Source organism: Salmo trutta, chromosome 11, assembly GCF_901001165.1.
Source record: "Salmo trutta chromosome 11, fSalTru1.1, whole genome shotgun sequence".
Taxonomy (NCBI): Eukaryota; Metazoa; Chordata; class Actinopteri; order Salmoniformes; family Salmonidae; genus Salmo; species Salmo trutta.
The window spans coordinates 4458979-4524038 of NC_042967.1; the positions used below are offsets into that span (position 1 = coordinate 4458979).

The 65060-nt window shown below is 42.7% G+C and overlaps 2 protein-coding genes across 9 annotated transcripts; one reads left to right on the top strand and one right to left on the bottom strand.

Moving 5' to 3' along the window:
• Positions 1-21542: 21542 nt before the first annotated feature.
• Positions 21543-43489, top strand: LOC115202118 (claudin domain-containing protein 1). 7 transcript variants are annotated; one of them, XM_029766014.1, is made up of 9 exons: positions 21543-21625; positions 21713-21841; positions 22040-22199; positions 22853-23010; positions 31668-31815; positions 33357-33942; positions 34463-34570; positions 40642-40779; positions 41068-43489. In XM_029766014.1, the coding sequence occupies exons 6-9, from the start codon at positions 33657-33659 to the stop codon at positions 41286-41288; spliced, it is 753 nt and encodes a 250-aa protein (XP_029621874.1). In that variant the 5' UTR covers positions 21543-21625; positions 21713-21841; positions 22040-22199; positions 22853-23010; positions 31668-31815; positions 33357-33656; the 3' UTR covers positions 41289-43489. The 7 variants fall into 7 exon arrangements, with proteins under 7 accessions (XP_029621874.1, XP_029621876.1, XP_029621875.1 ...); XM_029766016.1 differs by having other exon boundaries at positions 33360-33942; XM_029766015.1 differs by having other exon boundaries at positions 22072-22199.
• A 115-nt stretch (positions 43490-43604) lies between these two features.
• Positions 43605-53020, bottom strand: LOC115202117 (N-acyl-aromatic-L-amino acid amidohydrolase (carboxylate-forming) B). 2 transcript variants are annotated; one of them, XM_029766011.1, is made up of 7 exons: positions 52854-53020; positions 51933-52159; positions 51057-51252; positions 49559-49652; positions 49311-49418; positions 47417-47532; positions 43605-44588 (listed from the first exon to the last, which is right to left on the bottom strand). In XM_029766011.1, the coding sequence occupies exons 2-7, from the start codon at positions 52157-52159 to the stop codon at positions 44391-44393; spliced, it is 939 nt and encodes a 312-aa protein (XP_029621871.1). In that variant the 5' UTR covers positions 52854-53020; the 3' UTR covers positions 43605-44390. The 2 variants fall into 2 exon arrangements, with proteins under 2 accessions (XP_029621871.1, XP_029621872.1); XM_029766012.1 differs by having other exon boundaries at positions 51933-52162; positions 52854-52999.
• Positions 53021-65060: the final 12040 nt, after the last annotated feature.

Below are 65060 nucleotides of genomic sequence, written 5' to 3' on the forward strand. Positions count from 1 at the left end.
AGCAGGACTGTACGGTGTGCAAGGTGTGCAATGTTAATTCAACATAAACGGTGCTGTTCTGAATGACTAGTTGAAGAATGTTATGTGATTATGGTGTTGTGGTAGTGTGTGTTAATATTTCCTCTAATAGCATATTAATCAATAGCAACCACTACAGTTTCAAAATCTATGAAAGGCATTGCAGAAATAGGCTTCTCTTGTGCTGCATGGAGCCAAACTGCAGACAATATCATCTCAAATGTTGAACCCCAGCCCCTTTACCTTTGGCCATTGGAGTGCATTTATCATTATTACTGGTGGAGTCAGTATCTGAAAACTAGGTGAACTCCTTTATACTTGTCATCTACAGGGGGAAATCTAAGCCAAAGAGAATCCCCTACATGTCCATTTAAGGAACACCACACTTTCTTTCGGTACTTTTTGCCATACCATTTCCTGGAGTATAGCCAGCGCCATCTTCTTTGTCATGTGATTTCCAAGAAGACTGTACTTCTACTGCTACTAGAACAGGTGACAACCAAATGTGTGAGCATCAACAGGTCGATGTGGCAGGTCGATGTGCCAGCAAGTGTGGATCATTTATTTTCTGAACCAGTTATTGGCTAATGTTTTCTCATGAAAATGTCACCAAACACAGATGGCATACACTTTAAATATGTAGGTGTTTATTTAAGAGTGAATGTCCATATATGCAAATAAAATAAAATAAATATATGTTTAAATATAATTTATTTTGTTTATCATCCTCCTGATTGGCTAGCCCTATTGGTTGTCATTGAAAACATAATTCTATTGCACAAATATATATATTTTTTCACAATAAAGTAAGAGACCTTGACCTGTGTGTGTGTGTGTACAGTACGTGTGTGTTTGCTTGAGAGAGAAAGTGAAAGAGATGAAGAGGTTACATGACTGTTAGTAACAATAGCTTATAAAACAACAGTGCAACACACAACATTTCCAACCATAATTTCTTAGAAAACTCAAGTTTAGTTTGAACTATGTTTATACATTACTGTTTTAAAAGTCATTCAAATGATTGGCAACAATAATGTAAATGGTAAGCCTATTTCCTACTCGATCAAAACTGTCATCGACAAGTGTCTGGGGTAACACGAGTTAGGCATAAGGTTAGCAGTGCGGTTAAGGTCAGGGTTAAGGTTAGGGTTAGGTTTAAAATCACATTTTAAGAGATATTTTAGAAATGGGTGGGGTTTATCATTTTGTGATTGTGGTAACTAGTGAGGACCCTTCAATTAGTGCACTTGTGCAACAGTCGGTTTGGCCCAGAGCCCCATTCAGCAGGACTCGACAGTGTAAAACATTAATTCAACGGAAACGGTGCTGTTCTCAACGACCAGTTGCAGAATGTTATGTGATTATGGTGTTGTGGCAGTATGTATGTTTAATATTTCCTCTAAAAGCATATTAATCAATAGTAACCACTATAGATTGAAAATCTATAATGGGCATTGTAGAAGCAGTCTCCTTCTGTGCTGCTTGGAGCAAACGGCAGACATTATCACCTCAAATATCAAACCCCAGCACCTTTACCTTTGGCCATTGGAGTGCTTTTGCCATTATTGCTGGTGGAGTCAGTATGTGAAATCTACTCTTCTCAACCATATAGTTTCTCTTTCTGTTCCTTTGAATGTAAACACCCTTATATACCTTTAATCTGCATTGGGAAATCCAAGCCATGTCCTTTATGGAACACCACACTTTCTTTTTGGTACTTTTGGCCAAACCATTTCCTGGAGTAGCACCATTCTCTTTGTCATGTGATTTCCTGGAAGACTGTCCTTCTACTGCTGCTAGAACAACAGGTGACAACCAAACTTGTGAATATCACTTAGATTCAGCTACGACCTAAAGTGACTTTTTCGTAGCCGGTTAGGAGAACTTAAGCAGCAGGTTAGGATAATTAACATAGCAGGTTAGGATAATTACATTAAGGTTAGGAAAATGGTTAGGGTTAGGGTTAACGAAAATGCTCTCCTAACCTGCTACGAAAAGTCACTTCCAGAAGTAGTTGTATCGAAGTAGCATGTTTTTTGGCGTGTCCCCTAACTCAGGTCAATGTGGCAATAAGTGTGTTTTAAGGTATTTTTAGAAGTAGTTATCGTTTTGTCATGAAAATGTAACCAGGCACAGATGTCGTATACTTGTAAAAAATGTGATGTTTATTTAAGGGTGAATACAATGTCCACATATGCAGATAACGTACAAATAACATTTCGATATATACACTACCGTCAAAAGTTTGGGGTCACTTAGAAAAGTCCTTTTTAAAAGAAAAGCAATTTATTTGTCCATTAAAATCAAATTGATCAGAAATACAGTGTAGACATTGTTAATGTAATGTTATAAATGACTATTGTAGCTGGAAACGGCTGATTTTTTTTAATGGAATATCTACATATGCGTACAGAGATCCATTATCAGAAACCGTCACTCCTGTGTTCCAATGGCACATTGTGTTAGCTAATACAAGTTTATCATTTTAAAAAGCTAATTGATCATTAGAAAAACATTTTGAAATTATGTTAGCACAGCTGAAAACTGTTGGGATGATTAAAGAAGCAATCAAACTGGCCTTCTTTAGACTAGTTGAGTATCTGGAGCATCAGCATTTGTAGGTTCGATGACAGGCTCAAAATGGCCAGAAACAAATAACTTTCTTCTGAAACTCATCAGTCTATTCTTGTTCTGAGAAATGAAGTCTATTCCATTGCGAGAAATTGCCAAGAAACTGAAGATCTCGTACAACGCTGTGTACTACTCCCTTTACAGAACAGCGCAAACTGGCTCAAACCAGAATAGAAAGAGGAGTGGGAGGCCCCGGTGCACAACTGAGCAAGAGTACATTAGTGTCTAATTTGAGAAACAGATGCCTTACAAGTCCTCAACTGGCAGCTTCATTAAATAGTACCCGCAGAACACCAGTCTCAACGTCAACAGTGAAGAGGTGACTCCGGGATGCTGGCCTTCTAGGCAGAGTTCCTCTGTCCAGTGTCTGTGTCCTTTTGCCCATCTTAATCTTTTATTTTTATTGGCCAGTCTGAGATATGGCTTTTTCTTTGCAACTCTGCCTAGAAGGCCAGCATCCCGGAGTAGCCTCTTCACTGTTTACGTTGAGACTGGTGTTTTGCGGGTACTATTTAATGAAGCAGCTAGTTGAGGACTTGTGAGGCACCCTTATATACCTTCATCTTTGAAAACACAAGTTTATTTTGAACTATGTTTATACACTAAACAAAAATATAAACGCAACATGTAAAGTGTTGGTCCCATGTTTCATGAACTGAAGTAAAATATCCCATAATTGTTCCATATGCACAAAATGCTTGATTTTCAAAAATGTGTTTACATCCCTGTTAGTGAGCATTTATCCTTTGCCAAGATAACCCATCCACCTGACAGGTGTGGCATAACAAGAAGCTGTCACACCCTGATCTGTTTCCCCGTCTTTGTGCTTGTCTCCACCCCCCACCAAGTGTCTCCCATCTTCTCCTATTATCCCCTGTGTATTTATACCTGCATTTTCTGTTTGTCTGTTGCCAGTTTGTCTTGTCCCGTCAAGTCCTACCAGCATGTTCCTGTTCTCTAGTTTTAGTTTTTATTCCTAGTCTTCCAAATTCTGACCATTCTGCATTTCTTGACCATGATCCTGCCTGCCATCCTTTACCTGCCTGACTCTGATTTGGATTACGACTCTTTGCCTGCCTTGACCTACCAATTGCTGTCAGTGGTTGCTAGGAGTGGTGGTAGGAGTCAGGCGCAGAGAGCAGAGGTAAGGAACTTTGTGTTTATTCCATAAAACACAACACGATCGACGCCAACACAACCGGCGTGAAAAATGCAAAGTGCCCAGAACAACAGGTACACAGCATGCATAAAAAATAACAATTGTCGATTGCCAGCACATCCAAATACAAAACACAACCTGACGCTAAATAATCCCGCACAAACCTGGGCGGGCTAAACAGGCTTAAATAACCAAAAATCAAAAGAACCAAATGAGGAACAGGTGCAAACAATCAGACATACCAAACGAAAAGGAAAAAGGGATCAGCGGCGGCTAGTAGGCCGGTGACGACGACCGCCGAGCGCCGCCCGAGCAGGCAGGGGAGCCACCTTCGGTGGGATTCGTGACAATTGCCTGCCGTCCTGTACCTGCCTGACTCTGATTTTGATTAAGACTATTTGCCTGCCTTGACTTACCTTTTGCCTGCCCCTTGTACTATAAAGACTCTGAGACTCGTACTATCCTTCTCCTGTGTCTGCATCTGGGTCTTAGCCTTAGCCATGATAGTACGAACTGGCCATGACTGACCCAGCAGACTCGGACCAGCTGCGCAATGTTGTTTCCTCCCAAGGAGCCACCATTGGAAGACACAAAAAGTTACTTCAAAGTCTTATGGAAGGACTGCAGAACTTGACAGAACGCCAAGACAGCGCTTTCAGTGCACTGCTGGAGCAATTCCGCGTATATTCTACTAGGCAGCAAGCCTCTACGGTAACCCCCCAGACTCTCAGTAACCCCGCTACCAGCGGCACTTCTCCCCAGCCTATCCTGGCTTCCCGAGGAACCCGCTTACCTCCTCCGGAGCGCTAAGCTGGAGATCCAGGAACCTACCGAGCGTTTCTCTCCCAGTGCTTCCTCGTCTTCGAGCTGCAGCCCTCTTAGTTTCCCTCGGATCGCTTGAAGATAGCGTATATTATTATGCTGATGTCCGGGAGGGCTCTCGCCTGGGTGTTAGCAGTGTGGGAGCAACATTCCACCGTTTGCCTCAATCTGGAGGAATTTGTGGTGGAGGTTAGGAAGGTGTTGAATTTTCTGTTGTCTGGTAGAGAGGCTGCTCGGAGGCTACTCCAACTGTGTCAAAACTCCAGTAGTGTGGCAGACTATGGGGTACTGAGAGTGCCTGGAACACGGAATCTCTTTTCAACACGTTCCTTCACGGATTATCGGAGGAGGTTAAAGAGGGGTTCGCAGCCTGGGAGCTTCCCATGGACTTCCCTCATCGCCTTAACAAACAGATCACCGACCATTTCGAATCCCACCTTACCTTCTCCGCTATGCAATCCGGTTTCCAAGCTTCTCATGGGTGCACCTCAGCCACGCTCAAGGTCCTAAATGATATCATAACCGCTATCGATAAAAGACAGTACTGTGCAGCCGTCTTCATCGACCTGATAAGGCTTTCGACTCTGTCAATCACTGCATTCTTATCGACAGACTCAATAGCCTTGATTTCTCAAATGACTGCCTCGCCTTTTTCACCAACTACTTCTCAGATAGAGTTCAATGTGTCAAATCGGAGGGCCTGTTGTCCAGACCTCTGGCATTCTCTATGGGAGTGCCACAGGGTTCATTTCTCGGGCCGACTCTTTTCAATGTATATATCAATGACGTCGCTCTTGCTGCTGGTGATTCTCTGATCCACCTCTATGCAGACAACACCATTCTGTATACTTCTGGCCCTTCTTTGGACACTGTGTTAACAAACCTCCAAATGAGCTTCAATGCCATACAACACTCCTTCCATGGCCTCCAACTGCTCTTAAATGCTAGTAAAACTAAATGCATGCTCTTCAAACGATTGCTGCCCGCATCAACCCGCCCGACTAGCATCACTACTCTGGACGGTTCTGACGTTGTAACGCCCTGGCCATAGAGAGGGGTTTTTGTTCTTTATTTTGGTTAGGCCAGGGTGTTACATTGGGTGGGCGTTCTATGTTCCTTTTTCTATGTTTTTGTATTTCTTTGTTTTGGGCCGTGTGTGTGGCTCCCAATCAGGCACAGCTGAAGCTCGTTGCTGCTGATTGGGAGTCACACATAAGGAGCATGTTTTTCCTTTGGGTTTGTGGGTAATTGTTTCTGTCAGTGTTTTGTTCCAGACAGGACTGTTTGCTGTCGGTTTACTCTTTTCTTGTTTTGTATAGTGTTCATGTTGTTTATATTAAATTCTAATAATGAACACAAACTCCGCTGCACCTTGGTCCACTTCTTCAGACGACAGCCGTTACAGACGTAGAATTTGTGGACAACTACAAATACCTAGATGTCTGGTTAGACTGTAAACTCTCCTTCCAGACTCACATTAAGCATCTCCAATCCAAAATTAAATGTAGAATTGGCTTCCTATTTCGTAACAAAGCCTCCTTCACTCATGCTGCCAAACATACCCTCGTAAATCTGACTATCCTACCGATCCTTGACTTTGGCAATGTAATTTACAAAATAGCCTCCAACACTCAGCAAATCAGATGTAGTCTATCACAGTGCCATCCGTTTTGTTTCCAAAGCCGCTTCAGTAAGAAACTCCTCTGAAATTTGCCGATGGTTGTCTGTCCTCTTAAAGACCAATGGGACGCTGTGTGAGATGTGTGTGATAAAAAATGGAATGTGCTGAAGATTTGTTTCTTTCTTCTAATGCACTTTAGTTCAATTTTCTGTTGAAGTCAGTAACTTATCAATACCATACTAAATAACTGTGAATTATAAAAGATACTCCCTCCACAAATTTTACTTTTGCAAATGTATTTTAGGCACAACATTTTTTATAATTGATGACCAATACATATCAACCATACCAAGTTACCAACCATGACAGCTTCAAAATCTGTGGCATTACATTGTGGAAGAACTGGTGCATGTAGAAAACTACAGATAATAGTGTATAAAAATAAAAATAAATGCTTTACCATTAATGATTGCAGCTGTGCCGTTGTCATTTTGCTGTGGGTTTGTGAAGAATACTCCTAAACCTTTGAGTGTGTGTGACTGTGCTTGTGTGTGGCTGTTACTTATACTGTGAATCTCTTAGGGAGGTCCAAAAGTTGCTGAAGCCAGGGAGAAGACTCTGGGTCCCAATTTTCAATGTTTTTTGCCTGTTTTGCCACCATTCCCCTACCTGGAATGTAAGCCAGCATGATCCCATTTGTTAGGTGGTTTCCACGAGGACTGTCCGGAGTCCTGGTACTAGTCCCATCAGATAGGCAACAACCATAAATTAGTAACGGTCTGTTAACAACCTGAACCAGGAACAGATCAACAAGAGAAACATTACTGCCAAGTTGTTGTGAGTTAAGAAATTAAATTAAATCCAAACCTCCAAAACAATGCAGAACTATTGAGAAGGATTTATTGGGAGTGATATGCAACAGTTTAATGCATCGGTATGATAATGTGAAGCACATATGTGCAAGGACCTTGACTGTGTGTGTGTGTGCGTGAGTGTGTGCGTGCGTGCGTGCGTGGTTGCCTGAGAAAGTGAAAGCGATGAAGAGGTCACATGACTTCCAGTAACAATAATTAAACCACAGTGGAAACAACTGTATTTCCAGCCCTTATTTCTTTGAAAGTTTAGGTTGAACTATGTCTATACGTTAGTGTTTTAAAAGTCAACACTAATGTAATTGCTAAGCGTATTCCTATTCGATCAAAACTGTTATCGAGAAGTGTCTGGGGTAACGCTAGTCGAAACCGCGACTCAATACTAAGTAGGCTTAAATGTCTCTGTGCTGCATTATTTGTCAATGGAAACAGTGTGAAAATCCACATTAACGTAGCAACCGCTATAGTTTCAAAATCTGTGAAAGGCATTGCTGAAATAGGCTTCGCCTGTGCTGCATGGAGCCAAACTGCAGACAGTATCATCTCAAATGTTAAACCTCAGCACCTTTACCTTTGGCCATTGGAGTGCATTTGTCATTATTACTGGTGGAGTCAGTATCTGAAAACTACTCTTCTCAAGCATATGTTTCTCGTTCTGTTCCTTTTGAAGATAAGGATTTATTGTATACCTGTAATCTGCAGGGGGAAATCTAAGACAAAGGGAATCCCCTACATGTCCATTAAGGCACACCACTCTTTCTTTTTGGTACTTTTGGCCAAGCCATTTCCTGGAATATAGCCAAGACCATCCTCTTTGTCAGGTTATTTCCACATCTGTTGTTGAGAGTAAAACATCTTGTTCATGTACTGTCATCTGTTGTTTTATTTTACCTTTATTTAATTATTTAATCCTTCTACTGCTACTAGAACAGGTTACAACCAAACAAGTGAGTATCATCAGATTATTAGATTTGTGCAATACCTATGCTAGCTCAGGTCGATGTGGCAACAAGTGTGGTTAATTTATCTTCTGAAGTAGTTATTGGCCAACGTATCATCATGAAAATATCATCAAACACAAATGGCATATACTTGAAATATTTAAGTGTTTATTTAACGAAGGGTGAATACAATGCCCATATATGCATATAAATGAAAAACAAATATGTTTAAACATTATTTATTTTGTTCGTCATTCTTCTGATTGGATAGCCTTTTTGGTTGTCATTGAAAACATAATTAAAGTGCAAAAATATTTTTTGTTACAATAAAGTAAAAAAATTGTACTAAGCTATTTCAGATACAGTAGTTACCTACTGTTAAACAACAATGGCATATCAAAATGACCAATAAAACCTCACAAACGGTACATTTAACGTGGTGAACTAACTGATTGGTCACAAGGATTGGCTTATAGTTCACTTCATTAGCTAGTACCAGGCAAGAGCAAAACAAGACAGTTAAATCAGTCAATCAATCAAATGTATTTATAAAGCCCTTTTTAAATCAGCAGATGTCACAGTGGCTATGAAAAACTCCATAGAAAGACAGGAAGAAACTTAGAGCGGAACCAGGCTCTGAGGGGTGGTCCTCTTCTGGCTGTGCCTGGTGGAGTTAAAGTAACTGCCCAGTGAAAATCACACTTTTAAAAGTTCATATTCTCTGAATTCATATCCAGATAATGTTGTTGATTTATCCTATACTTGTATTTGTGGCCAAAGCAGAAATTTGAGAAAAAAACACTTTTAAAACACCCACCTCAAGCTTGTCTCAAACAGGCTGTTTAAAAAAGCACTTGCTACTTCCTCATAGAAATTATCACCCTGAGGAGGATGAGTTGGCCAATCAGCGATCTACTCGCATTAACACCAACTTCATTCTGTTGTTGGTGTACGCCCACACCATTCCAACACAGAAAAGCTACTTTTTAACATACTTAATTACTATTTTTTGGAAGGAAAACTATTTCACTCATATTGCAAGTAATGATGGGTCATATTTCATACAAGCATGGAAACACTGGACAGTTACTTTAACATAAAGAAAGGACAGAAATGGTTTGACATTATTCACTGTGAATTATCCCTCAGTAGGCTACAACATCATTTTGGTTTGTATTCTAATCAATAAAGAATCTACTATATTGTGCAAAAAGAACACCTGATATGGCTAATGCAAATATTCTTTATATATCACAAATTCATTAACATATATTTTTGTATATTATTTCATACCAAGGGATAGACGAATGGAAACAGCCCTCCTCCACATCTATTGCTCCACGTCTACCCTCCATGACACCTCTGAAAGGTGATGAAAGTAGCCCCATCCTTCACCCCTAGCTCTCCCAGGCTTTGGTGCCCCTGGACGGGCTTGCCGTTGTAGGCGAGGTTCAGGCTTCCCGTCAGGTCAGGCCGCTTCTGTAGGAAACTCTTCTGAAGTTTGCCGATGGTGTCTGTGCTCTTGAGGACCAATGGGACTCTTTTGCCATCTGATCCGTTGAGCACGGTGACAGTGAAATGGGAGGCTCGGGTCGATTCAGGGTCTTTGACAGCCAGCAGAGAGGCGTGAGTTGCGTTCAGGAATGTTAGATCGTACAGAACAGGGATCGGAGGGTCTCCACTGAGGCAATGCTGGAGTCTAACAGGTAAGGCCTGGGACAGAGAGAGAGAAAGAGAGAGGAGGGGGTGGAGAGAGATAGAGAGTGTGTGTGAGAGGAGAGACATGTGGCATAAATATAGGCTATATCATCAAGAAAGTCAAGGTTGTTAATCCTCTTCATTATTTTCTGACACACAACATCAATTAACACTTTTGCAAATGTGTGCCACAGATTTGTGTATTTCATGCACTGCACTATGCCTGCTTTCAGTTTCTGTTACAGTCAGTCATGCAGATGAACATAGTTTATACATTGCTAAACAATAATGTCAATGATAAAATATTACTCCCTCACACACATTTTACTTTTTGGCACAAAAAAATGCCCTTCACATTTTCAACATTGATGACCAATACATAGTGTCTCTTTAAAAAAAAAGTCTAATCAATACTATGTTACCAACAACTACAGCTTTAACATCTAGGATATTATATTGTGGAAGTACTATTGCATGAAGAAAACTATAATATTGTATAGAAAAAACACCTAATAGCCTTACCATTGGCCGTTGTAGATTTGGTGTTGCCATTTTGCAGAGGTTTTGTGAAGAATACTCCTCAACCGTATATGTTCCTACTTCACCTTTAACTGTATTTATACTATCTCTGTAGGGGAGGTCCAAAAGCCAGAGGGAAGTCCCTAGATACCCAAATTCAAAGTTTATTCACATTTGCCCAAAGTTCCCCTGTCTGGATTACAGCCAGCATGATCGTATTTGTCAGGTGGTTTACGCGAACTGTCATGACTCCTGGTACCAGTGCCATCAGATAGACAACAGTCAGAGAGTTATAACTCTCCGACAACAACCTACATCAGGAGCAGAGCAGCAATAAAAACCTCCTTATTGGGAGTGATTCACAACAGTTTAATGCATCAGCACGATAATGTGGCACAAATACATGCCGAGACCTTGACCTGTGTGCGTGTGCAGTACGTGTGTGTCTGCCTGAGCGTGCAAGGGAAAGAGATGAAGAGGTCACATGACTGTTAGTAACAATTGCTAATAAAACAACAGTGGAAACCACCACATGTCCAACCCTAATTTAATTGAAAACTCAAGTTTAGTTTGAACTATGTTTTTACAATAGTGTTTTAAACGTCATTCAAATGAATGGTAACACTAATATAATTGGTAAGTTTATTTCCTATTAGATCAAAACTGTCATCAACAAGTGTCTGGGGGAACACGAGTCCTAACCTCGACTCGGTACTCAGTACCGAGTATGCCTAATTGTCTGTTCTGCGTTATTTGTCAAACAGTGGTAACAGCATGAAATCCCACATAAACGTTTATTTGGGGAACACCATCCTCGTGATAGTAGCTAGGGTATCATATTATTATATTGCTCTAACTCCACACACTACAAACGTTGTACTGTATTGGGCATTTTGCTATTTAGAGACGCTCCAATCAATTCCAATCAATTAAGTAAATTCCTAGAGATGAACCCTAGGTACCCATAAAGCCCATAAAGTGAAACTCTAAAACAGTAAATTTTCACAAATGTATTTATTGTGCATAAATAGTCTTGGTTCTAAGTACTTTTGGGACAGCTTAGTGGAGTCTGCCATTAGCACAGTCAGTGTAGTCAGCTCAGCTTTCCCCATTGAGACCGTGTCTGTGCCTCAATCTAGGTTAAGCAAAACTAAACATGGCGGTGTTCGCTTTAGCAATCTCACTGGAATAAGGACCTCCTCCATTCCTGTCATTATTGAAAGAGATTGTGATATCTCACATCTCAAAATATGGCTACTTAATGTTAGATACCTCACTTCCAAGGCAGTTATAGTCAATGAACTAATCACTGATCAATATCTTGATGGGATTGGCCTGACTGAAACATGGCTTATGTCTGATGAATTTACTGTGTTAAATGAGGCATCTCCTCCTTGTTACACAAGTGACCATATACCCCGTGCATCCTGCAAAGGCGGAGGTGTTGATAATATTTACGATCGCAAATTTCAATTTACCACCCAAAAAAATGACAGCATTTTTGTCTTTTGAGCTTCTAGTCATGAAATCTATGCAGCCTACTCAATCACTTTTTATAGCTACTGTTTACAGGCCTCCTGGGCCATATACAGCGTTCCTCACTGAGTTCCCTGTATTCCTATCGGACCTTGTAGTCATGGCAGATAATATTCACATTTTTGGTGACTTTAATATTCACAAAGAAAAGTCCACAGACCCACTCCAAAAGGCTTTCGGAGCCATCATCGACTCAGTGGGTTTTGTCAAACATGTCTCCGGACCTACTCACTGCTAGTCATACTCTGGACCTAGTTTTGTTCCGTGGAATAAATATTGTGGATCTTAATGTTTTTCCTCATAATCCTGGACTATCGGACCACCATTTTATTACGTTTGCAGTCGCAACAAATAATCTGCTCAGACCCCAACCAAGGAACATCAAAAGCTGTGCTATAAATTCTCAGACAACCTAAAGATTCCTAGATGCCCTTCCAGACACCCTCCACCTACACAAGGACGTCAGAGTACAAAAATCGGTTAACCACCTAACTGAGAAACTAAATTTAACCTTCCGTAATACCCTAGATGCAGTTGCACCCATAAAAACAAAAAACATTTGTCATAAGAAACCAGCTCCCTGGTATACGGAAAATACCCGAGCCCTGAAGCAAGCTTCCAGAAAATTGGAACGGAAATGGCGCTACATCAAACTGGAAGTCTTCCGATTAGCTTGGAAAGACAGTACCGTGCAGTATCGAAGAGCCCTCACTGCTGCTCGATCATCCTATTTTTCCAACTTAATTGAGGAGAATAATTTTGGGGAATGCTGTCGCAAAGCTAACTAAAAAGCAGCATTCCCCAAGAGAGGATGGCTTTCACTTAAGCAGTGATAAATTCATGAACCTCTTTGACAAAAAGATTATGATCATTAGAAAGCAAATTATGGACTCCCCTTTAAATCAGCATATTTCTCCAAAGCCCAGTTGTCCTAAGTCTGCGCAATACTGCCAGGACCTAGGATCAAGGGAGACACTCAAGACTTTTAATACTATATCTCTTGACACATTGATGAAAATAGTCATGGCCTCTAAACCTTCAAGCTGCATACTGGACCCTATTCCAACTAAACTACTGAAAGAGCTGCTTCCTGTGCTTGGCCCTCCTATGTTGAACATAATAAATGCCTCCCTATCCACTGGATGTGTACCAAACTCACTAAAAGTGGCAGTAATAAAGCTGTAGTTTTTCCTAGCCACCGTGCTTCTACATCTGCAGTGCAGGCTGGGTTTCTGTATAGCACTTTGTGACATTGGCTGATGCAAAAAGGGCTTTATAAATACATTTGATTGATTGATTGACATTCTTTTCAAAACATGTATTTTTACAAACACCAGAACATAGGCTTCAAACCATTTGTGAAACAAATAAGAGAGCACAGAATCCCCCGACCTGATTGCTATCCTTTTTAGAGGACACTTTCTGATCAGGAGAAAAAAGACGGTTATCAGAGACAAGACCGGTATCAGACCAACATACAGACCGCACAATACAGACCAATGCATTACATCACTTCTGCAAATTGCTCTTTACACCGCAAAAAGTTTAATTTAAGCAAGCCTAAATATCTTATATTGAGTGATAATTTACTTATTGAATGTCATTGGCCAGTAATTTTGCTTATATTAACCTAAAAATAGGCTTAATACAAGTAATTTATCTAATAACAACTGACTCCACTGAGGGCCGCGCCAACCAGATGGAACTCAACCTCCAGGCTGGCACAGACCATCTAACTTTACCAATCTGAACTACGTGTGCTGTTCCATATTATGAGGGACAATCAGGATGACTGGGATGGTGAGACCCTGCCTATGGGCTCTGGATTTGATCTTTGACTGTCAAAAGTCCCCACCTGCTTTTTGCTCATAGTCTATGATGGCATTATGGGGTTAATGTTAGGGTTAAATTTAGGAGTTAGTTTAAAGGGTTAAGGTTAGGGTTAGGGGAAAGGTTAGCTAAAACGGTTACTGTTTGGGTTAACGGAAGGGTTAGCTAAAAGGGTTAAGGTTAGGGGAAGGGTTAGCTAACATGCTAAGTAGGTTCAAACTAGCTAAAAGTAGTAAGTAGTTGAACATTTGCTAATTAGCTAAAATACTAACATTTTCAGTGATGAGATTTGAACTCGCGACCTTTGGGTTGCTAGACATTAATGTTATACATCTACCCAACCCTCCTACCCACACTACGTTTTTGCCTTAACTAACCATCCGTCTTATCTAACCATACCTAACATAACATATCATACTAATTTGAGTGTCCCGGATTTACATTTACTATGTTACGGCTAATCTATGAGACCAGGCTGATAAACACTGCATCAAAAATCTACTTTATGTGTTGTGTGTGTGTGTGTGTGTGTGTGTGTGTGTGTGTGTGTGTGTGTGTGTGTGTGTGTGTGTGTGTGTGTGTGTGTGTGTGTGTGTGTGTGTGTGTGTGTGTGTGTGTGTGTGTGTGTGTGTGTGTGAGATGGGGACCAGAAAGTGAAGTGCCTAGCTGGCCTCAGACCTCACCGCAAGTCTCTGCAGAGAGAAGATAAGGTACCATAAAGTGAAAGTAAAGTCAAACTCTATAACAAAAACTTTTCACAGAGGTATTTATTGAACACAAACAGTCTTGATAATTAATATTTGACGTTCTTTTCAAAACATTTATTTTTACAAACACCAGAATGTAGGCTACAAAATACTTGTGAGCCAAATAATGTGTGGATGAAGAATCTTTATTTTGGATATTTAGTATAAAGTAGGCTAATCATTATGCGTGCTTAGAGAGAGCACAGAATCCCCCGACCTGATTGCCATCCACCTTAGAGGACACTTTCGGATCAGGAGAAAGAAGAAGAGTTATCAGAGACAAGACCTGCATCAGACCAACATACAGACTGGACAATACAGACCAATGCATCACATCACTTCTGATAAAAGCTGCGAATTTGAATTTAATACCAATGTAATGATTGAATTTGTATTGGACACATCTCATTTCAAATGCAGAATTGACCCTAACCCGGGTTTAGTCATAAACAGCTCTTACAGAGCAACCTAGTAAAATTATTTGTTGTTCTTTTTTTGATACTGACAGATATAGACATGTGGTAGTAGCCAACATAATGTTTATAAGCGTTACATTTTCTTCACAATGGAGAAACCCCTTTATCATAACGCATTCTAAAAAAACCTCAGGTACACAGATTTTAAGTGCAACAGAGCACGTAGATACGTAGATACGTAGATAAACCTGGTTTATTGTGTTGGGTGGTCCTTTGCATGGGGTGATGTAAGTTTCCTTTAGTTTCCAAGGTTCCTGTGACACAGACACAGGAACCTTGGTGTAAAACTCTTTAGTAATAAAATGCAATTGCAGAAAGAGATTCACTGACAGAGTACCTCAGTAGTCTCTAGTAAAGATCAGTGTGGCGAAACAGGAGACCACGCTCTTTATAACACCTACCGTCAATCGTATCTTAACATTGTTGCATTGGATTAGATACAAAGTATCTAAGATGAGAAAAACGTGTCTAGACTGTGGTTTCTCACTCTACTATCTCGGCCTTGAGGCTGTGTGACTGTCAGCAGGTGCAGACAATTCTCAGCCTGAGAACGAAAGGAGTACATCTCCATTTACCCAGTACTTTTCCATCATTGCACATTGCAAGCGTACAAAGGTTATCACATATATATACAGTAATCATGGCATTCTTGTCAACATTTAATGTCGTGTACACCCCAGGCCTTAATTAACACTACTGCACATTTTCATTAACACCAGTGGTAAACAATACACCCAAGATTTATTGGTGGAGTGGCATGCCTTAGCTAACCCTTGTTTAATGGATTGGTTAGCTCTCTCGGTAACCCCATTACTCTGGGGGTGGTAGATGGACACAAACTTCTGGTCCACTCCCATCTTTATGGCTACCTGCTTCACTACATCACCAGTGAAGTGGGTACCATTGTCTGCAGATAAAACCTCAGGAACACCAAATCTAGGTATTATCTCCCTCACTAGTAGCTTTGCTACTGTCTTAGCATCACAGTGTGTGGTGGGAAATGCCTCCACCCACCTGATGAACCTGTCAATAAGGACTAAACAGTATGGTCCTCTTGGCATAAAGAAATGACCTAGTTTCAGAGGTGTTCCTTTGGCAATGTTAAATTGCATGCTCATAGCACATCGAAACAGAAACTGTTTCACATGCTGAGTCAAATTTGGACAAAACTAATCCAAAGAAATTGCCTCTATCATATCCCCCCTTGACAAATGGGCCATACCATGGGCCACTTGGCAAACAGAGGCGATAAGACAAGCTGGCAAACACGGTCTACCGGACAGAGTCTGTCTCCAAATTTTAGAAACGGGGTCAAGTTTACAACCCGCTGTTGCCATACCAAATGAGAACCAACATCCAAAGCCTGTTTAGATGCCAAATCATCAGTGTCTTTCCCAACAGTAGCAGAGAAGAACATGGAGTGGCTATGACACTTTGAGGCAGCCAATTTAGCAGCCTCGTCTGCAATGGCATTACCCATATTCACAAAATCTTTCCCCCCAGTGTGAGCAGCAACCTTCACAATAGCCAAAGCAGAGGGCAGCATCATAGCCTCCAAGAGATCTAAAACCATAGTTCTATTACGAATAGGACTTCCACAAGCATTGTGAAAACCCCTACTCCTCCAGACAAAACACCAGGAGAGGCAAACCCCTATCGCAGAATCAGAGGAAGTTGTAGCCCTTTTCCCTTCTCCCATCTTACAGGGAGTGGATACTGCCAAAAGTTCAGCCTGTTGAGCTGAGAAAGTATCTGGTAATGGTTGTTGTATGTGAGTGGTTCTATCAATTGTCACAATACCAAACCCTGCATGTTTCTTCCCTTTAGTTTGATCTATATATGCAGAACTGTCAACGAAAAGCTCCAAGTCAGCATCAGTCAGGGCAGTGTCAGAGAGGTCAGACTGATGCACGAACAGTGGGCTCCAGTGTCAATTAAGAATGGGATAGTTCTTCCATGTACCCAAAATTTGATTATTGGGTCCTTTTTCCCATCTTCGAATATGTACTGGGTACACTGGAGGAAATGATCTGGGCCTCTTCATTGCTGATCGTCCGGAAAATAGGAACTGTTGGTGTTCTGATTTCATTGTGGCCAGACACATCCTCTTCCCCCTCTCTGTGGACTAATTCATCCGCGTCCTCCTTGGTGTCCAGGACCAGGCTGGTAACCTCCTTGTGCCTGCTGGGAAGGTCCTCCATAGGTTTGGGGTTGCTGCTAGTATCCACCTTGTTATTGGTATCTTCCTCTGTTTCCTCCTCTGAAATTTCCTCTCCCTCTTTGGTTCACTCCAGGTGTTGTAGCCCATCCTTGATATTGAGGATTGTGTGGTCATTGGTTCCTCATGTGTCCAAATTGTCCACACCCTCAGCATTGCATAGGTGGCATTCTGGGTGATGGTGGGTTCCATGGTTGTGGGTTCCCATAGGTCTGAGGGGGAAATTGTACAAAAGGCACTATGGGCTGTGGTTATGGCGCAGGTCCACTTGGGGCGATGTAGGAGCAGGAGTGTTCATCATCACCATGTCAGGCTCACCTCTCAATTTGCCATATTGTCTCCTGTTTTCCTCAGAATTGTCATCCTGTAGTTCCCTCAGTTGTTTTTGGTGTTCGCGGACTTTACGCCTTAAGTCTTTCCATTGTTCTTCGAAAACCCAGTATTCTTTTACTCATTCCAAACTTTGTTCTTCCATCATATGTCTGCCAGTTCTCACTGGCTTTTATGAGATATTTTTCTTACTACCTGTTTCCCAGTCCTTCTCCGGATCCCAGGGTCCACTACTGCCCTTATATGAACTGCTGGCCCTATGCGGAATCTTCCTGTCTTTGTCTTTGCTTGGGTTTCCTAGAGGGGTTGATGAGGACCCGATCGACCCGAATTCCGCAATTCGCCAATTACTGAAACGTTTTTCTCCATCTCGTTCAAATCTTTTTTTTCAGTTTGTAGACTCTCACCCTCTTCTCCTTCTTCATCTTCTTTCATTAGTTCCCCCTTAATAATTACCTTTGTACCAGTAGCTATTGAAGGGTATAAACCTTCTCTCACTTCCACACCTCCTTCTTTATATTCATAAGGTGGGGGAGCTGTAGGGTGAAGGGGCCCACATCCTGGGTCTCTCTTTTTCCCTTGTTCCGCCACCCATTGACTCCTCAACTGTTTCAACTGACTTTGAGCATAAAACGTCTGTCCCTCAGTCCGAAATAGTCCCAATATAGTGGCTGACAGTATGGTAACCTTCTTATTACTCTTCTTCTTAAAGGATTGCCCTCCCTTGACTATGTCACTTATCACATCACACTTAGTCTTATCAAATGTTCCTGTGACCGGATATCTGTACTTTTCTTCTTTGTTTGTCCACTTATTCCATTTGCAAAACACACAGTCCAGGTCAGTTTTCAAGTAGAGATATTTGTCCTGTAAATATTCCCTGTCTTAGGTCAGTTAGGATCACCAAATTATTTTAAGAATGTGGAATATCAGAGTAATAGTAGAGAGAAGGATTTATTTCAGATTTTATCTATTTCATCACATTCCCAGTGGGTCAGAAGTTTACATACACTCAATTAGTATTTGGTAGCATTGCCTTTAAATTGTTTAACTTGGGTCAAACGTTTCGGGTAGCTTTCCACAAGCTTCCCACAATAAGTCAAGTGTATTTTGGCCCATTCCTTCTGAGAGAGCTGGTGTAACTGAGTCAGGTTTGTAGGCCTCCTGCAGCAAAGCACCCCCACAACATGATTCTGCCACCCCCGTCCTTCACGGTTGGGATGGTGTTCTTCGGCTTGCAAGCGTCCCCCTTTTTCCTCCAAACATAACGATGGTCATTATGGCCAAACAGTTCTATTTTTGTTTCATCAGACCAGAGGACATTTCTCCAAAAAGTACCATCTTTGTACCCATGTGCAGTTGCAAACCGTAGTCTGGAGCCATGGTTTCTTCCTTTCTGAGCAACTTTTCAGGTTATGTAGATATAGGAATCGTTTTACTGTGGATATGGATACTTTTGTACCTGTTTCCTCCAGCATCTTCACAAGGTCCTTTGCTGTTGTTCTTGGATTGATTTGCACTTTTCACACCAAAGTACGTTCATCTCTAGGAGACAGAATGCGTCTCCTTCCTGAGCGGTATGACGGCTGCGTGGTCCCATGGTGTTTATACTTGCGTACTATTGTTTGTACAGATGAACGTGGTACCTTCAGGCATTTGGAATTTGCTCCCAAGGATGAACCAGACTTGTGGAGTTCTACAATTTTTTTCTGAGGTCTTGGTTGATTTCTTTTGATTTTCTCATGATATCAAGCAAAGAGGCACTGAGTTTGAAGGTAGGCCTTGAAATACATGCACAGACACACCTCCAATTGACTGAAATGATGTCAATTAGCCTATCAGAAGCTTCTAAAGCCATGACATCATTTTCTGGAATTTCCCAAGCTATTTAAAGGCACAGTCAGCTTAGTGTATGTAAACTTCTGACCCACTGGAATTGTGATACAGTGAATTATAAGTTAAATAATCTGTCTGTAAACAATTGTTGGAAAAATGACTTGTGTCATGCACAAGGTAGATGTCCTAACCGACTTGCCAAAACTATAGTTTGTTAACAATAAATGTGTGGAGTGGTTGAAAAACGAGTTTTAATGACTCCAACCTAAGTGTATGTAAACTTCCGACTTCAACTGTATATTATACATATATCAAAACAAAACCAAACCAGTGTCTTCCCTCAAGTAAAAACACCATACATAAATCCAGTGTCTTCCCTCAGGTAAGGTCACCATACATAAATCCAGTGTCTTCCCTCAGGTAAGGTCACCATACATAAATCCAGTGTCTTCCCTCAGGTAAGAACACCATACATAAATCCAGTGTCTTCCCTCAGGTAAGAACACCATACATAAATCCAGTGTCTTCCCTCAGGTAAGAACACCATACATAAATCCAGTGTCTTCCCTCAGGTAAGGTCACCATACATAAATCCAGTGTCTTCCCTCAGGTAAGAACACCATACATAAATCCATTGCGCATTGCAAGCATACAAAGGTTATCACATATACAGTAGTCATGGCATTGGTGTGCTTTGTTTCAACTATTCCATCCATTCAAAAGCTTTGCTGTAAATGTAGTGTTTGAAACACTACCACCCACTCAAGGTGATAAGTTATCTGGAAGTCAAAATCATGTTTGTTACCATTTTTGGAGGTAGGAGGCCATATCCGCAGTTGTCAAGCATGTGCACTTATCCACAGATCCTAATTTGTGTTGAAAGGGTCTGCTCATGCGTTCCAGACTCACACACCCACTGTGCTTAGCGTTGTACAGTAGGTCCTTTCCAGAAACAACCTCTAGGCACTGTGTAGATCTGAAAGGGATAGCTATGTGGAGCTATTCCCTTTTTACTTATACCTATCCATTTTCACATATACATAAAGTGAAGTGACTAGGGGGTAGGGGTTAGATCTGCCCATCCAATCACAGTCAACCTGTGCACTCTGTTTACAGTGAGCACCAAATGTATTGGGACAGTGTTGTTTTGGCTCTGTACTCCAGCCCTTTCGATTTGAAATTATACAATGACTATGAGGTTAAAGTGCAGACTGTCAGCTTAAATTTGAGGGTATTGTCCTTCATATCAGGTGAACCGTTTATATATTACAGCACCTTTTGTACACACTATAGTCCCCCCATTTTAGGGGACCAAAAGTATTGGGACAAATTCACTTATGTGTAGTCAGAGGTTTAGTATTTGGTCCCTGATTACATCAAGATTGTGACTCCACAAACTTGTTGAGTGCATATGCTGTTTGTTTTGGTTGTATTTTGTCCCCATTAAAATGAATGGTAAATAATGTATTGTGTGATTTTGGAGTGACTTTAATTGTAAATAAGAATGGAATATGTTTCTAAACACTTCTACATTAATGTGGAGGCTACCATGACCCATTTATTTCTCTCATAATGTAAGCCCAGTTTGTCGTCACCCATAAACTGCTGCTGCTCTAATACAGGTAGGAGGTGAGAGGGTGAACGGATGGTGAACTGGACAGTCATTCATTCTTGTCACGAATTTTTATCCCAATGTTCTCACTGAATTATTTTATAGCTTTGACCAATTCCCAGAGGTTGTAAGGCTCTGGTTAATGAAGAATTAGACAAAGTCCCAGTCTGCAATAGATCAACACTTTATTCAGAGAGCGCTCTGCCCCCCAAAAGCAGAGCCAGTCTTTTATAAACACACAAATCCTTATCTTAGGCTACTCCCTGTTCAAACAAACAGTATTTTTCCACTGACCACAGAATAGAGAAAGAACTATCAATCTTGTCACATTCTTCAAGTTTTTCACTTCTCCTCCCCCATCTCCTCCCCCATTCACTTCTCCTCCCCCCCTGGGTTTGAAAACCTCTAATGGTTTTCTGTTATCTGTTTTACAACTGCAACCGGCTTGCATATCTACAAAATAATATAATGCCCTAGTTCTAGAATTCTAACAGAGCTACACACATTCTCAGATTATATTCTTATGATTCTAACACATTTCACACAGTCATACAGTTTTGGGTGGAATACTTTAGTCATTACCTTTAAACATTCAAATTCTTCTATCAATTCTGTACTATGAGTCTAGTCAATCTATCATCGATAGAATTGAACAAGCCTCTGATATAACTGAAGTCTTCAACTTCCTTCCCAGACTCATGTTTAGAGGATTCTTCTGGGATACCTGGCTCAGGACAGGGAGAGGCCACTACTTATACAGGTGAGTGTAAAACAAAGTCTTTAGTGTTGTGATGATACAATACATGTGTATTTATGACAATGTTGTTGACTTTGCGTGTGTGTTCAGGTTATAAGGTCGCTGTGCTTGGCCTGGGCCAACCCCCTCTGCCTCTGGAGCAGCAGCTCTGTGTGAGCCGGGCTCTACTGCTATGTGTGGGACTACTGAGTGATGCAGAGTTACAGGAGCTACGCTCAGGTAACACCCCCAACACTACGATAAAGTATTATGTCACACGATTAGAGCGGTTCACACTACTTTCTGACCTCTGGCTTGTGCTCATTTGAGAAATGGAAAACATTTTCCTATGGAAAGTGACAATGGGCGTTTTGTTATGGGACGTGTCCATGTAGTCCCGCTTTGTTGAAGTCCAGTTTCTTCTGTTTGGTGCCTAAGGATCACGATCCTGATGTCCTTCCCCCTGTCAGAGCTGCTACAGTGCATGCTGGGAGGGATGCAGAGCCACCTGGACAGCAGTGTAGTGCGTTTGAGGCGCATGGGCATGGATTGTCTCCACTCCTGCAGGAACATCGGCGGACTCAAGCTCAAATTCGAGGTACAGTATGGCACCTTACCCAAGGTTTTGGGTGCGTCTCAATAGTCTGAAGTGGCTCACTATCACCAGTTTCTGTTCTATGCTCATGCTGATCTGAAAGAACTTGACAGGCGAAAATAAATACTGTAATGCTTTCACCTACTGTAGCACTGTCGTATTGAGTCTATGTCCCTGTCCTGTGTGTCTATGAACCAGTGATGATTCACTGTTCATCACGTAAGCAAAAGGGAATATGTTCCATCATCTATGTTTATTTACATTAGTGCAAATTGTCCACCGATCTCCATGTAATTTCTTGCCCCTTTTGGCTGTATGAAAGTTTATTTCCCCTCAGACACACACATTTGTCCTTTGCTTTTATGAAAGTAATTTGTGTAGAATGTATTTTTCCCCACTCATTCAACACATCTCTTTTTTGCATATGCATATTTGGTGGCCTGATTGCATCCAGACTATATCATGTAAATGCATTTCCTGGCAGATCTGAACCTAATGCGAGCACAATATGACTTTTGTGCATCCAGACTTAATGCACCTTGGAGTGATCGGATGACAGAAGTCGCATTTAAGTGCCAGGTATAACTGAGGCCATAGATGATCCATATCCATTACTTTGAGTGTTTTACTAAATGTGTTTCTTTTTTGTACTGCAGGGGCTGTCAATAAATGGAACGGCAAGGCCACAGAACATTACTTATGCAGAGCTGTGGGAGATTACCTCAAGCCTGCCCCTGGCAGAGACAGGAGTGGTGTTTACCCCTGTAGCCTGCTTGTCACGTTCGTCATAAGAAGGAGACCAAGGTGCAGCGTGGTAGGCGAACATTTTTCCTTTATTCAAAAATGAACACCGTCAAAACAACAAAAAACAATAAAGCACAAACGAAACGTGAAGTGAATGGCGTGCTCACAGGCAACTACCCAAAAAACAAGATCCCACAAAAACCCAGTGGGAAAAGGCTGCCTAAATATGATCCCCAATCAGAGCCATTGAAAGACAGCTGCCTCTGATTGGGAACCATATCAGGCCAACATAGAAATACATAATCTAGAATGCCCACCCAAATCACACCCTGAGCTAACCAAATGGAGAAATAAAAAGGCTCTCTACGGTCAGGGCGTGACAGTACCCCCCCCCCATAAAGGTGCGGACTCCAGCCGCAAAACCTGACTCAATAGGGGAGGGTCCGGGTGGGCATCTAGCCTCGGGGGTGGCTCCGGTGCGGGACATAGACCCCGCTCTTCTCGTGGATCCGCCATCCTCGGTGGCGACTCTATTTCGGGGGTCGTCGCTGAAAGCTCCGGACCGTGGATCGTCGCCGGAGGACCCGGACCTTGGATCGTCGCCGGAGGACCCGGACTGTAGATCATCGCCAGTAGCTCCGGACCGTGGATCATCGCCGGAGGGACCGGACCGTGGATCGTCGCCGGACCGTGGATCGTCGCCGGAGGGACCGGACCGTAGATCGTCGCCAGAGGGACCGGACTGTAGATTGTCGCCGGAGGCTCTGAACTGGGAATCCCCGCTGGAGGCTCCGGACTGCCGACCGTCGCTGGAGACTCCGGACTGCGGGCCGTCTCAGGAGGTTCCAGACTGCGGGCCGTCTCAGGAGGTTCCGGACTGCGGGCCGTCTCAGGAGGTTCCGGACTGCGGGCTGTCTCAGGAGGTTCCGGACTGCGGTCCGTCTCAGGAGGTTCCGGACTGCGGGCCGTCTCAGGAGGTTCCGGACTGGGAACTGTCGCCAGAAGCTCTGGACTGGCAACTGTCGCCGGAACAGGTGGCACCAGACTGGTGACACGCACCTCAGGGTGAGTGCGGGGAGCAGGCACAGGACGTACTGGGCTGTGGAGGCGCACTGGAGACCTGGTGCATAGAACCGGTGCAGGATATACTGGACCATGGAGGCGCACTGGAGGTCTGGAGCATAGAGCTGGCACAACCCGTCCTGGCTGGATACTCACTTTAGCCCGGCAAGTGCGGGGCGCTGGCACAGGACGCACTGGGCTGTGAAGGCGCACTGGCAACACAGTGCGTAGAGCCGGCGCAGGATATCCTGGACCGAGGAGACATACTGGAGACCAGGAGCGCTGAGCCGGCACAACCCATCCTGGCTGAATGCCCACTCTAGCCCGGCAAATGCGGGGAGCCGGCAACGAGCGCACCGGGCTGTGAATGCGCACTGGAGATACAGTGCGTATCGCCGCATAACATGGTGCCTGACCGGTCACACGCTCCCCACGGTAAGCACGGGGAGTTGGCTCTCCTCCCATGTCCACTCATCCTGGCCACGCTGCTTGGTCCATTTTTGGTGGGATCTTCTGTCACGTTCACTATCTTCAAACTCCCTGTCGTAAATAAGCCAAGGTGCAACATGCATGGAATTCCACATCCTTTAATCGAAGTGAAACCAAAAACAATACAGAAAGGAAACGGAACGGAACGTGACGTTCTGGGCTGCTCGCAGGCAGCTACACAAAAACAAGATCCCACAAAAACCCAGTGGGAAAATGCTGCTTAAGTATGGTCCCCAATCAGAGGCAGCTGTCTATCGTTGTCTCTGATTGGGGACCATACTTAGGCAGCCCTTTTCCCACCTGGTATTGTGGGATCTTGTTTTTGTGTAGCTGCCTGCGAGCAGCCCAGAACATCACGTTCCGTTTCCTTTCTGTATTGTTTTTGGTTTCACTTCGATTAAAGGATGTGGAATTCCATGGAGGTTGCGCCTTGGCTTATTTATGACATGGAGTTTGAAGATAGTGAACGTGACACTGCCACTGTAGCCTACCATAGGGGTGGAGATTATGTTCTGTGAATTTCGTTATCAATGTTCATAAACTTCAATTAATCTACTCAGTCTGCAACCCAGAGTTTGTAAGATTCTGGTTGAATGAAACAGACGAAAGTCCCAGCTTACAATAGTCAAAATGTTTATTCACGAGGGTACTCTGAAGTTCATTATACAAAGACATCCATTTTATAGTTCACTTCCTACCTACGCACATACATCCACACAAACAGTAGATATCCTACGCACATACATACACACGAACAGTAGGTGAGTTGTGTGCTTCTCCAGAGTTCTCACCACTGTGTATCACTACCCAGCGCTGTCCGTTCCATTCCCCCGAGATTAGAGAAACCTTGAAAATGGCTCCCTGTCCTATCATAAGTTACTCAGAGTTCTAGCCAGGTCGGGTAATTGTTCTCGGTATTTTCTTAGACACACACATACACACACATTTATCTCCCTCCCAGTCCAACCTAGTTGGACTTATGTTTAATACTTTAATTATTCATTATACATGCTACATAAACAACTAATTAGTTACGTTTCAGGGTAGAATTATTTAATAATTTTCTTTAAACATATAAAATCTTTTATCAGATTACCACTGTAGTCTACCGTAAGGTGGTGTTTACCACTGTAGCCTACCGTAGGGTGGTGTTTACCACTGTAGCCTACCGTAGGGTGGTGTTTACCACTGTAGCCTACCGTAGGGTGGTGTTTACCACTGTAGCCTACCATAGGGGTGGTGTTTACCACTGTAGCCTACCGTAAGGTGGTGTTTACCACTGTAGCCTACCGTAGGGTGGTGTTTACCACTGTAGCCTACCGTAGGGTGGTGTTTACCACTGTAGCCTACCGTAGGGTGGTGTTTACCACTGTAGCCTACCGTAGGGTGGTGTTTACCACTGTAGTCTACCGTAGGGTGGTGTTTACCACTGTAGCCTACCGTAGGGTGGTGTTTACCACTGTAGCCTACCATAGGGGTGGTGTTTACCACTGTAGCCTACCATAGGGGTGGTGTTTACCACTGTAGCCTACCGTAGGGTGGTGTTTACCACTGTAGCCTACCGTAGGGTGGTGTTTACCACTGTAGCCTACCGTAGGGTGGTGTTTACCACTGTAGCCTACCATAGGGGTGTTTACCACTGTAGTTTACCATAGACCACCACACCTTCAGCAGGCTTGAGAAGTGGGATTGATCTGTTTGTCTTTGTTTGATCCATTTGTTTGCTTCAGTTTTCAGTTGAATCCTTTGACATATTGTCGATTTAAAAAAAACAAAAATGCACTGGATGGGTTGAAAAGATATACTAGACTTACTTAAAACGTACACAATTTTGACATAGTGGAAGATACATACTGAAAGTATACTGTTTTTCATGCTAAGATAGACCAAGATATGTGTTGCTTTTACACATAATTGTTCATTGGTTTTGCAAGTCATTTGATTGGTTTTGCAATATGTTGATGCCATTGATTAGAAGAGTAAGAATAGGATGCAATGTCCAACCCAAAATATAAGCTTATTTTACTCCATTGTTTGTAAACAATAATTGTGAGAAGAAGATAAAATCACAGTTGGTTGCATAGATAATTATTATTACTAAATGTTACATGAAATGTAAATATTAAACATCAAAACCGAATGGAATATGTATAGGCAGTAATTGACTTAACTGTGAGTCATGGAATGATAAACATTTATATTTTGTCAGGCTGGATGTTTGAAATGTGAGCAGATATGATGATTGGAGTCATGCTTCTTCAGCAGTGGAATAAATACAATTAGCACTTGAATGTTGTAAAGAAATGTTGTCTGTAAATACTGGAGTGATGTATGATTGTCAGTGGCGATGTTAGCATGTAAATCTTGGTGGGGCAAACGCCCCAATTTTTTTTAGACGCATTCCAGCAAAGCCACCACATAACACTAAACAATACATTAATTGCATTATAACAGTGACAAATGGTACCCACAAACTGTTAGAGCCTACATAAAGCTGAGCAGCAGAGATGTATTTTCAGCACCATGGAGTGAATCCTTACCACCTCTAAACCTGGCTATCAGCGGAGCCTTGTCTGGCAGCGAAACAGTTAATTCAGCCTCATTTACTGCCTTTTTAAAAAACATAGCTGATATGGCTGACTTGCTTAAACAAATGTGGTTTCTACTGACAAATGAGATGTACAAACTATGGCATAAGGGGACGACGAGAGTATAAGAGGCAATCCGTCATTTCGATGAAGACATTAATGAGCGAGCTAGAATGGATGTAGTCAATATAACTATTTGTTCAGCACTTTTGAAATGTACAGCGACAGAATTCAGAACATGGTCAGAATCGTAGGATAAATAAAGGGGCCATATAAGCAGACAATGAAAGCTCTTACAATATTCAATGATGACATTTCTCTAAAACAGGCTACATGTGCACCACCAAGTCAGAACAGTAGCTAAGTTCTGAGGTGGAGAGGGACCAAATTCTTAGGGTGAGACACATGGGCTACTAACAGCTTACTACACAACATACACTTAGTATTACTTTCTTAGCTACAGTATACATATCTCCCTGGCGTATTGCATCATTTATGCAACATATTTGTGACTCACATGAAAACAGCCTCACCAGCTCTGCTGGCAACAATTTCCTTACACTTTTTTGCAGACGTTTACCGACACCAGCCATATTCAACGGGTGTTGTACACACGTCATGTAATGTTAGCTAACGAGCCAGCCAGCTAACGTTAGCTAGTTAAACAACAATGAAAATAAGGGAGAGCCGCAATTACAATGGCAAAGTCACAATAATCACAAGAATGGCTTCAGATCAAAGTCTATGTTTAGACCGAAGGGTGCAAGGGTCTTTAAATTAAAGATCCAGGCAGCCTCTCGTTTTAACAATAAATTATCAAGGTCACCCCCTCTCCTAGGGAGGGTGACATGTTCGATGACAATATAATGCAGAGACTAAATCGAGTGGTTTGCTTCCAAAAAGTGGGCCGCAACTGGGTAAGTCAAGTTTTTGCTCCTAATGGTGCTACGATGCTCTCAGATACGTACCTTTAATTCACGCTTTGTTTTACCCACATCATTTTTACCACAAGGGCAAGTTATAAGATAAATAACTGCCTTAGTGGAGCACGTAATAACACCTTTGATTGGGATCGATTTCCCTGTTTGTGGGTGTTTGAAGGATCTACATTTATAAGTGCCATTGCATTGAGCACAGCCATTACACTTGTAATTTCCATCCAGTAGGGGCGCAAATAGACGTTGTTCAGGAATATCTTGGGGTGGTAAATCACTTTGCCATTGTAATTGTTTGTAAGCTTGTGTAGTCTAAAATGAATCTATGATCGTATGCTATCCATTTGTTTTTTGTATGCTGTTCTTTGTATGCCATTTTTATATTTGAGAATTAACCAATGATATTAGGCCACACTTGGCCATGACAGACACTATATAAACGAGTCATCTCGCAGTGTTTGTGATCATACCCTGATGAAGACAGCTTGGCTGTTGGATATTACATTTTTGCATCTGAGCTCCTAGAGTGTGCGGCTCTCCCTTATTTTCAAGTTTTCTACTCCGCTAGCCAGCACCTCGCCTTAATAGGTGTGCGTTTCTTTTTCTTCTAGTTAAACAACAATGAACAGTGCCAACAATGCCACAGTGCTGGGAGCTAAGCAACCAGGTTCAATGTTAGCTAGCTAACATTAGTGTCACGTCCTGACCAGTGAAGGGGGTTATTTGTTATTGTAGTTTGGTCAGGACGTGGCAGGGGGGTGTTTGTTTTATGTGGTTCGGGGTTTGTTGGGATATGTGTTTATGCAGAGGGGTGTTTGTTTAGAGTATTCTGGGGTTTTGGTTATGTTCTATGTTTTGTATTTCTATGATCTGTCTATGTTGTGTGTTTCTTTGTGTTGGCCTGGTATGGCTCTCAATCAGGAACAGCTGTACATCATTGTTGCTGATTGGGAGTCATACTTAGGTAGCCCTGTTTTCACATGTCCCTTGTGGGAAGTTGTTGTTGCACTGCTGTGTTAGCCTGCAATACTGTTCGTTCGTACGTTTTCTTGTTTTGTTAATTAAGTGTTCTAAATAAAAGATAAAATGAGCACTCAACCCGCTGCGCCTTGGTCCAGTATATACGACGACCGTTATAGAACTTCCCACCAACAATGGACCAAGCAGCGGGGTAAGGAGCTGGAGAAAGGCTATCGGGAGTCGTGGACCTGGGAGGAGATTTTAGCTGGGGCTGGACCATGGAGGAAGGCTGGAGTGGATCGGGACTGTTATATTGGTACACAGTTGGCATTTAAGCCTGAGAGGCAGCCCCAAGAAAACATTTTGGGGGGCACATGGGTAGTTTGGCTGGGCCAGGGTTAAGCCCCAAGCCAACTCCCCGTGCTTACCGGAGGCAGCATGTTACTGGTCAGGCCCCGTGCTATGGGGTGATGCGCATGGCGTCGAGGCCAATCATTCACAGGCCGGTGTGCACGGTGCCAGCGCCCCACATTTGCCAGGTGGAAGCGGGCATCCAGCCAGTAAGGGTGGTGCCAGTACTGCACTCGAGACCGCCAGTGCGCCTTCACGGCCCAGTGTATCCTGTTCCCGCTCCTCGCACTAGCCTTGGGGTGCGTGTATCCAGTCTGGCATCTCCAGTACCAGCCCCACGCACCAGGCCTCCAGTGCGTCAGCCCAGTCCAGCTCGTCCTACTCCTGCTCCTCGCACTAGCCTTGGGGTTTGTGTATCCAGTCTGGTACCTCCACTACCAGCCCCACGCACCAGGCTTCCAGTGCGCAGTCCCCGTCCAGAGCTTCCGACGACAGTACCCCGTCCAGAGTGTCCGGCAACAGTGCCTCGTCCAGAGTGTCCGGCGACAGTGCCCCGTCCAGAGTGTCCGGCAACAGTGCCCCGTCCAGAGTGTCCGGCGATAGTGCCCCGTCTAGAGATGGCCCACAGTCCGGAACCGAGAGAGATGGCCCACTGTCCCGAACCGAGTGGGATGGCCTACAGTCCAGAACCGAGTGAGACGGCCTACAGTCCGGGACCGAGTGAGACGGCCTACAGTCCGGAACCGAGTGAGACGGCCTACAGTCCGGAACCAGCACAGCCAGAGTCGCCCTAAAGTCCGGAACCGGCGCAGCCAGAGTCGCCCTACAGTCCGGAACCGGCGCAGCTTGAGTCGCCCTACAGTCCAGAACCGAGAGAGTCGCCCTACAGTCCGGAACCGGCGCAACCAGAGTCGCCCTACAGTCCGGAACCGGCGCAGCCAGAGTCGCCCTACAGTCCGGAACCGGCGCAGCCAGAGTCGCCCTACAGTCCGGAACCGGCGCAGCCAGAGTCGCCCTACAGTCCGGAACCGGCGCAGCCAGAGTCGCCCTACAGTCCGGAACCGGCGCAGCCAGAGTCGCCCTACAGTCCGGAACCGGCGCAGCCAGAGTCGCCCTACAGTCCGGAACCACCAGAGTCGCCCTACAGTCCGGAACCCCCAGAGTCGCCCTACAGTCCGGAACCCCCAGAGTCGCCCTACAGTCCGGAGCTCCCAGAGTCCGCCCTACAGTCCGGAGCTCCCAGAATCCGCCCTACAGTCCGGAGCTCCCAGAGTCCGCCCTACAGTCCGGAGCTCCCAGAGTCGCACTACAGTCTGGAGCTCCCAGAGTCTCCCTTCTGCCCGAGGTGTACAGCGAAGCGCTTCAGCCCAAGGTCTACAGCGACGCGCTTCAGCCCGAGGTATTCAGCGGGGGTGGACAGGTTAGGTGAGGGACTAAGGCCAGAGCCTGAGCCACCTCCACAGTAGGAGGATTGGGGAGGGGGGGGTGTTGCACGGGAACCGTCGGTGACGGCAGCCACCCTCCCTTCCCGCCCTTTAGTTTGGGGGGTTTATTTTTGTGTTTATTTTTTGTGTAAGGTGCATCCGGGGTCTGCACCTTTGGGGGGGGGGGGGTACTGTCACGTCCTGACCAGTAAAGGGGGTTATTTGTTATTGTAGTTTGGTCAGGACGTGGCAGGGGGGTGTTTGTTTTATGTGGTTCGGGGTTTGTTGGGATACGTGTTTATGCAGAGGGGTGTTTGTTTAGAGTATTCCAGGGTTTTGGTTATGTTCTATGTTTTGTATTTCTATGATCTGTCTATGTTGTGTGTTTCTTTGTGTTGGCCTGGTATGGCTCTCAAACAGGAACAGCTGTACATCGTTGTTGCTGTTTGGGAGTCATACTTAGGTAGCCCTGTTTTCACATGTCCCTTGTGGGAAGTTGTTGTTGCACTGCTGTGTTAGCCTGCAATACTGTTCGTTCGTACGTTTTCTTGTTTTGTTAATTAAGTGTTCTAAATAAAAGATAAAATGAGCACTCAACCCGCTGCGCCTTGGTCCAGTATATACGACGACCCTTACAATTAGGCTCTAACAAGAAAAGCAAATGGCTCTGGTGATTACACGAATAATAACATCAGCTAGGGAGCCACAGCATTTTATAGAAAAGTCTGTCCTCCTGGATGTTCATGACAAATCACAGATGAGAGAATTTATACAAAGGCACATTATGCTCTCATGCAACAGACACCAAGATTTACATGGCGCCAAATATCTGTCTCTAGTTAATTTACTGCTTGCTTGTACAAAAATACTAATGCAACCTAGAATACTAACATAACCTTGTAGTTTCTGTTCTGACAGGTGCGGACATCGACTCCAGGGGGACAGATTTCCTTGTTCCGACGAGTTGACGTTTTTGGCACTTCGGAGTCAACAAGTGCGGCTGGGGGTCCGTACTCTGCGTACGCTGAGAGTTCGTGTCGCAACGGGAGGAGGGAGGCAACTCTAGGTCAGCGTCCACTTCAGTCTCCCCTCCTCAGAATCATATTGTGGACTAACAGCATGAAACTACTAGATAGTGATATCAAAATGTTATGAACAGGAAATAACAAATACATATGTTATTATCTGACAGCTATAGCACTTTCCCGTTTGTAGTCCTAAAAAACAGAAATTAGTTATGGTTTGTTCAGCCATTCCTATTGGGAAAGCATAGGGTTTTGGGATAAATGCTGATGTTAAGGTCTGAGGTTATTTAACACAGGCTTAGGAGATCTTATACGTTTTGTTCTGTGAGATAATATCAGTCAGTTAACAGGACCATAATGAATTATGAAGCCTTTATGTGCTTTTATTGATTACATAAATGCTTAAAAATTCTAAATTGATGTTAGATGATGAATATTATCTCATAGAACAAAGTATAAGATATTCCTGACAACACTGGGGAAATTGTGCGCCGCCCTATGGTACTCTTAATCACGGCCGTATATGATACAGCCTGGATTCGAACCAGATACTATTGTGACTCCTCTTGCACTGAGATGCAGTACATTAGACCGCTGCGCCACTTGGGAGCCTGAAGGCCTGTGTTAACACGCCATTCATTTCCATATAGGCTTTGCCAATCTAACCATGGCTGTGTTAGTGCCTACAAAGAGACGCCATTCGTTCGCCATTCATAGAACCACCTAAGTGTATTGAAAGGCGAATGTGTAGCCAAAAACTACAAAGCCCACATGGTAGTATTACACAAGACGCTGTCTGATGATGCCGCTTTGACAAAAAAAAGCCACACCCCTCAATAGTTACCACAGCCACAAAGTCATAAACCCCTCTATTTCTACAATATTCATAAAATCTTATTTTAAACCTAACCACACTGCCAACCGTATGCCTAACCTTAAATTAAGACCAAAAATACGATTTTTGTTTTCATGAATTTTTACCATAGCCAATTGTGACTTTGTGGCTGTGGTAACTAGTGAAAACCCTAAATCATACAGAAAAGGAACGCTACCGAGTGAGTTGAATAGCAACATGTTCATAGTATTTGCTATAAACGTTAGTATCGTTTAAATGAATCTGAAAGCCATTACATTGATGGATTTAAATGTATGATGGCTTTCTTCATTCACCACAAATATATATTTTTTTCAAGAAACATGCCACTGTCGTGGTGGTTTTGCACCAGTTAGCGTTATTAGCGTTTGATGACAGTCGGTAGATAAAATGCAATATGTGTAATTCTTGCCACTTTGATTATTTTCGCATAGCAGGGAAATAGCTTTCTGTTTAGTTAGCTAGTTAGATGCATGTCATTACTCAATAATTATTACCATATTCTTATTTGCTTGCATTCGCCTTAACAAGATACTGACAGCTAGCTAACCCCCTTTCGTCTGTGCTTACCGGTAACTTTGCTGCTTGTTAACTAACGTTACAGGATCTTGCTATCAGAGCCAAAATGTGCCAGTCTAAGATCTGAATTAAAATTTTGTTGAATGACAGTTTGCAATGCATTTTCTCCTGATTTGTTCTCCTTCAAAGCAGTGAAGCTGGCCTGCTTGGTGAGGGAGTGGTTGTGAGGACCTGGACTACAAGGAAGGCACAGAGAACAGGCTTGGAAGCACTGAAGCAACCATCATGCTCAGGAACTGCACTGTCAGTGTTAAGGACATTACTGCAAGGCCGTTAAGTGCTCACTGACTATCTGACCTCTGATAGTGAGTGCCCTTATCCCCTACTTTTCAACTTCCCTTCATAGGAGGGCATGAGTAGACACACTAACAAATGCAGTAAGAGTGAATACATTTTTACCCACAAACAGACACTCTTGAATTGCAAACCATGGTGGATAACCGCTATGCTACGGCCCTGGTCATTGGCTCTGTTCTGAGTCTGCTGGCCACAGTCTATCTCTCCGTTGCCGTGGGAACACAGCACTGGTACCAGTACCGAAGTCCGCCCGACAACCGTGAGGCCAGCAACGCTTCGGAGCTGCGCGAGGACTTCATCAACGGGGAGTTTGATGAAAAGGCTTACAGCGACACTCTGTTCCGCCTCAACGGCACACTGGGGCTGTGGTGGAGGTGTGTGCAGGCGCCGGGCCAGTCACACTGGTTCAAAGAGCCTGGTAAGAACCTACACACGCTAGAGTGGGTCACCGAACACATGACTCAGTTGCATTGGTTTAAAGCATCTGCTAAATGGCATATATTATTTTACTGTATATTATGATGAATATATATATATATATATATATATATTACAGCATTCATTGCAGGTGTTGGTACAGAAAGGGTGTACTGGATACACAGGTGCACCAGTTATACATCGCTGTGCCCATCAGTGTTATACACCATGTTAACATTGTATTATAAAGCAAAGCCTCCTTTTTTCTGATACCCACAGAGAAGCAACACTGGGTTTGCTATTAGTATAAATATTTGGTGCTTACTGCCAATGAGTTTGGGGTTCAATATGATCGTGGGTTGTCGACAATGCAGCTTTTAAAGGCAATTTCTGATTGAGCGGACATGTGCTGTGTTTAACCATGAAGGCAATGTGAACATTGCCTTTAAAAGCTGCAATGACGACAACCCACATCAGATTGAATCCCGGCCTAACGCTCTGTCTGTCTCTTGTTCTCTCAGATCCTAAGATGGTGACACAGTGTGTGAGCTTCACTCTGCCTCAGCAGTTTTTACCCAAGTACAAAGAACCAGGGAATCACAACACTGGGGAGGACCTGCTTCGGACATGTGAGTCTTGCCTTGCAGCCACTCACACACATACATACATCCAGTGCCTTTGGAAAGTATTCAGACCCCTTGACTTTTTCCAAATGTTGTTACGTTACAGCCTTATTCTAAAATGTATTTAAATAAAAAATCCTCAGCAATCTACAAACAATACCTCATAATAACAAAGTGAAAAAGGTATTTTGAATTTTTTGCAAATGTATTAAAGTAAAAAACAGAAATACCATATTTGCATAAGAATTCAGACCCTTTGCTACGAGACTTTAAATTGAGCTCAGGTGCATCCTGTTTCCATTGATCATCCTTGAGATGATTCTACAACTTGATCGGAGTCCACCTGTGGTAAATTCAATTGATTGGGCATGATTTGGAAAGGCCCACACCTGTCTATATAACTCAGCACCCCCCTATCCACATCGACGGGACAGTAGTGGGGAAGGTGGAAAGTTTTAAGTTCCTCCAAGTACACATCATAGACATACTGAAATGGTCTACCCAATACAGACATTGTGGTGAAGAAGGCGCAACAGCTTGTCACCTAAATCCCTCACAAACGTTTACAGATGCACAATTGAAATCATCCTGTAGGGCTGTATCACTAGGGTTGCAAAGGGTCGGAAACTTTCCATTAAATTTCCGGAAACTTTCCATGGGAAGTTAAGCCCGGGAGTTTGATGAATTTTGCTTAAATTCATCAAAAAAGTTAGCTTATAACAGTGAACCTTTTTTGTGGGATACACATAAGGCAATTCTAGGTCTTGTGGCATATATTGGATAAACTATCCCCAATTCAATGGAATTGCAACCCTCTGCATGCACAGTGCATTCTTCCATCACATGTACAGCTGATTCTCAAGATCTTGCACACTAATGAGATGCTATTGAGCCCACACTACTACACTGTCTGAGCCAAGGACTACATGCTCTCTGGTAAGTTTTGATTACAATACTGTGTGGGGTGAATATATTTTATATGACATACATAATTTTTTGTTAACTAGTAAATAATAGCCTACATCAAAGTGTGTTTAAATCATTTCTAACTTGTTAACAATTTCTGCTAGTTAGCCGGCTCAAGCAAGCTAAAACTGAATGTTATTTCACCGGTTTCCGGTGAAATGTTTCATTTTAAAACATTTATCTTACAAAGGAGTTGTTTAATCTAACTGCTTAACTATTTATCTGTACATGGAATTGTATTTTATTTTAATTTTTTTACTCCTTTTTTTCTAATCTTTACAGGAAAATGCCATGGGCACTATCTGATGTGTGGAGACATTTCACTGCAGCTAATGTAGAAGGAAACGCTGTGTACATTTGCAAATACTGTGCCAAATCATATGTGAAGAATGCAACAAAGATGCAGAATCATCTGGCCAAGTGCATAAAGTTCCCTCAGCACTCACAACAATCAACCTCTGACAAAAGTCCCTCTACTTCTATTTGAGGTGAAAATTATGAATCGGACACCTTATCGATAGCAACAGCTCATGGTCCTCCTGGAATCAGAAGTGTTTTTGACTCAATGGAGGAACGTAGTCAGAGAAATGCTGATGAATGTCTTGCTCGAGCTGTGTATGCAACTGGTTCACTTCTGATGCTCACAGGCAATGTGTATTGGAAGAGATTTCTGAATGTTCTTCGCCCAGCATACACCCCTCCAACCAGACATGCTTTATATACTCACACTGCTGGATGCAGAGTTCAAGTGAAGGTCAAGCAAATCATAGAGAAAGCAGACTATTGCAATCATCTCTGATGGGTGGTCGAATGTTCGTGGGCAAGGAATAATTAACTACATAATCTCCACCCCTCAACCAGTATTCTACAAGAGCACAGACAAGGGACAACAGACACACCGGTCTTTACATTGCAGATGAGCTGAAGGCAGTCATCAACGACCTTGGACCACAGTGGATGCACTCTACAAGAGAGCCAAGGAAATGGTTAGGTATGTGAAGGATCATCAAGTTATAGCAGCAATCTACCTCGCCAAGCAAAGTGAGAAGAATAAGAGCACCACATTGAAGCTGCCCAGCAACACCCGTTGGGGTGGTGGTGTCATGTTTGACCGTCTCCTGTAGGGGAAGGATTCTCTCCAAGAAATGGCCATGTCACAGTCTGCCGATATGGACAGCCCCATCAAGAGCATACTCCTGAATGATGTATTTTGGGAGAGAGTGGTAAGCAGCCTGAAACTCCAGAAACCTATAGCAGTAGCCATTGCACGGATTGAGGGAAACAATGCCATCCTGTCTGAAGTTCAGACTCTGCTTGCAGATGTAAGAGAAGAAATCCCACTTCACTGTTGCTCCAAGCAGAGGAAACTGCAGTTCTGAAATACATCAAAAAGCATGAAGACTTCTGCCTGAAGCCCATACACGCCGCAGTGTACATGTTGGACCTCAAGTATGCTGGCACGAGCATCCTGTCTGGTGCACAGATCAACAAGGCCTATGGTGTCATCACTACCGTGTCTCGCCACCTTGGACAGGATGAGGGCGAGGTTCTTGGCAGTCTGAAGTACACTTCCAAGCAAGGGCTTTGGCATGGAGATGTAATATGGCAGTCATGCCAACATATCTCATCAGCCACCTGGTGGAAGGGACTTTGTGGATCTGAGGCTCTTTCCCCAGTTGCCTCCATCATCCTCCAAATCCCACCAACATCAGCCGCCTCAGAGCGCAACTGGTCTTTTTTGGGAACACACACACCAAAGCACGCAACAGGCTAACCAATACAAGGGTTGAAAAATTGGTGGCCATCCGGGCAAATTTTAGGCTTTTTGAGCCTGACAATGAGCCATCCTCAACAAGGTTGGAAAGTGTCAGTGAAGATGAGTCTGATGTTCAAGAGGAGGACATTGAGGAGATCCAGACATGAAAGCCAGAGAGGAAGAAAACCAAAGCTTTAGTTTCTAGACTATCATTTTACATTTATGTTGAAAATGTTTTTGGGAGATGTGATGGATCATTGGGGATCATTCAATATTCCCTTTCTTTTGTTGTTCATTGAAATCATTTAGCAGACGCTCTTATCCAGAGTGACTTACAGTAGTGAATGCATACATTTCATAATATTTTTTTCTTTCTCATACTGGTCCCCCGTGGGAATCGAACCCACAACCCTGGCATTGCAAACACCATGCTCTACCAACTGAGCCACACAGGACCATGTGGATCATCCCATGTGAAGAGTCAACTCATTTAATTAAAGTTCAATTCGTAACAAAATGATTCTTCTTTTTTTATTGGAAGGATTGAATCATTTGCAATTATATCTACTTATGATAAGGTATAAGGTTTATGTTTCTGTCTCCATATGATATGGTAAATATACCCAATGCAAAAAAACATCTACATTTAAATGGTATTAATATTAATTTGCATATATTTCCGTTAATTCCCATATTCCCATTAATTCCCACTGAAAGTTTCCACCTCTGAATATTCCCCAAAATGTGCAACCCTATGTATCACTGCCTGGTACGGCAACTGCACCGCCCACAACCGCAGGGCTCTCCAGAGGGTGGTGCAGTCTGCAGAACGCATCCCCGGTGGCAAACTAACTGACCTCCAGGATACCTACAGCACCCGTTATCACAGGAAGGCCAAACAGATCAAGGACAACAACCACCCAAGCCACTGCATTAACATCTGCTAAACGTGTATGTGACCAATCAAATTTGATTAGATTAGGTCCCACAGCTGACAGTGCGTATCAGAGCAAAAACCAAGCCATGAGGTCGAAGGAATTGTCCATAGAGCTCCGAGACAGGATTGTGTCGAGGCACAGATCTGGGCAAGGGTACCAAAAATATTCCTGCAGCATTGAAGGTCCCCAAGAACACCGTGGCCTTTCTTAAATGGAAGAAGTTTGGAACCACCAAGACTCTTCCTAAAGCTGGCCGCCCGGCCAAACTGAGTAATCGGGGGACAAGGGCCTTGGTCAGGGAGGTGACCAAGATCCTGATGGTCACTGACAGAGTTACTCTGTGGAGATGGGAGAACCTTTCAGAAGAACAACAATCTCTGCAGCACTCCACCAATCAGACCTTTATGGTGGAGTGGCCAGACGGAAGCCACTCTTCAGTAAAAGGCACATGACGGCCCACTTGGAGTTTGCCAAAATGCACCTGAAGACTCTCAGACCATGAAGAACAAGCTTCTCTGCTGTGATGAAACCAAGATTGAACCCTGGCCTGAATGCCAAGCATCACGTCTGGAGGAAACCTGGCACCATTCCTACGGTGAAGCCTGTTGGTGGCAGCATCATGCTGTGGGGGTGTTTTTAAGCGGCAGGGACTGGGAGACTAGTCAGGATTGAGGGAAAGCTAAACGGAGCAATGTACAGAGAGATCCTTGATGACAACCTGCTCCAGAGCACTCAGGACCTCAGACTGGGGCAAAGGTTCACCTTCCAACAGGACAGCGACTCTAAACACACAGTCAAGACAACACAGGAGTGGCTTCGGGACAAGTCTCTAAATGTCCTTGAGTGGCCCAGCCAGAGCCTGATCAAACATCTCTGGAGAGACCTGCAGCAACGCTCCCCATCCAATGTGACAGAGCTTGAGAGGATCTGCAGAGAAGAATGGGAGAAACTAAGCTTGTAGCGTCATACCAAAGAAGACTAGAGCCTGTAATTGATGCCAAAGGTGCTTCAACAAAGTACTGAGTAAAGGGTCTGAATACTTATGTAAATGTCATATTTTTTTTAATTAATTTGCCAAAATTTTATTAAGGATGTAACCTAACAAAATGTGGAAAAAGTCAAGGGGTCTGAAGGCACTGTACATACACACAATGTATAAACACACTGTAGTTCAAACAAGGTTCACTAGTTTTTATTTAGTTTGTTTTATGAAAATATGTGTTTTTCATTTTTATATTATTTAGAATCAGTTTTAGTTTTCGGGACAGAAAGTAGCCTATGCGTGGGAGGCTAGGATACATTTATTTGTATAGTTTATTTATTTTGAGATGTCACGTCTTGCCACTGTGGGGCAGTAATGCATCAGGTGATGGGTCAGGTGATGATGTGGTCAGGTGAGATGGTGTAGATGCACGAAGTAAACGGTAGTACTGGGTAAATTTCCTCAACAACCAGCAGCGTTAAAGCGCCAGGCTCAACTTCACAGCTGTTTAGCCCTGTAGCTACCACGTTGTAGAAGTGCGAAGCACACCTGTGCACATGCACATACTCTGTGTTAGAGCAAAGTCATGCATCACGCTCCTTTCATTGGATGTGATCGAGTAGTAAGGCTAACAAAGCCGACTGTTGACGAAAGTCTTTGAGAGAAGTCTGGGGAGGTGCATCTGTGACATTAGTGGTTTTCAAACAGCAAGGCTCAGATCAACATGATGGCAGTGTCAACATAGCCACCATTGTTTATACATTTTTTTTCTTTATAAATGTCTAAACCCCCATATCACACTCACAAACAGAAAACATAGGCTTTACGTTTACAATGAATTAGTTAGAGAGGTCTCATATCAATTTGATTTGAATCCCCTGTTCTGCAGTTGCACCTCTGCCGACTTCACTCCTGGACTTTCGTCTACAGTCGGTTGCTTGAACCTTCCCACTCAAACCCAATCTGTGTGGCCCGCCAGATTCAGAAGCTTGAAAACCCTGTTTGATTTTTTGCCCAAAAATTTAGAGAGGAAAAACTAAAACTAAACATTCGTTTTTTGGTTTTTAAACAGGTTTGTTAATGATTTTACTTAAGTTTACGGGGGAAAAAATCCTGATTTGTTTTCATTTACTATAATAACCTTGGTTCAAACTAAGCTTGTGTTTCATAGAAATGAGGTTTGGAAATGTGATTTCCACTGTTGTTTCTTATGGTTACTGACAGTCATGTGACCTCATCTCTTTCCCTTTCTCTCTCTGGCAAACACGCACAGAGACACACATAGCCACACGTTCATAATAAAGAAACATTGGTTTGGCATTATAAAGCTCTTTCTTCAGATAGTGTTTATCCGTCTACGAAACTATAAAAATAACTTTATTTGTACTGCACTTTTCTGACATCTCTAAGTTGGTTTCTCTCGGTGTCTGAGCAGACCTGTGGATGTGCCAGTTCCTGCTGCCTCTGGTGTCCCTAGCCTTTGTGTTCCTCAGCGGACTCATCGGCGTTTGCGCCTGCCTCTGCCGCAGCATCACCCCCACCCTGGGCGTTGGAGTGCTCCACCTGCTGGCAGGTTTGAGAACTACATGGATAATCACAGTGCCTCTCAACTCCCTTAACCCTCCCACCACACACGAACACACACACAAACTTTACACCCAACAACATGTAAAGGTATGAACGAAAGCTAAGGGATTCATGATTCATGCCGCCTTCCACATCTCAATTTCTCTCAATGAAATTCAATTGTGCTTTATTGGCATGAAATGCACATGAACGTTTTGCCAAAGCAGAAGGGTTTTCAATTAAGTAAAATGTACAATTGCATAAAGTTACATTCATTGTTGTCTTTCCCATCCAGGTCTGTGTTCCCTAGGCACAGTGTGCTGCTTCCTGGCTGGCATGGACCTCCTCCACAGGGTGTCGGTGCTTCCCGACGGTGTGGACGGCTCCCTGGGCTGGTCCCTCTACCTGGCCCTCATCTCCTCGCCACTGCAGATGATGGCGGCCGCTCTCTTCCTGTGGGCCGCCCGGAGCCACCGCCAGAACTACACCCGCATGACGGCCTACCGGGTGGCCTAAATAGACTGGGTTTCTTTTATACGTCAGGGTTGCATTCAGTAAGAGCATAACGTTTTGAAATGGAAGATGTAGAGTGTTTCCAGTAACATGCAGACTCCAATTTGTAAAAGGTGAGATTGTTTCTATGAAATGGCTACGTTTCTTAACATTTTACAAACTGCATGTTTAACTGAATGTGACCCTAAACTAATCCTAAATGGCAGTCTACACAACAATGATCTATACTCCTGAGGGGTATCCTACGAAGCAGGTTTGAGTAGTTAGCAAGGTGACTTTGGTCAACTCGGAGTTCAATTCGGGGTACCAGTCATACGAAAGGGGCTCACCTTTTAGCCAACTACATTTCTATGGCAACGAATCCATCAGAACTAACCTGCTCCGGGGCGGGCTAACTTGCAGCTAACGCCACTTACCCTGAATAAAATTACTGAGCCGTGAGTTGAGGACCAATGAAATCTGATACCTCTCTATCAAAGATTGCGTCGTCATCCCTTTCATTTGAGGAAGATGAATGATTCAATATAAAAAAAATATTCTTTAATTTAATCAAATGTTTCGTTTGTGTAAAAAATTGTATTTACACATTTAGTAATGACAGAATGCATTTTAAGCGTCACTCAATGTAACACATTTGTATAACTTAATAAGTAAAAAAAATATTGATAGGAGTGGGTAGAAAGTGCTTGTGCATTGATAAGCACACCAAAGTCAGCATTCATGAGAAGTAATAAAATAAAGACGGTTGGTTCATTTTGGGAAACCCTGAGTAGTTTTAGCTTGCTTCCTAGGATACTCCTTTGCTCTTGAAAGGCCTATGTGTGTTTGCGTCTGTCTTAGCCCAGCACCGAAGCTGTTAAACGTCCTATTGGTAAGTAGAATCTGGGTCACGTTCAGAGGGGTGCAACGTACTGAAACATTGCAAATAGAAATGTGATAATTAGAGCTGAGATTTCTTACTCGTCATGTCAAGAGTTTCTGAAGGCTCCACAACGTTGTGCCCTACTGAACACAACTCAAGTGATTTAGTGCTGGGCTGGGACAAAAGTCTGCACTCCGTGGCCTCGCCAGAACGAGGCATGAAGAGCACAGGGTGGCCCAATGATTCACTCTGTAACAACAACGCCTTTACATTGTTGTCGTCATGACAATCTTCCCCATTACTATACCTGATTGACAGATTTTAGGGTGACTAAACCTTCGACACCTTAACTACATCCCCCGGGGTGGCCTAAACAATCTCTCCTCCTGAAGCACAACTGTTCGACAGCTCACACTAGCCAATATAACCACAAACGAGACCCTGCCTGTATAAACATATCCTAAGAGCTTCTCACTGTCCTAGAGGCAAGTGTTTAATTTGATTTTACTTTAAGATGAATTTGTCCCCAGCAGCACGTACTGTATGTGTATAATGTTTAACAATACCTGTGGTTGATTATGAGAAGGTGAGGTGCGTTTGTTTTTCTTGAAACCTGTTTGTATGTGAATCTTTAGCGATGCTTTTTTTATTCAAGTTAACAACGGTTGGAGTCATATTTTGCCTTTGCTTCTGTTGCCATCTCTACCATTTATGAATGAACGCTTTTTGCAATCCTAGCCTTTTTTTCTCGTTTTTCCTAAACTAAATGGTTTGTTTTTTGGGGGGGGCTTTTAAAGTTTTGTGTTAACTATAGAGCGTTGTAGTGACTTTTGACCCCGTTTGCCTACATTTCCCTTTTTTATTTCAGCTGATGAGAATGTTCAGTTTAATTTTGTGTCATATGTTGATTGAATGTCACCTTTTGGAATGTAACCACTTCTTTGTCATTGTCATCCATATTTATTGACATTTATTTGAATGTAAAGACGTTATCCTGGGTTGTTTTGACGCCACTATAGCTAACCTGTGTTTTGATCTTCCTCTTGATGCTCATGATATTTTTTTGGTTATGTTGAAGTAAATTTAGTTCCAATACTTATCTTTTCTGAAGCCTACAGTGTTTGAAGCCAGCTTTAAACTACCAATGACAAGACAACTGGCACTAACTCCAAGTACACTTGGTAAATGAGCACTCAACAGATATTGTTTACTGGGACACATTTTATGAAGGGTGTCTAAATGTGTTGAAACAACTTGTGGCTTTTGGAAGTGTTTTTATGTGACTATACCTAAAGCACACTGCATACCTGTTTCTGTAAGAATAAAGTTCACCTATGCTGACCTTCTGTCTGAGTGTTAATATTGTATGTGTATGGGAGTGTGTTTTAGATAGTAAAATGGTGTTGTGTGTAACATATCTAAAGTTCAGGAGGAAAGACCACACCTGAAACAATTTACATCTCTTTCCCTTCTGACAATCAAACAATTTACAACTTTATTCGCCAACCCACTGGCTGTATATATTCGTGATCTGTAGCATTTCAAATCCCTCCACCACCCCTGTCTCCTCTCCTCTCTGCTCTTCTTGTTTTTTTCCAGGATACATTAACTCTGCACCAAGAAGAAGATGCCTCCAGGACTCCCACCCCAAACACTCAGTCTTCATCTGACGATACCTTGACGACCAAGCAGTCATCCTCCCGAACCATCACTTCCCATCAACCATCCTGAACCATAATGCCCTTTCAACCACTGCAAAGCATTAAGCTCCTTTAATCATCCAGGGTTCCTCTCGATGCTGCTACACCACCTCTGACGATGCCTGCCAAGATCCATTCTACAACCACCTATCAATCATCCAACTTCATGGCAAACTCGAGCTCATTTCTGCATGACGTCATTCTGTATTCATACCGTTTCCTGTATTAAAGTTTCTCAAAGGTGTCGTCTACCTAGAAAACACAAGATTAAATGGAGCAGTGAAAGCGACATTACATCACTATGAAGACAACTAATTATACAAAAAATGTAAATGTTTAATTGACATACTAGATTATTGCATTGAACTGTGCATAATTTCACATACAGTAGTCCTGACGTTATTTGGTGATGATAAAAAACAATGGAATTAAAAATCAATTGAAAATGAGGTTAGACTAGTTAGTGCTTCTTAAGGTTCTGTGTGTGTTTTCCCTTTAATTCTCCCACTCTTTAAATTCTCTCTTCCTCCCCCTCTCCCTTAATCAATCTCTCTTCACTTGCAAGGGGGGTATAGTGACTGTCATCTTTCGTGCCAGGTGGAAGGCAATACTCTTCTCATAGTATGCACACTCGTTCACAAAGAAGGGATGGAGGACTTCTTCCCCTTCGTACTTAACTATCTCCCCAGAAAACATCAGGAACATGGGATCTCCTGGATGGAGAAGGCAGAAGTCACGGTCCTGGAGAGAAAGATTCACATCAGCATGCTTTGCATTTAGATAATGACTAGGTCTATGCTAATTTTCACTAACCAAATGCTCACTGTTCTCTTACCCTAACAAGCTGTTGCAGTTGATAGTTTGGTCATCTATAGACCATAATCAAATCAAATGTTATTTGTCACATGCGCTGAAAACAACAGGTGTAGACCTTACAGTCAAATGCTTACTTACAAGCCCTTAACCAGCACAACGCAGTTTTAAGAAAATACAAAAAAAGTAAAAGATAAGAAAAACAAATAATTAAGGAGCAGCAGTAAATAACAATAGCGGGGCTATATACAGTGTACAGAGTCAATGTGTCAATGTGCGGGGGCACCGGTGTCGAGGTAATTGAGATAATTACGTACATGCAGGTAGGGTTATTAAAGTGGCTATGCATAGATAATAACAGAGAGTAGCAGCAGTGTGTGGGGGGGGGGGTGCAAATAGTCTGAGTTTCCATTTGATTAGCTTTTCAGGAGTCTTATGGCTTGGGGGTAGAAGCTGTTTAGAAGCCTCATGGACCTAGATTTGGCGCTCCGGTACCGCTTGCCGTGCGGTAACAGAGAGAACAGGCTATGACTAGGGTGGCTGGAGTCTTTAACAATTTTTAGAGCCTTCCTCTGACACCGCCTGGTATTGAGATCCTGGATGGCAGGAAGCTTGGCCCCGGTCACGTATTGGGCCGTACGCACTACCCTCTGTACTGTCTTTCGGTCGGAGCCCGAGCAGTTGCCATACCAGGCAGTGATGCAACCCGTCAGGATGCTCTCGATGGTGCAGCTGTTAAACCATTTGAGGATCTGAGGACCCATGCCAAATCTTTTCAGTCTCCTGAGGGGGAATCAGTTAAATACGTAAAGAACGTTGTACCCCGTCGCCTACCTGTCATTGGGGGTGTATGGCAGTGTCCTGAAGTTCATAGCGTTACATTTCAATAATTCCCTACAGACCTATATACCAATGAAGCTTAGCTGTGGGAAGATATTTTGAGTTGGGGGTGCTGGAATGGGGGGGTCCCCTTCATAATAAAGCATTTCATGCACCTATAATCACATTTGTGTACCAGCATACTGTTGAGCAGACAGTTTTAGGATGTCCACACATGGGGCTATTTCTTAGCAGGATCTGAAAAAAATTGCCTTTTATAAATGCATTTAATGCAATTCTAAATAATTTTCATGATAGAATACATTAGCAGAATATTTCTTTAATACCCCACAAATGTCCAAATTCAGGCTACTGTGCAACACGCTATTCAGGTAGGATGCAATTTTGGAACTTTATAAAATAAATTGTATTTATAAGAATTTATTTGATCATTATTGTATATCATTGTTATTATTGTAGGCTTATTTATTAATCTAAACCAGTTCTTTAAAATATGCAAAATGTGTTTTGTTTCATTCTGTTGAGACATTTATGTTGGCTAAATTAAGTTTGGTCTGTCTTTTTAATTATGTGCTCAGTATTTAGTTAAAGATATGTTATAAGTAAGCCTTTCGTAAAATAAATATCATTAGCCTATTGCTGTCATGTGTTGAGTATGGTAGGCACTAGCCTTTCTTGGTCACTTCTGCAATATAGACTGTTCAAAACTACTGTGAAGGTTTAAACTCATTTTTTTATGTTATATCATACAGTGGACACCTAAGCCTATGCAATGCTCTGATGCATTTAGTGCACACATCTCTGACAGCTGAACCGTGAGGTGGACAATTGTTGTTTTAGGAAAGTTAAAACCAATAAAACAACATGCTATAAAGTTTAGAATTTTGCTAAACATGGAAACACAAGGACTAGTGTTTTTGTAATTTGTTATATGCCGTTTTTAAGTACATGTAATCTGGCTCATTTGGCCAATATCCATCGTTTATTGATGGCGCTGGCTGCGTGGGTAGACGATCTAATGCGTTAAGCACCCAATGCATATGAATGACCGGTAAATTTCTCAAATGTCCGATAAATAAAAATCTTCCCAATTACTTGTCCGGCGCCAAATTCTCATAATCGGAAACCCTGATATGTAGTATACTGTATACAGTATATAGTATAGGCTACAGTAGGCTACAAAATAAACTTCCCAGTGACACTGATTCACCCAAAGATGAAGATGAAGCAGAGGCTTCTCACTGGTGATGGCTGATGAGCTCGTGCCAATATCTCAAGATAAGCTACTTTGAAAAACAGTGCTGTTCACTCAGAATCACTCAAAAATTGTTAGGAATTTTTCAACAGTAGGCATTTTCTTTTCGAACGGTAGACCTATGTTTTTCTCAAAATTGTATTTTGAAATTTGTGAAAGGCAAACTGGCAGTTGTAACCAACCATGGAAATATAATCCAAAGATGACAGTTCCCATTCATGTCAGGACTGGCAGTCATTGCTAGTGTACCTATGTGTTTAACAGTCAAAGTGCCATGGTTAGAGGTTCCAAAATCCTTCTATGGATTATATCTACAGTATGGCCTCCAAAAGTTGTTTTATACTTGGCTCGCATGCTGCCCAAATTGCATACCTCCCAACTGTAGGTGCTTGTGATAAAACTTAATCCACAGCTATTTTTTTAGAAGCTATTTATCCTCTGTAGCTAAATTATGCTCTCTGATTTAATATTTTTAATAATTTAATTTATGTCTGTCCAGACAGGAGTAATATATTGTTTTTGTTGGTTGCTTAATTATGGCTAAATTATTTCAATTTATCAGAGGGTGCTGCAGCACCCCAGGCATTGAAGGGTTCATGTACAGGACTTTAACCGACTGAAGCTAGATTAAATTATATACAAGGACAGAATGTTCCTGAACCTGTAGTTGGGGATGTATGGCAGCAGTGATTTGATTGGTCTCTGGGTCTCTTGGATAGTATACACTCTTCACAAAGGTGTACACATCGTCCACCTCGCCACCTTCAAAGGCACTTCCTGGTAGAGATAAAGATAAGAGAAGGTTTGTAATTGCTTAATGACTAGAATAGAATCTAAAATGTAATTTCTCTTGGTTGGGAAACTTGTCTTGATATGGAATCATGAAGTAACCAAAAAAAGTGTTAATCAAGTCAAAATATATATTTTGTATATTTTGGTTTCTTCAAAGTAGCAACCCTTTGCCTTGATGACATCTTTGCACACTCTTGGCATTCTCTCAACCAGCTTCATGAGGAATGCTTTTCCAACAGTCTTGAAGGAGTTCCCACATATGCTGAGCACTTGTTGGCTGCTTTTCCTTCACTCTGCGGTCCAACTCATTCCAAACCATCTCAATTGGGTTGAGGTCAGGTGATTGTGGAGGACAGGTTATTTGATGCAGCACTCCAACACTCTCCTTCTTGGTCAAATAGCCCTTACACAGACTGGAGGTGTGTTTTGGGTCATTGTCCTGTTGAAAAACCAATGATAGTCCCACTAAGAGCAAACCAGATGGGATGGTGTATCGCTGCAGAATGCTGTGGTAGCCATGCTGGTTAAGTGTGCCTTGAATTCTAAATAAATAAGTGACAGTGTCACCAGCAAAGCACCCCCACACAATCACACCTCCTCCTCCATGCTTCACAGTGGGAACCACATATGCGGAGATCATACGGTCACTTACTCTGCGTCTCACAAAGACACGGCGGTTGGAAAGAAAAATCTCAAATTTGGACTCATCAGACCAAAGGACACATTTCCACCAGTCTAATGTCCATTGCTCATGTTTCTTAGCCCACCAAGTCTCTTCTTCTTATTGGTGTCCTTTAGTAGTGATTTCTTTGCAGCAATTCGACCATGAAGGCCTGATTCACGCAGTCTCCTCTGAACAATTGATGTTGAGATGTGTCTGTTACTTGAACTCCGTGAAGCATTTATTTGGGCTGCAATCTGAGGTGCAGTTAACTCTAATGAACTTATCCTCTGCAGCAGAGGTAACTCTGGGTCTTCCTTTCCTGTGGCGGACTGTTCTTTCTCTTTGCTTATTTGAGCTGTTCTTGCCATAATATGGACTTGGTATTTTACCAAATAGGGCTATCTTCTGTATACCACCCCTACCTTGTCACAACACAACTGATTGGCTCAAACGCATTAAGAAGGGAAGAAATTCCACAAATGTACTTTTAACAAGGCACACCTGTTAATTGAAATGTATTCCAGGTGACTACCTCAAGAAGCTGGTTGAGAGAATGCCAAGAGTGTGCAAAGCTGTCATCAGGGCAAAGGGTGGCTACATTGAAGAATCTCAAATCTCAAATATATTTTGATTTGTTTAACACTTATGTGGTTACTACATTATTCCATATGTGTTATTTCATAGTTTTGATGTCTTCACTATTATTCTACAATGTAGAAAATAGTAAAAATGAAGAAAAACCCTTGAATGAGTAGGTATGTCCAAACGTTTGACTGGTACTGTACATATACATTATATAAAAGAGCACAGGACAGTTACAGTACAAAAGATAGGAAAAAATACTCAAAATACAATAACCATAAATGCAGTGAAGACCAACAAAATAGTGTTGAATGGTCGGCCCATATACATGAAGAAAATCTCATTGATCTGTTCCTGGTACAGGGGAGCTAGATGCTTGTAGGTATGAATTATGTTTAAGCTATTCTTGTTGTTGACCGAGACAGTAGACTTGGTAGCGATGATCGAGGGTTGTGTATTCTGTGTGTAGAGGATGTGAGGGGTCAGCAATGTTTACCGTTGATGGGAGTTCAAGTACCTGAGTTGAAGCACTGGACCCAATCTAGTGTCTGGTCGACCGCCTCCTTCATGATGTTGAAGATGTCAGCTCTGACCACACCATGGGGTTGAGGTCCCACCTCTATCGCTGTGGAGTGACACCATCAGAATGAATACATTTGTCATGTAAATGGGAAAACATACTGAAAATACACTGGTTTCTTATGACAGGAAGAAGATTGCATGGTGTGTTTCCAATGAACACACGGTACAAGCACAAAGACTTACTGAAGCCATGCTTGCCCAGGGAGTCCTGAGAGTAGGCATCAGCTAGGGGTAGATCCAGCTGGATAAACCTCACGGGCGCTGAGGTTATCTTCCTCTGAGAACACAACACATTAACTCTTTACACTCCAGTAGAACCCAGATTATAGCCGTCAGATGATGCCCTTCTCCTCATAGAAACTGGGTCAGATGGTGCATGCACTTCCCCTTTAAGACAGCAATCGAGTCATGTTGAAATTATACACTCCAATCAGATTAATCAAGTCCAACCAGCATTGTATCTGTAGCTACATTTCCATCCAATTGGCAACAGATTTTCATACAAATATTCTAAAATCCGCATAAAGAGACTATGCCAATTTTCCACCAAACAGACTTGTTGCAGATAGAAATTTGTGTGTGATGACATAGCGCAGACAAATTTTACATTTTCGCAAAGTGTTTACATCACATTTTCAACTCTACAGATAGTTTTTTTTGTGACAAAACTATCTGTAAAATAGCAAATGTACCTACTCTGTTCTTGGCACTTGCGCTCCAGCCAACAGCACTGCACAACAGCTCGCAGATACAGATACAAACTGTAGGCTAGTCTACATTATATGAGATTATAATGGATAAGAGCGAGAATATTTTTTATTTGTCAAATGGCAGTCAAGCATCGATCATCACGTCACCAGATAAAGACTCTATATTTATTGGAAAGGAGCATCAAGCTCATCACGATGCACTTTCACCACCCTGTGAAGTTCATCATCTGCATAGTTTTCCGAGTCGTAGTGGGAGGACCACACACCATATCACCGTGTGACTCCAATCTTACTTAGACATGATGGTTAATATATCAATATTTGCGCATTAAAGGTGATCCCATCAGATCCCATCACATTGAAGGAACAAATGATCTGCCGGCATTTCTAAGTTGTACTGAAACTTCCTGTTTCCATCACAGCTGTCATGATTTTTGTTCACACAGTGTGACTTTACTCGCATAAAAACTGTGGATGGAAACATGGTTAGAGACAGCAACAGACAGAATCATTTTCTTCCCCTTCCAGACAGCAATGCTTCCAACCAGCATGTTGTCTCAATGACAGCAACAGTCCAATGAACCATCCACTTCCCCTTTAAAGCAGATTTTTTTTACATTTTAGTCATTTAGCAGACATTCTTATCCAGAGAGACTTACAGTAGTGAATGCATACATTTCAGACATTTTTCTCCATACTGGTCCACCATGGGAATTGAACCCACAACCCTGGCATTGCAAACACCATGCTCTACCAACTGAGCCACACGGGACATTTTAATCTAATGCTCTCACACCAAAACAGAATAAGATACACTTTTGACCCTAGAGAGCATATTCGATGGCCCACATTGGGGGCTGGCAGTACTAAGGACAAGGGGACGATGTTTCGAAGTTCAGGTCTTGGATCAGTTTCCCTTGTCCTTAATTATTTTCCTTTATTTGATTGAATTGAACTGAACCTGTGGTCACCTGGATTTGTCTATAGATGTGCATGATGACCCAGTCTTGGACAGAGTAGGAGATGAGGCTGAGGCCCATGTTGGCTGTGGTGTTGTGGAGGTCACACACCAGGTCCATGGCCCCCACGTTGCCCTTGGGCCCAAGTAGTGTGTTCAGCTCCTGGGCTCGCCTCATCTCGTATGGGGTGGCGTCCGTCACAGGTGAACTAGGGAGGGAGAGAGAGGGGGAGGGATATGGAGAGAGTGAGAGAGAAGGGAGAAAAAGAAAGAGAGAGTGGGAGAGGGAGAAAGAGAGAGTGAACGAGTGTGCATACAAGAAGAAAGGTGTATCGCCTTGGCATGGGAGAATGCAAACTACTCATCTTTTCTGGTGAGAGACTGAGATGAGGAAGTAAATGCCACCAACTCTTTGGGATGCCATCCCTTAGCTCTGTAGGGTTGAGTAAATCTGGAGTATCAATTAAGTACCAAGAATGAATATGAATTATGATATAGTCCCATTTATGCAAAAAATGGAATAGACTGTTCAGATAAGTAGTGGCCTTGGTGGTCAGGTACATACCAGGCCAGGCTGCAAGGTTCAGAATGTTCCAAAACAATATCCAAAGTTATCTGGAAATGTTGCCATGACCACATTGTTCATTTACGGACTCCACGGTGGATGGATATATTACATTAAAGCTATATTGTGTATGCTTCCATGTCTCTTTACAACGCATTGTGTAATTATTGGCTTCTTTACATAGTTGTAAGATCTCATTTCTGATTCATACAGTTCACACCTGAATAGTACAGATATGATACATTTGTAGATGAGGTGAGCAATCCCTTTATGGATCACACTGATTGCATGTACAGTTTCATTTGTGCTTATGGCAACGTTTACCTGAGTATGGCGTCAGTGAAACAGCGGTTGAGGTCCATGTCGGTGTATCTTTTGCACACTTGGACAGCACGCGGGTTGGATATGATAGTGGTCAATGACGCTGACCCTGCCTTCTCCAGCTTCTGCCTCTGCAGCTCCCTCACCAGGTACACGCCCGACATCTCGTTGCCATGGGTACCGCCGCAGAGGGCGACACGGGACAGAGCTGGGAGAGAGACTGGCTCCATCTGCTGGACAGAGGGAGAGAGAGAGAGAGAGAGAGAGAGAGAGAGAGAGAGAGAGAGAGAGAGAGAGAGAGAGAGAGGGGGGGGGGGGTTTAAAGGGAGAGACACATATAGTAAAATAATAGCCAAAGTGTATCCAAATAGTAATCTTTGAGCTCTCTACCACATCACTCATTTCCAGGGCCGCCGGCAAACACGTGGGGAGCAGACATTTGCCTCAGCACTTTTCACCACCTCTGATTTAGTTTAAGGGTCTGACCCTTTTTTTACATTTTCTCCTAAAATGACATACCCAAATCTAACTGGTGTGTTTTCTGTTGTCCTTTGCAGAGGCTTGAATTGTTAACCTGTGCGTTTGTTTCCTGAGTGAGTTTTCAAGACTTAGGTTTTTTTCTTCTTCAAGTGTGATCCTGCGGCTACTGTTAATCAGTAAAGTATTTATGTTTATCCTTAATTAACCACTGATTCGTCGTCTGGTCTCTTCTCCTCACCTGGATCCAACCTCACCATGTCACAATAACGTATACTGAACTTTAACACTCTGTCATATAAACAGACCCACTTTGTTTGTCTTCACTGTGTCAGAAAGCAGGGGAAATCAACATTCCAGAGAAACAGGCTAGCAGGAAATGTAACAGCTGATATACCAGTATGTGTTTTCCAGCCACTCGGAAAAGTGTAAGGCTAGCAGTCTTACCTTGCGGTGTAGGTGAAATTTCCTTCCCTGGCTGGGACTACAGTCTCCCTGGTCCTGTCTGACCAAGTCATGCTGAGCAGTCAGCAACCTTTGAACATTTTTACTAGCCCGAACACGTGTGAGCCAAATTTCACAATCTGAAACCTACACCAGAACCTTTCAATGCCAGAGGCAAGAAAGACCCGACACACACACACCAGACACACCACACACACACACACACACAAACAAGCGCAAACCTCCAATTTTCACAGACTGAACTTTCTTTGATCTGAGAGATAGAGAAAGAGAGGGGTAAGACATTGGTTGTGATCTTAGCCATCATTCATACATTTTTCATAAGTTGTTAGGTGCAAGGTTTGTGGGGGGTGGGGGAAAGGAAGGTATGGATGAGAAAGAAGGTTTGTGGGGGGTGGGGGAAAGGAAGCGATGGACGAGAAAGAGAAGGTTTGTGGGGGGTGTGGGAAAGGAAGGAATGGATGAGAAAGAGAAGGTTTGTGGGGGGGTGTGGGAAAGGAAGGAATGGATGGATGAGAAAGAGAAGGTTTGTGGGGGGGGTGCGGGAAAGGAAGGAATGGATAAGAAAGAGAAGGTTTGTTGGGGGTGGGGGAAAGGAAGCGATGGACGAGAAAGAGAAGATTTGTGGGGGGGTGTGGGAAAGGAAGGAATGGATGAGAAAGAGAAGGTTTGTGGGGGGGTGCGGGAAAAGAAGGAATGGATGAGAAAGAGAAGGTTTGTGGGGGGGTGCGGGAAAGGAAGGAATGGATGAGAAAGAGAAGGTTTGTTGGGGGGGTGTGGGAAAGGAAGGAATGGATGAGAGAGAGAAGGTTTGTGGGGGGGTGCGGGAAAAGAAGGAATGGATGTGAAAGAGAAGGTTTGTCAGCAATCAACATATCTTTATCAACACAATTGGTGTCTAGTGGTGCTTGTAATTCATAGTTTGTTACTGTGTAATTACCTTTTTAGTGTCATTTTGAGTAAATACTTCGTAATATCTGTACCGTACAATAAAGTGCTACCAAAACATATACTTTCCCTGTGTCAACTAATAACATTCTAAAGTGGGTGTGTTGTACCTCTAATGCTTTCTTCATTTTCTTCCTCATTGCCCTCCCTCTTTGCCTGTTTTGTCCTCCTTTTCTATCTTCCTTTTGTCTCCACCCCTCTCTCTCACTCTTCCTCCAAAGCCCACTAATCCTGTTGGGTTAGTCAATCACACATACGACTCAAACAGGACAGGAGAGATTAGGAGCTGAGGTGGCACCACATGTACCAGAGTGGTGGAGATTTCTTCTTCTTCTTATTATTATTATTATTATTATTCTGTGGTTGCCCCATGGAAAGTGAAGAAGTGTGGTTGCCCCATTGAAACTTTGGTTGCCTCATGGAAAGCACTCTGCTTTCTTTGTAGACGTGCGTCATGCCCGGCAGGCATGTGACTTCCGTGAATCAAATTGGTCTGGACAAACACACACACACAAATCAACGTTTAATGGTTGCATACACAGATTTGCAGATGTTATCGCAGGTGCAGTGAAATGCTCATGTTTCTAGCTCCAACAGTGCAGTAATAATACCGACCAATACAAAGAAATACACACATAATCCAAAAAGTAAAAAGAAAGAAATATCAGAAGGAGCCATTTCAGAGTCTGGAATATACACTATATACAATTAAAACATTTCATTACATTACACAACAGATTTGGTATTTGGTATTTTATTAGGATCCCCATTACTCTTCCGGTGGTCCACACAAAACATGAAACATAATACAGAATGACATCATACAGAACATCAATAGACAAGAACAGCTCAAGGACAAAACTACATAAATGTTTTAAAAAGGCACACGTATCAATGCATGCACACAAACTATCTAGGTCAAATAGGGAAGAGGCATTGTGCCGCGAGGTGTTGCTGTCAACGGTGTGCTACTGGTAGCGGAGTCAGGTGCCGGAGAGCAGAGAGTTGTGAACAGGCGCACACTTTATTAAGGCAGGAGAAACCAACAGACGGACGCCACTGTGTCAAAACCTCCAGCCAATTAGCAAAAGTGCAAAACGTGCAAACAGTCACAATAATTATGTTCAAACTAATAAACATACCTCGTGACAAAACACGGAATATACAGACACCAGTCTGGCACGTCAAAAATGACACGTAACACAAAACAATATCACACAAAGACATGAGGGGGAACAGAGGAATAAATACATGCATTGTGATTGGGAAATGCAAACCAGGTGTGCAAAACAAGACAAAACAAATGGATCAATGAAAAATGGAGCGTCGATGGCTAGAAAGCCGGTGACGTCGACAGCCGAACGTCGCCCGAACAAGGAGAGGAGCCGACTTTGGCAGAAGTCATGACAGTTGCTTTATCTGGGGGTTTTTTAAAAAAGGTTTGCTGTTTATTTTAGCAATATGAGATCGAAGTTCCATGCAATAAGGGCTCTATATAAAACTGTACGCTTTCTTGAATTTGTTCTGGATTTGGAGACTGTGAAAAGACCCCTGGTGGCATGTCTGGTGGGATAAGTGTGAGTGTCAGAGCTGTGTGTAAGTTGACTATGCAAACAATTTGGGATTTTCAACACATTAATGTTTCTTATAAAAAGAAAAGTGATGCAGTCAGTCTCTCCTCAACTCTTAGCCAAGAGAGATTGGCATGCATGGTATTTATATCAGCCCTCTGACTACAAATAAGAGCAAAACATGCCGCTGTGTTCTGGGTCAGCTGCATCTTAACTAGGTTTTTCCTTGCAGCACTGGACCACATGACTGGACACTAATCAAGATTAGACAAAACTAGAGCCTGCAGAACTTGCTTTTTGGAGTGTGGTGTCAAAAAAGCAGAGCATCTCTTTATTACGGCAGGACCTCTCCCCATCTTTACAACCATTGAATCTATATGTTTTGACCATGACAGTTTACAATCTAAGATAACACCAAGAAATGTAGTCTCCTCAACTTGTTCAACAGCCACACCATTCATTACCAGATTCAGCTGAGGTCTACCACTTAAAACCTCTTCACTATAGGGGGCAGTATTTTCATGGCCGGATGAAAAACGTACCCGAATTAAACTGCCTCCTACTCAGACTCAGAACGTAGGATATGCATATTATTAGTAGATTTGGACAGAAAACACTATGAAGTTTCTAAAACTGTTTGAATGATGTCTGTGAGTATAACAGAACTCATATGGCAGGCAAAAACCTGAGAAAAATCCAACCAGGAAGTTGGACCTCAGAGGGTTGTAGTCATTTCAAATGAAGTTCTATCTAAAATACAGTGTCTGTGATGTCAAATTGCACTTCCTAAGGCTTCCACTAGATGTCAACAGTCATTAGAACCTTGTTTGAGGCTTCTAGAATACAATTTGATTGAATAATACCCGGAAGAGTATGTGGTCGGGCTGGGGTCATTGCCTTACCTCGCGCGAAATGAACATTTCTTGTGGAAGTGGGAGACCTTCCGAGTGCATTCAGCCGAAGATCAGCAAAGGTAAGATAATATTTTGAACATATTTCAGCGTTTTGGGGATGCCGTGGCTGGACGGCTAACTGAATAGCATGGTGCTCAGTACTCAGAATATTGAACAATGTGCTTTCTACGTAAAGTTATTTTGAAATCTGACACAGCGGGTGCATAAAAGAGTACTGTATCTATAATTCTTAAAATAATTGTTATGTATTTTGTCAACGTTTATGATGAGTATTTTTGTAAATTCATCGGAAATTTTGGGGTGAATACATTTTCTGAACGTCACGTGCCAATGTAAAATGTTTTTTTTAATATAAATATGAACTTGATGGAACAAAAAATGCATGTATTGTCTAACATAATGTCCTAGGAGTGTCATCTGATGAAGATCGTCAAAGGTTAATGCATAATTTTAGCTGGTTTTGTGCTTTTGGATGGCTAACCTTGCTTTGAAAATGGCTGTCCTTGCTAAGAAAATGGCTGTGTTGTTGTTTTTTGCTGTGGTTGTATCCTAACATAATCTAATGTTTTGCTTTCGCTGTAAAGCCTTTTTGAAATCGGACAACGTGGTTGGATTCAGGAGAGGTTTATCTTTCAAATGGTGTAAAATAGTCGTATGTTTGAGAAAATTGAATTGTGGTATTTTAGTTGTTTTTGTATTTCACGCCATGCGATCCCATTGGCTGTTGGCTAGGGGTTTCGCTAGCGGAACGTCTAGATGCAAGAGGTTTTTTGTACCAAATACAATGCTCTTAGTTTTAGAGATGTTCAGGACCAGCTTATTACTGGCCACCCATTACAAAACAGACTGCAACACTTTGTTAAGGGTTTCAGTGACTTTATTAGCTTTTGTTGATGATGTACATATGGTTGAATCATCAGCATACATGGACACACATGCTTTGTTTAATGCCAGTGGCAGGTCATTGCTAAACATAGAAAAGAGTAGAGGGCCTAGAGAGCTGTCCTGCGGAATACCACACTTTACATGTTTGACATTGGAGAAGCTTCCATTAAAGAAAACCCTTTGAGTTCTATTACATAGATACAGTTGAAGTCTGAAGTTTACATACACCTTAGCTAAATACATTTAAACTCAGATTTTCACAATTCCTGACATTTAATCCTAGTAATAATTCCCTGTTTTAGGTCAGTTAGGATCACCACTTCATTTTAAGAATGGGAAATGTCAGAATAATAGTAGAGAGAATGATTTATTTCAGCTTGTATTTCTTTCATCACATTCACAGTGGGTCAGAAGTTTACATACACTCAAATAGTATTTGGTAGCATTGCCTTTAAATTGTTTAACTTGGGTCAAAGGTTTCAGGTAGCCTTCCACAAGCTTCCCACTATAAATCAAATGTATTTATATAGCCCTTCGTACATCAGCTGATATCTCAAAGTGCTGTACAGAAACCCAGCCTAAAACCCCAAACAGCAAGCAATGCATGTGAAAGAAGCACGGTGGCTAGGAAAAACTCCCTAGGAAAAACTCCCTAGAAAGGCCAAAAACCTAGGAAGAAACCTAGAGAGGAACCAGGCTTTGAGGGGTGGCCAGTCCTCTTCTGGCTGTGCCGGGTGGATATTATAACAGAACATGGTCAAGATGTTAAAATGTTCATAAATGACCAGCATGGTCAAATAATAATAATCATAGTAGTTGTCGAAGGTGCAACAAGCACGTCCGGTGAACAGGTCAGGGATCCATAGCCGCAGGCAGAACAGTTGAAACTGGAGCAGCAGCATGGCCAGGTGGACTGGGGACAGCAAAGTGTCATCATGCCAGGTAGTCCTGAGGCATGGTCCTAGGGCTCAGGTCCTCCGAGAGAAAGAAAGAAAGAGAGAAAGAGAGAATTAGAGAGAGCATATTTAAATTCACACAGGACACCGGATAAGACAAGAGAAATACTCCAGATGTAACAGACTGACCCTAGCCCCCAACACATAAACTACTGCAGCATAAATACTGGAGGCTGAGACAGGAGGGATCAGAAGATCCCCCCGGACAGGGCCAAACAGGCAGGATATAACCCCACCCACTTTGCCAAAGCACAGCCCCCACACCACTAGAGGGATGTCTCCAACCACCAACTTACCGTCCTAAGACAAGGCCGAGTATAGCCCACAAAGATCTCCGCCACGGCACAACCCAATAAGTTGAGTGAATTTTGGCACATTCCTCCTGACAGAGCTGGTGTAACTGAGTCAGGTTTGTAGGCCTCCTTGCTTGCACACACTTTTTCAGCTCTGCCCACACATTTTCCATAGGATTGAGGTCAGGGCTTTGTGATGGCCACTTCAATACCTTGACTTTGTTGTCCTTAAGACATTTTGACACAACTTTGGAAGTATGCTTGGGGTCATTGTCCATTTGGAAGACCCATTTGCGACCAAGCTTTAACTTCCTGAATGATGTCTTGAGATGTTGCTTCAATATATCCACATAATTTTCCTGCCTCATAATGCCATCTATTTTGTGAAGTGCACCAGTCCCTCCTGCAGCAAAGCACATCCACAACCTGATGCTGCCACCCCCGTGCTTTACGGTTGGGATAGTGTTCTTCGGTTTGCACCAGTACGTTCATCTCTTGGAGACAGAACGCGTTTCCTTCATGAGCGGTATGACGGCTGCGTGGTCCCATGGTGTTTATACTTGCGTACTATTGTTTGTACAGATGAACGTGGTACCGTCAGGCGTTTGGAAATTGCTCCCAAGGGTGAACCAGACGTGTGGTCTTGGCTGATTTCTTTTGATTTTCCCATGATGTCAAGCAAAGAGGCACTGAGTTTGAAGGTAGGCCTTGAAATATATCCACAGGTACACCTCCAATTGACTCAAATGAGGTCAATTAGCCTAAAGCCATGACATAATTTTCTGGAATTTTCCAAGCTGTTTAAAGTCACAGTCAACTTAGTGTATGTAAACTTCTGACCCACTGGAATTGTGATACAGTGAATTATAAGTGAAATAATCTGTTTGTAAACAATTGTTGGAAAAATTACTTGTGTCATGCACAAAGTAGATGTCCTAACCGACTTGCCAAAACTATAGTTTGTTAACAAGAAATTTGAGGAGTGGTTGAAAAACAAGTTTTAATGACTCCAACCTAAGTGTATGTAAACTTCTGACTTCAACTGTAGCCCTGAATCCACATTATGGCAAAGGTTGAAAAGCCATAGCACATAAGTTTTTTCAACAACAGGTTATGGTCAATAATATCAAATGGCGGCAATGAAATCTAACAGTACAGCTCCCACAATCTTCTTATTATCGTGCCCTTCTCTATAAGCATGCTGAAAGTCTGTTGTTAATTTGTTTACAGAGAAATATATTTGTATTGGTCAAACACCATTTTTTCCAACAGTTTGCTAAGAGCTGGCAGCAAGCTTATCGGTCTGCTGTTAGAACCAGTAAAGGCTGCTTTACCACTCTTGGGTAGCGGAATTACTTTGGCTTCCCTCCAGGCCTGAGGACAAAGACTTTCCTCTAGGCTCAGATGAAAAATATGTGGCCTGAGGGCACAACACGTTAAGTGTGTGCCCTCTGGCCACTACTCTTGTGCCACATATCTACACAAAATGCATGTGTGTGTATGTGTATAGTGCGTATGTTATTGTATTCATGTATCCATGTGTCTGTGCCTGTGTGTGTATACACCGAGTGTACAAAACATTAGGAACAACTTCCTAATATTGAGTTGCACCCCCTTTTGCCCTCACAACAGCCTCAATTTGTTGGGGGCATGGACTCTACAAGTTGTAAACAGTAAATTAATAGAAAAGGTGTTTACAGTAGTAGTTATATAGGATCAGCCATGACTAGAATACAGTGTATAAATATAAAGTGGTAAAACACTATGTAGACATTATTAAAGTGAACAGTGTTCAATGACTATGTACGTAGGGAAAACCAGTCTCTAAGGTGCAGGGTAGAGTACAGGGTGGTAGCCGGCTAGTAACAGTGACCAAGGTTCAGGGCAGGGTACTGGGCGATAGAAGCTGTTTTTCAGTCTCTCAGTCCCAGCTTTGATGTACCAGTACTGTCTCCTCCTTCTAGATGGTAGCGGGGTGAACAGGGCGTGCCGTGGGTGACTCAGTGAACAGGCCGTGCCTCTGGTGGCTGAGGTCCTTGATGAACTTATTGACCTTCCTGTGACACCGGGTGCTGTAGATGTCCCGGAGGACAGGCAGTGTTCCTCCGATGATGCGTTGGGCTGACCCCACCACCCTCTGGAGAGCCCTGCGGTTGAGGACGGTGCCTCACACACACAACCTGCAGCACTCTGATGAGAAAGACATAGGCTACTAATTGTGCATTAGTTGACTAATCACAAGGCAAGGCAAGTCAGTCTATAAAAGAATACAACCCCAAAAAATATTTGGGGCACTGCCCCAAAATGTTGGGGTGTTAAGATACTGATGGTTTCTCGGAACTGATGGCTTCTACAGTTGTGGCTTGATGGAGTATAGCTCCATGTAGTTGTCGAGTTGGGGACAACTGTAGCATTTCAGCTAAGACTAAACCTAACCCTTTTCCTAACCTTAACCTCATTCTCCTTACCTGCTGCGTTAGTTGTCCTAACCTACTGCGTTAGTTCTCCTAGCCTGCTGCGTTAGTTCTCCTAGCCTGCTGCGTTAGTTCTCCTAGCCTGCTGCGTTAGTTCTCCTAACCTGCTGCGTTAGTTCTCCTAACCTGCCGCGTTAGTTCTCCTAGCCTGCTGCGTTAGTTCTCCTAGCCTGCTGCGTTAGTTTTCCTAACCTGCTGCGTTAGTTCTCCTAACATGCAGAGTTAGTTCTCCTAGCCTGTTGTGTTAGTGCTCCTAACCTGCTGCGTTAGTTCTCCAAACCTGCTGTGTTAGTTCTCGTAGCCTGCTGTGTTAGTTCTCCTAACCTGCTGTGTTAGTTCTCCTAACCTGCTGTGTTAGTTCTCGTAACCTGCTGTGTTAGTTCTCGTAGCCTGCTGTGTTAGTTCTCCTAACCTGCTGTGTTAGTTCTCCTAACCTGCTGTGTTAGTTCTCGTAGCCTGCTGTGTTAGTTCTCCTAACCTGCTGCGTTAGTTCTCCTAACCTGCTGCGTTAGTTCTCCTAACCTGCTGAGTTAGTTCTCCTAACCTGCTGTGTTAGTTCTCCTAACCTGCTGTGTTAGTTCTCCTAACCCGCTGTGTTAGTTCTCCTAACCTGCTGTGTTAGTTCTCCTAGCCTGCTGAGTAAAGTCACTTCAGCCACACTGGCAAATGCCTGCTCACCACGTGTTTGCCTGCAGCCCTGATTTGGAGAGATAAGAAGATATTGGATTGATACTGTGCACTCTTTTGTAGTGATGCTACTTTAAACCATATGGGGGCAGTAGAGCTGCAAAGATCAAAGTGTTTTCTGGGGACCAATAAAATGGAATGGTGACATTTATTATAATATATATACACTACCGTTCAAAAGTTTGGGGTCACTTAGAAATGTCCTTGTTTTTGAAAGAAAAGCTAATTTTTTTGTCCATTACAATAACATCAAATTGATCAGGAATACAGTGTAGACATTGTTAATGTTGTAAATGACTATCGTATCGGGAAACGGATGATTTTTAATGGAATATCTACATTGGTGTACGGAGGCCCGTTATCAGCAACCATCACTCCTGTGTTCCAATGGCACATTATGTTAGCTAATCGAAGTTTATCATTTTAAAATGCAAATTGATCATTAGAAAACCCTTTTGCAATTATGTTAGCACAGCTGAAAACTGTTGTCCTGATTAAAGAAGAAATAAAACTGGCCTTCTTTAGACTAATTGAGTATGTGGAGCATCAGCATTTGTGGGTTTGATTACAGGCTCAAAATGTCCAGAAACAAAGAACTTTCTTCTGAAACTTGTCAGTCTATTCTTGTTCTGAGAAATAAAGACTATTCCATGCGAGAAATCGCCAAGAAACTGAAGATCTCATACAACGCTGTGTACTACTCCCTTCACAGAACAGCGCAAACTGGCCCTAACCAGAATAGAAAGATGAGTGGGAGACCCCGGTGCACAACTGAGCAAGAAGACAAGTATCTTAGAGTGTCTAGTTTGAGAAACAGACACCTCACAAGTCCTCAACTGGCAGCTTCATTAAATAGTACCCGCAAAATACCAGTCTCAACATCAACAGTGAAGAGGCGACTCCGGGATGCTGGCCTTCTAGGCAGAGTTCCTCTGTCCAGTGTCTGTGTTCTTTTGCCCATCTTAATCTTATATTTTTATTGGCCAGTCTGAGATATGGCTTTTTCTTTGCAACTCTGCCTAGAAGGCCAGCATCCCGGAGTCGCCTCTTCCCTGTTGACGTTGAGACTGGTGTTTTGCGGGTACTATTTATACATTTATACTTTACTAAACTGTCTGATTCTATAATAGGCTATGTAAAACAAACGTTATATTTTGTTTCTGCATTACTATATGGAGAATAATGGAGCTGGAAGGACATGAAATGACCCACATTCTTGTTTTTGTGGACGAGGCTGGGTTCAATCTGGCCAAAGGCAGGAGACGTGGCCACAATCTCATTGGACACCGAGCCACAATTAGCACACCAGGCCAACATAGGGGCAATATTACAATGTGTGCTGCCATTTCTGAGAATGCTGTGAGCACACATATTCCACACATTGGGCCCTATAACACCCACCTTCTCCTGGCCTTCCTAAATACACTTTACAGAGACCCAATACCAGAACACGAAAGAGGTTTAATTAGACCAGATTTGCCAAATTATGTAATTGTGTGGAATAATGTCAGCTTCCACCGAACCAACATTGTTAGGGAATGGTTTGCTGCGCATGAAAGGATAACAATGGAGTTCCTTCCACCATCCTCCCCACTACCTGAATCTGATAGAAGAGCTTTTTCAGCATGGGGGTGGAAAGTATATGACTATCAGGCACAAGATCAGATGTCTCTCTTAGATGCCATGAATACTGCTTGTGAGGACATCACAGGCGATCATTGCAGGGGATGGTTGCGCCACGCAAGGAGATTTTTTCCCCCGGTGCATCGCAAGGGAAAACATCAGATGTGATGTTGATGAAAATCTCTAGCCAGACCAACAAGAGCGACAGGATGTCCAGCAAGAAGATGGGAACTTGTAGTGTTACGTAGTGTGAGGTAAAATGTATCGTTTTTTACAAAACTACAGCAGTTTTTTTTCTAATTTTCTGTTCACTATATATGACTTTACAAGTAAGAAATATGTAAAAATGGACATGCAAATGTGAATTTTCTGTTTACATGTAGCACATTGTAACAAAAATAAATGTTCTGTATACATACAAATGTGCATATCCTTTTTCTGTGTACTACGGTATTGTACAGTATCGACTTTTCCCAGTAAACTTTTACCTACTGTTGAAATCGGTATCTAAAAAGCTCACTGTGATACACAATAGCATTCAGCTAGACAAAACGGACCTTCTGGTATAGTACAGTAAGCAGTCAGGGTCAACACAAAAGTAGAACAAAACTAGCATTTGTATATAACAAGCATTTCCAGCGCTGACTGCCATGGTGAAAAAACATCTAAACATTTTGACCAGTACGGCTCAAACGATGACAAAAAAACTTTTCATTTTGGTGGCATTGGTCAATTTACTGACATAAATTAAATGTTTTGGGTGAGTTAATACATTTTGCAGACATGCAATAGAGTTGTGATATCCCATAAAACAGTTGTGACAATTGCACTTACAGTTTAGAGAATGTTAAGACTGTTTCAAAAAATGAGCCAAAGCGATTGAGTAACTGTAATATCCTATTGATGAGAGACTAATCTCTACTCCTCTCCTACACAGTTCTAGAACTGAGGCAGGTCGAAGGCTATGGTAACAACATCTTACCAGCCATACAATTCCAACTCCATTTTCTCCCAAGGCTAGCTATCGTTCTCCGTTGATAGACCATGCCACTTATACCAAGTGGACTGAAAGGACCGATTGAACGGTCATTGTGTGAAACTCCTCTGGCAAACAGAATTCAGAACCAGACAGAATCAGACTCATCTCCCCTGCTGTCGCAATCTGTAGAATGACAGACATTAAGAAGAGCTGAGGAATAGATGAAGCCATTATAAAACAGAGCAGAGCCTTGTGGCTAAGTTTGCATTGTATTATGTTATTTGAAGAAGAGGGAAAAGAGAGAACAGATAGACATTGAGCATCCTAATATGTTCATATGTATTGCCTTTTTGGGCCTTTTGTGTAAAGTATAGAATGTGTGAGAGATTTGAACTTTTCCATCTGTCCCTTTTAGAGAATGGAATATAATACAACAGAACACAATAAAATAGCTTTATTTTTTCCTGTGTGGACGGGAACTTCTTGTTTGGAGTAGTTCATAAATAGTAAATTGGGGAGTGGTCCTTGACAAGGGGTTAAGGGATAATCTCTAACCTACAGGCAGAGACGAAGAGACTAAGCGAGAGGCAGACCAAGTGGTGATTTTTTTTTGTGTAGAATTTGGTCAACAGAAATGTGTATTATTAATTTGCTAAGTGAGGCTTATTTGATCGAATACAGGTTTCGGAATCTGTAGGCTGCTACAAATGCACTGATATAAGTGGACGCGCGTTGGCATCTCGGCAACTTTGAGAAAAACAATTTTATATCGGAGTTGTGTCTGTTGTTCACACACATATCTGCCCTCTCATTGGTTAGAATGTTCCCACCTGATCTCGCTTCCCCCTACCTGCCTTTC

Excerpts from the sequence above, each read along its gene's own strand:
- LOC115202118 (XM_029766014.1), top strand. The coding sequence starts at position 33,657 with ATGGTGGATAACCGCTATGCTACGGCCCTGGTCATTGGCTCTGTTCTG. Across the intron at positions 33,943-34,462 it reads ACACTGGTTCAAAGAGCCTG|ATCCTAAGATGGTGACACAG; the intron begins GTAAGAACCTAC and ends TTGTTCTCTCAG. Across the intron at positions 40,780-41,067 it reads AGTGCTCCACCTGCTGGCAG|GTCTGTGTTCCCTAGGCACA; the intron begins GTTTGAGAACTA and ends TTTCCCATCCAG.
- LOC115202117 (XM_029766011.1), bottom strand. The coding sequence starts at position 52,159 with ATGGAGCCAGTCTCTCTCCCAGCTCTGTCCCGTGTCGCCCTCTGCGGC. Across the intron at positions 49,653-51,056 it reads ACATCTATAGACAAATCCAG|AGGAAGATAACCTCAGCGCC; the intron begins GTGACCACAGGT and ends TTGTGTTCTCAG. Across the intron at positions 47,533-49,310 it reads GGTCCAGTGCTTCAACTCAG|GAAGTGCCTTTGAAGGTGGC; the intron begins GTACTTGAACTC and ends TATCTCTACCAG.